At 39.1% G+C, this 54,932-nt stretch overlaps 1 protein-coding gene across 7 annotated transcripts; it reads right to left on the bottom strand.

Annotated features, from left to right (window-relative positions):
* Positions 1 to 13,691: 13,691 nt before the first annotated feature.
* On the bottom strand, positions 13,692 to 54,077 carry LOC144292094 (membrane-spanning 4-domains subfamily A member 3-like). 7 transcript variants are annotated; one of them, XR_013359610.1, is made up of 8 exons: positions 53,683 to 54,077; positions 45,662 to 45,756; positions 42,946 to 43,089; positions 40,684 to 40,740; positions 30,933 to 30,966; positions 30,688 to 30,807; positions 24,417 to 24,537; positions 13,692 to 13,925 (listed from the first exon to the last, which is right to left on the bottom strand). XR_013359610.1 is itself a non-coding variant. In XM_077861811.1 (7 exons), the coding sequence occupies exons 2-6, from the start codon at positions 45,704 to 45,706 to the stop codon at positions 30,797 to 30,799; spliced, it is 291 nt and encodes a 96-aa protein (XP_077717937.1). In that variant the 5' UTR covers positions 45,707 to 45,756; positions 53,683 to 54,077; the 3' UTR covers positions 13,692 to 13,925; positions 30,756 to 30,796. The 7 variants fall into 7 exon arrangements, 3 of the variants coding, with proteins under 3 accessions (XP_077717937.1, XP_077717935.1, XP_077717936.1); XR_013359611.1 differs by having other exon boundaries at positions 30,756 to 30,807; XR_013359612.1 differs by lacking the exon at positions 24,417 to 24,537.
* Positions 54,078 to 54,932: the final 855 nt, after the last annotated feature.

Raw genomic sequence — 54,932 nt, 5'->3', positions numbered from 1 at the left:
ACAGATGCCCTACCTATGTCCTTGGTGGTTAACTTCCCTTCCCTTGGATTCCGATAATTAAAAATACTTGCTCTATAGAACTTAGGAAATTGCTAGATTTTTTTCTTATTTGTAAATCTAGCTGGTCTCTAGACCCCTTTTACTTTCTTTCCTGACTTTCTTTTTAATTGGTATTCAATTTGCCAACATACAGAATAACACCCAGTGCTCATCCCATCAAGTGCCCCCCTCAGTGCCTGTCACCCAGTCACCCCCACTGCTCGCCAACCTCCCCTAGTTCGTTTCCCAGAGTTAGGAGTCTCTCTCAGCATCAAATCACCTCCTTCTTCCCATTATTAAAAAAAATCCTCTTTAAAATGTAACTATCCTTTATGCATTTATGCATACATACAATACCCATGAAGCCTTTTCTCAAAAGGGCAAAGTTTCTCTTTGTAGATCATGCAAGGTCCACAATGCCATCACCAAGAGAGTGGATGCTATCTTTTTTTTTTTTTTTTTTGAGTGGATGCTATCTTGAAGCAAGTTGGGAACTATGGAAAAGTATTAACTGGTATGGTGGCTTTGCTGAGGTAGGAATGACACTGGCAGATCCTGGACTTGAGGCTTCTTCATAGCATGACATTTATGAAATTTTATTAAATGAAACTGTTTGTCATTTTGTCTCCTCCATTAGGTTGTGAGATTCTTGAGTAGAAGCCTGAATTTACCCCTAGCATGTTTAGCATGTTGTAGGCACTGTTTAATTATTTGCTGAATAAATACCTCATCTGAAATGTTTTTATCCTGTTGGGTTCCAGACCAATTTGATGCAGACTCCTGATATCAACCACAGTAAGATTCCAGAGAATCAGATAAAAAATCTCCAACTTGAATGTTCTAGAGAGGACAACAAAATTATTGCTTCACCAAAACCCGTTTATGCTGCCCATGACCAGTTTTCTTTTTTATGTCTTTTGCAGCTTATTTCTACCCTTGTTATGAACATCTTATGTACCTGCTTTTCTACAATTGGTATGATTATATTTATTATTGCATGTTTCACATATCATCCAGATGCCGATGAATATATTTGGACACATGTAAGTATCAAGTTTAATAACAAAAGGATCCAAATTTTAGACATAAATGAAGAAAACTATGCTAAATTATGTATGGTGTACTGGGCAAGGTACAGAAAAGGCAACCAAATTCAATATCTATCTTCAGCATAGAAATATAAAAAACAAACTGTATATCCTCCAAATTTTTGCCAAGGGAATATTTAAAAAATCAGCTTTAGTCCAACTAAAGAAACACTAGAAGCCTCAGAGAGAGATCAGAACTATCATTATGTGAAGATAGAGTGATAAGATACCTAGAAAATCGCAAAGACTCAGCTAGAAAACTACTGGAACAAAACAGTTCAGTAAAATATCTGGGTAAAAGACAAAAGTATATGATTAACATAAATATATTTTTAGAGAAGGAGAGGGAGAGAGAGAATCTTAAGCAGGCTCCATACCCAGAGTGAAGCTTGATCTCGTGACCTTCAGATCATGACCTGAGCCCATATCAAGTCAGAAGCTTAACCAACTGAGCCACCCAGGTGCCCCAATATGTTTTCTTTACACTAGCAATCACCACTTAAATATTGAAGTAGAAAAAACAATAAGTAACCCGATCAAAATAACAACAAAACTATAAAAACATAATGAGGGCTAGAAAAAAAGAACTGAATACTTTGAGAAAGTACATTCTTGAATGCAATTCACAATATCACAACATTGCAAGATACTTCAAATTAATACATAAATGTGATACGATTCCATTTAGAATTCTGACAAAAGTTTAGAAGGAATGCAATAAAACTACTCTGAAGTGTGTATGGATGGAAAAAAAAGATTGGTGAAAAGTGCTGAGAAAATCTGAAAGCCACAGGATGGTTGGTGAGGGCCAATGTACTGCACTAGATATTAAACGCTTATTAGGCTTTACAATAAAAATGGTTTAGTATTTGCACACTAAAAAAATTGATCAAAGAACAAAGTTGAGAAATCTAGTATAGGCAAAAACATTATTTAATGGGAGATCACTTTACCAGTCAATTGGTAAAGGTAAAATCTAATCAAGTAATATTAAGTAGATAATCTCTCTCTTCAAAGAAAATAGAGGGGGCAAGATAGCGGAAGAGTAGGGTCCCCAAGTCACCTATCCCCATCAAATTACCTAGATAACCTTCAAATCATCCTGAAAACCTACGAATTCGCCTGAGATTTAAAGAGAGACCAGCTGGAATGCTACAGTGAGAAGAGTTCACGCCTCTATCAAGGTAGGAAGACAGGGAAGAAGGAAATAAAGAAACAAAAGGCCTCCAAGGGGGAGGGGCCCCGCGAGGAGCCGGGCTGAGGCCGGGGTGAGTGTCCCCAGGACAGGAGAGCCCCGTCCCGGAGAAGCAGGAGCTGCACCAACCTTCCCGGGCAGAAAGGGGCTCGCAGGGAGTTGGAGCAGGACCTGGGAGGGCGGGGATGCCCTCGGGCTCCCGGGGACACTAACAGACACCTGCGCCCCAGGAGAGTGCGCCAGGAGCAGCTCGGAGGGGCTCGGGCGGCGGCTCCGCGGAGGGGGCTGCGGGGAGGGAGTGCAAATCCAACAGCGCAGGCTCCGGAGCACAGGGCGCCGGGACACAGCCCGGGATCCGGCCTCCCCCCGGGACAGGCAGAGGCCGGGAGGGCCCAGGACAGCAAGGACGCGCCTGCCCCGAGCTGAGCAGAGCAGCGGTCCCGCCCCCCGGAGCCTCCAGGCCCTGCAGACGGAGAGCTCGGTGGTTACTGCAGGAGCTGACTCCAGGGCTGCAGAGCTGGCCCCGCCACTGCGGTTGTTCCTCCTGCGGCCTCACGGGGTAAACAACCCCCCACTGAGCCTCACAGTGGCCTCACCAGATAAACAGCTTAAATATCTTTCGCTGAGCAGCTCCACCAAGTGCTCACACCTGAAAATCAGCACAACAGGCCCCTCCCCCAGAAGACCAGCTAGACGGACAGGGGAAAAACAAATTATTGACCAAGCAGCACTGGAAAGTTCCAGGGGAAGTCAAGGGACTTACAGTATACAGAATCAGAGGATACTCCCCATTGTTTTTTTGTTTTTTTCCTTGTTTTTTTTTTTTTTGTTTGTTTTTTGCTTTTTGATTTCCGTTTGCGTCCCCCCATTTTCTTTTTCTTTTTTTCGCTTTTCCTTCTCTTCTTTGATTCTCTATTTTTTCTTCCTTTTCTCTTTTTCTTTCCTTCTTTCTCTTCTTTCTTTTTCGCATTTTCCTAATACAACTTGTTTTTGGCCTCTCTGCACTGAGCAAAATGACTAGAAGGAAACACTCACCTCAAAAGAAAGAATCAGAAACAGTCCTCTCTCCCACAGAGTTACAAAATCTGGATTACAATTCAATGTCAGAAAGCCAATTCAGAAGCACTATCATACAGCTACTGGTGGCTCTAGAAAAAAGCATAAAGGACTCAAGAGACTTCATGACTGCAGAATTTAGAGCTAATCAGGCAGAAATTAAAAATCAATTGAATGAGATGCAATCCAAACTACAAGTCCTAATGACGAGGGTTAACGAGGTGGAAGAACCAGTGAGTGACATAGAAGACAAGTTGATGGCAAAGAGGGAAACTGAGGAAAAAAGAGACAAACAATTACAAACCATGAGGTTAGATTAAGGGAAATAAATGACGGCCTGAGGAAGAAAAACCTACATTCAATTGGGGTTCCCGAGGGCGCTGAAAGGGACAGAGGGCCAGAATATGTATTTGAACAAATCTTAGCTGAAAACTTTCCTAATCTGGGAAGGGAAACAGGCATTCAGATCCAGGAAATAGAGAGATTCCCCCCCTAAAATCAATAAAAAACGTTCGACACCTCGACATTTAATAGTGAAGCTTGCAAATTCCAAAGATAAAGAGAAGATCCTTAAAGCAGCAAGACACAAGAAATCCCTGACTTTTATGTGGAGGAGTATTAGGGAAACATCAGACCTCTCCACAGAGACCTGGCAGGCCAGAAAGGGCTTGCAGGATATATTCAGGGTCCTAAATGAGAAAAACATGCAACCAAGAATACTTCATCCAGCAAGGCTCTCATTCAGAATGGAAGGAGCGATAAAGAGCTTCCAAGAAAGGCAGGAACTGAAAGAATATGTTTACTCCAAACCAGCTCTGCAAGAAATTTTAAGGGGGACTCTCAAAATTCCCCTTTAAGAAGAAGTCCAGTGGAACAATCCACAAAAACAGAGACTGAATAGATATCAGATGACACTAAACTCATATCTTTCAATAGTAACTCTGAACATGAACAGGCTTCATGACCCCATCAAAAGGTGCAGAGTGTCAGACTGGATAAAAAAGCAGGACTCATCTATTTGCTGTCTACAAGAGACTCATTTTAGACAGAAGGACACCTACAGCCTGAAAATAAAAGGTTGGAGAACCATTTACCATTCAAATGGTCCTCAAAAGAAAGCAGGGGTAGCCATCCTTATATCAGATAAACTAAAATTTACCCCGAAGACTGTAGTGAGAGATGAAGAGGGACACTATCTCATACTTAGAGGATCTATTCAACAAGAGGACTCAACAATCCTCAATATATATGCCTCGAATGTGGGAGCTGCCAAATATATCAATCAATTAATAACCAAAGTTGAGATATACTTAGATAATAATACACTTATACTTGGTGACTTCAATCTAGCCCTTTCTACACTCGATAGGTCTTCTAAGCACAACATCTCCAAAGAAACGAGAGCTTGAAATGATACACTGGACCAGATGGATTTCACAGATATCTACAGAACTTTACATCCAAACTCAACTGAATACACATTCTTCTCAAGTGCACATGGAACTTTCTCCAGAATAGACCACATACTGGGTCACAAATCGGGTCTCAACTGATATCAAAAGATTAGGATCGTCCCCTGCGTATTCTCAGACCATAATGCCTTGAAATTAGAACTAAATCACAACAAGAAGTTTGGAAGGACTTCAAACACGTGGAGGTTAAGGTCCATCCTGCTAAAAGATGAAAGGGTCAACCAGGAAATTAAGGAGAATTAAAAAGATTCATGGAAACTAATGAGAATGAAGATACAACCTGTCAAAATCTTTGGGATGCAGCAAAAGCAGTCCTGAGAGGGAAATACATCGCCATACAAGCATCCATTCAAAAACTGGAAAGAACTCAAATACAAAAGCTAACCTTACACATAAAGGAGCTAGAGAAAGAGCAGCAAATAGATCCTACACCCAGCAGAAGAAGAGAGTTAATAAAAATTCGAGCAGAACTCAATGAAATCGAGACCAGAAGAACTGTGGAACAGATCAACAAAACCAGGAGTGGGTTCTTTGAAAGAATTAATAAGAAAGATAAACCATTAGCCAGCCTTATTACAAAGAAGAGAGAGAAGACTCAAATTAATAAAATCATGAATGAGAAAGGAGAGATCACTACCAACACCAAGGAAATACAAACAATTTAAAAAACATATTATGAACAGCTGTACGCCAAAAAATTAGGCAGTCTAGAAGAAATGGACGCATTCCTGGAAAGCCACAAACTACCAAAACTAGAACAGGAAGAAATAGAAAACCTGAACAGGCCAATAACCAGGGACGAAATTGAAGCAGTCATCAAAAACCTCCCAAGACACAAAAGTCCAGGGCCAGATGGCTTCCCCGGGGAATTCTATCAAACATTTAAAGAAGAAACCATACCTGTTCTACTAAAGTTGTTTGGAAAGATAGAAAGAGATGGAGTACTTCCAAATTCGTTCTATGAGGCCAGCGTCACCTTAATTCCAAAACCAAAGACCTCACCAAAAAGAAGAATTACAGACCAATATCCCTGATGAACATGGGTGCAAAAATTCTCAACAAGATACTAGCCAATAGGATCCAACAGTACCTTAAGAAAATTATTCACCATGACCAAGTAGGATTTACCCCCGGGACACAAGGCTGGTTCAACACTCGTAAAACAATCAATGTGATTCATCATATCAGCAAGAGAAAAACCAAGAACCATATGATCCTCTCAATAGTTGCAGAGAAAGCATTTGAGAAAATACCACAACCATCCTGATCAAAACTCTTCTAGTCTAGGGATAGAGGGAACATTCCTCAACATCTTAAAAGCCATCTATGAAAAGCCCACAGCAAATATCATTCTCAGTGGGGAAGCACTGGGAGCCTTTCCCCTAAGATCGGGAACAAGACAGGGATGTCCACTCTCACCACTGCTATTCAACATAGTACTGCAAGTCCTAGCCTCAGCAATCAGACATCAAAAAGACATTAAAGGCATTCAAATTGGCAAAGAAGAAGTCAAACTCTCCCTCTTTGCCGATGACATGATACTCTACATAGAAAACCCAAAAGCTTCCACCCCAACATTGCTAAAACTCATACAGCAATTTGGCAGTGTGGCAGGATACAAAATCAATGCCCCGAATTCAGTGGCATTTCTGTACACTAACAATAAGACTGAAGAAAGAGAAATTAAGGAGTCAATCCCATTTACAATTGCACCCAAAAGCATAAGATGACTAGGAATAAACCTAAGCAAAGAGGTAAAGGATCTATACCCTAAAAACTATAGAACACTTCTGAAAGGAATTGAGGAAGACACAAAGAGATGGAAAAACATTCCATGCTCATGGATTGGCAGAATTAATATTGTGAAAATGTCAAGGTTACCCAGAGCAATTTACACGTTTAATGCAATCCCTATCAAAATACCATGGACATTCTTCAGAGAGTTAGAACAAATTATTTTATGATTTGTGTGGAATCAGAAAAGACCCCGAATAGCCAGGGGAATTTTAAAAAAGAAAACCATATCTAGGGGCATCACAATGCCAGATTTCAGGTTGTACTACAAAGCTGTGGTCATCAAGACAGTGTGGTACTGGCACTAAAACAGACACAGATCAATGGAACAGAATAGAGAATCTAGAAGTGGACCCTCAACTTTATGGTCAACTAATATTCGATAAAGGAGAAAGACTATCCACTGGAAGAAAGACAGTCTCTTCAGTAAATAGTGCTGGGAAAATTGGACATCCACATGCAGAAGAATGAAACTAGACCACTCTCTATCACCAGACACAAAGATAAACTCAAAATGGATGAAAGATCTAAATGTGAGACAAGATTCCATCAAAATCCTAGAGGAGAACACAGGCAACACCCTTTTTGAACTCGGCCACAGTAACTTCTTTCAAGATACATCCATGAAGGGAAGAGACACAAAAGCAAAAATGAACTATTGGGACTTCATCCAGATAAGAAGCTTTTGCACAGCAAAGGATACAGTCAACAAAACTCAAAGACAACCTACAGAATGGGAGAAGATATTTTCAAATGACCTATCAGATAAAGGGCTAGTTTCCAAGATCTTTGAGAAACTTACTCAACTCAACAGCAAAGTAACAAACAATCCAATCATGAAATGGGCAAAAGACATGAACAGAGGAAGACTTAGACATGGCCAACACGCACATGAGAAAATGCTCCGCATCACTTGCCATCAGGGAAATACAAATCAAACCCACAATGAGATACCACCTCACACCAGTGAGAATGGGGAAAATTAACAAGGCAGGAATCCACAAATGTTGGAGAGGATGCGGAGAAAAGGGACCCCTCCTGCACTGTTGGTGGGAATGTGAACTGGTGCAGCCACTCTGGAAAACTGTGTGGAGGTTCCTCAAAGAGTTAAAAATAGACCTGCCCTACGACCCAGCAATTGCACTGCTGGGGATTTACCCCAAAGATACAGATGCAGGGAAATGGCAGGACACCTGCACCCTGATGTTTCTAGCAGCAATGTCCACAATAGCCAAACTGTGGAAGGAGCCTCGGTGTCCATCGAAAGATGAATGGATAAAGAAGCTGTGGTCTATGTATACAATGGAATATTACTCAGCCATTAGAAATGACAAATACCTACCATTTGCTTCGACGTGGATGGAACTGGAGGGTATTATGCTGAGTGAAATAAGTCAATCGGAGAAGGGGAAACATTATATGTTCTCAATCATTTGGGGAATATAAATAATAGTGAAAGGGAATAGAGGGGAAGGGAGAAGAAATGGGTAGGAAATATCAGAAAGGGAGACAGAACATAAAGACTCCTCACTCTGGGAAACGAACTAGGGGTGGTGGAAGGGGAGGAGGGCGGGGGGGTGGGGGTGAATGGGTGACGGGCACTGAGTGGGGCACTTGATGGGATGTGCACTGGGTGTGATTCTGTATGTTGGCAAATTGAACACCAATAAAAATAAATTTAATGTTTAAAAAAGTCTTTATATATATGTCTGGGATATAAAGTAATATAAACAAATGTTTTCTGGAGAAAAATATTTTCATTCTGAATGAGAGCCTTGCTGGATGAAATATTCTTGGTTGCATGTTTTTCTCATTTAGGACCCTGAATATATCCTGCCAGCCCTTTCTGGCCTGCCAGGTCTCTGTGGAGAGGTCTGCTGTTACCCTAATATTCCTCCCCATAAAAGTCAGGGATTTCTTGTCTCTTGCTGCTTTAAGGATCTTCTCTTTATCTTTGAATTTGCAAGCTTCACTATTAAATGTCGAGGTGTTGAACGGTTTTTATTGATTTTAGGGGGGGATCTCTCTATTTCCTGGATCTGAATGCATGTTTCCCTTCCCAGATTAGGAAAGTTTTCAGCTAGGATTTGTTCAAATACATATTCTGGCCCTCTGTCCCTTTCAGCGCCCTTGGGAACCCCAATTAAACATAGGTTTTTCTTCCTTAGGCCGTCATTTATTTCCCTTAATCTATCCTCATGGTCTTGTAATTGTCTGTCTCTTTTTTCCTCAGTTTCCCTCTTTGCCATCAACTTGTCTTCTATGTCACTCATTCGTTCTTCCACCTCGTTAACCCTCGTCATTAGGACTTCTAGTTTGGATTGCATCTCATTCAATTGATTTTTAATTTCTGCCTGATTAGCTCTAAATTCTGCAGTCATGAAGTCTCTTGAGTCCTTTATGCTTTTTTCTAGAGCCACCAGTAGCTGTATAATAGTGCTTCTTAATTGGCTTTCTGACACTGAATTGTAATCCAGATTTTGTAACTCTGTGGGAGAGAGGACTGTTTCTGATTCTTTCTTTTGAGGTGAGTGTTTCCTTCTAGTCATTTTGCTCAGTGCAGAGAGGCCAAAAACAAGTTGTATTGGGAAAAGGAGAAAAAGAGAGGAGAGAAAGAAGGAATGAAAAGAGAAAAAGAAAGAAGGAAGAGGAAAAGAAAAAAGAAGAAAAAGAGAAAGAAAAAGAAAGAAAGGAAAAAAAGGGGTGGGGGAAGGAAACAGAAATCAAAAAGAAACCCACACACACACACACACACACACACACACACAAAAAGAACCCAAAACAACACGGGGGAGTATCCTCTGATTCTGTATACTGTAAGTCCCTTGACTTCCCCTGGAACTTTCCAGTGCACTTGGTCAATAATTTGTTTTTCCCCTGTCCGTCTAGCTGGTCTTCTGGGGGAGGGGCCTGTTGTGCTGATTTTCAGGTGTGAGCACATGGCGAAGCTGCTCAGCGAAATATATTTAAGCTGTTTATCTGGTGAGGCCACTCTGAGGCTCAGTGGGGGTTGTTTACCTCGTGAGGCCGCAGGAGGAACAACCGCAGTGGCGGGGCCAGCTCTGCAGCCCTGGAGTCAGCTCCCGCAGTAACCATGGAGCTCTCCGTCTGCAGGGCCTGGAGGCTCCGGGGCGGGGCCGCTGCTCTGCTCAGCTCAGGGCAGGAGCGTCCTTGCTGTCCTGGGCCCTCCCGGCCTCTGCCTGTCCCGGGGGAGGCCGGATCCCGGGCTGTGTTCCGGCGCCCTGTGCTCCGGGGCCTGAGCTGTTGGAGCCGCGCTCCCGCCCTACAGCCCCCTCCGCGGAGCCACCGCCCGAGCCCCCCGAGCTGCTCCCGCCCCGCAGCCCCCTCCGCGGAGCCGCCCCCGAGCCCCTCCGAGCTGCTCCGGGTCCCGCCGTGCGCGCTGCAGCCCTTAGGGAGCTCGGCGCACTCTCCCGGGGCACAGGTGTCTGTTAGCGTCCCCGGGAGCCCGAGGGCATCCCCGCCCTCCTGGGTCCTGCTCCAACTCCCTGCGAGTCCCTTTCCGCCTGGGAAGGTTGGTGCAGCTCCTGCTTCTCCGGGACGGGGCTCTCCTGTCCTGGGGACACTCGCCCCGGCCTCAGCCCGGCTCCTCGCAGGGCCCCTCTCCCTTGGAGGCCTTTTGTTTCTTTATTTCTTTTTCCCCGTCTTCCTACCTTGATAGAAGCGCGAACTCTTCTCACTGTAGCATTCCAGCTGGTCTCTCTTTAAATCTCAGGCCGAATTCATAGGTTTTCAGGATGATTTGAAGGTTATCTAGGTAATTTGGTGGGGACAGGTGACTTGGGGACCCTAGTCTTATGCCATCTTGCCCCTCCTCCATAAAAAGACTTCTTATAAAGTATTGGGTCACTTGACTTTGGAGGCCAAGAACACCTGTCATCTGCTGCCTGTAAGCTCGGGCGAGGAAAGCTGATGGTGTAGTTTGAAGGCCTGAGAGTCAGAGGCTGATGGTTAGTTATCAGTGAAGAGTCCGGTGGCCGAGGACCAAGAGTGCCAAGGGCAGAAATATGATGTCGCAGCTCAGACAGAGAGCAAATTCAACCTTCCTGTGTCATCTCATGTTATTCAAGCCCTCAGTGGATTGGATGACGCCCATCCCACTGGGGAGAGCCATCTGCTTCATTCAGCTCACCAACTCAAACACCATTATATTCTGGAAGCACCTTTACAACATATATAGCAATGATGCTTAACCAGATAAACAACTTTTAGCCTCTTGTGGCCCACTTAAGTTGACATGTAAAACTCACCACCAGCACAGATGGCAATGATATGAAACAATTTTAGAACAACCTTTGTTATTGTTTTTAAAAATTAAATGGAATTAAATTAGCTCCCTGTATTTCATGCGTTTTTTTTCCAGTTTGATAATTCATTTTACATTAAAGCTGTCTTAGATATCTTCTGTGACATGTTTGCATGAGACACATGTAGGTTGACACGAGTGTGTTGTACTTCTGACTTAAATGCCACAAGTGGCGTGGCCTTTTCTCCTATTATTTTACATGGTTAATCATTGTTGATGAAGTCCCAAGTAAAAGTATATGACAACTCCATTCCTAGGAACTTCAACGTAGGATAAAGTCTGAAAGTTATTCATTAAGTTCTGGACTTAGATAATTACAAACAAGTTTATCTTCTTCCTGAATGTCTCATGGGACATTCAAAAGTAATGAGAGACAATTCACCATTGTCTGATGATGTAGAAACCAGACAGCAGAAATACCACTATGGAATAGTACTTCCTTTGCCAAAGATTTGATACAGTATGCCTCTTCAGAATGAGTGGAAGCATGTCCCTGTGCAAGAACTAACATGACAGGCAGTGAAATACTTCTGAAAGTCTATCCTAGGTTTGGTCTGCCCCTTTCTGTTAATAGTGATCATGCACTTTACAGGAAGATGCTAAAGGAATTTTGTAAAACTACAGAGACTTATGAATGCTTTCAACTGTGCACAGCATCTGGGATTAGTGGGGGCAGTAAAGCATGCAAGCGAGTTACAAAAATTAACTAGTAGAATGTGACCAGAATGTGAGCTAAAATGTCTAGAGGCTCTGCTCTCATGCTTACAAGCTTGAGATCAGTGGCAAACATTACACTTAAACTCTTCCCACATGAAATGTTAATGAGCGGGCTGGTATGACTGCTGATTCCTCCTCTGGCGGCTGCCCACTAGCCTGAATTCATGGGCTAGAAAATGTTGTGTTAGATATCACAAAGTAGTAGTTAAGTTTTTAGGAGTTCCAAATGTTTTTAGGAATATTTATTCATGTGAGAGGAGAACTCACAAAAGGGTAGAGAATTGTGACCATGCAAGGTAGTGTGAACCTGCTGTGGGAAGGCAGGGCAGTGAGACCTGGAAAGGGCCCTCAGGTTCATGTGTTGAAACCAATGAGGATTTCTTATAGCGAGTTGAGGTGAGTGGATGGGCCTCCTGATATAGTGCTTCAGTTCTGATTATTAAAACATCCTCATTTAAGCTCTTAAGGCTCAGAATTGATGATTTTTTAGACTTCAATTTCACATATGATTCCAAGTTTGCTCCCTGCCCTAAGGAAGGTGGCCCAGTCTTTTGGTTCCAATGGTTTGTAGGATGGTTGGTGGGAGGTCTGGGGATTGCCCTCTACCTTTACCTCATTCTTGTATTTGTAGTGGGTACCAAGGAGATACTGAACCATGACTTTTCATGGAGAGGGGACCATTTTCCATGTTTGCTACATTACTGCCTATGCATATAATCCCATGTCAAGATATGGTCTTCTTTCTGAAGATTCTATCTTCAATCTAGATGGGTACAGAAGGCTTCTATTATCTATAATAACAAGCCATTCAATTCTGAGCACTTCTGTTAGGTGGAGGTGGCCTCTCTTGTAGCTTGGCCTCATCTTCCTGCTGACATCATCAACATGCAAATGCCATACTTCTGTTGGATGCTGAAGTGAGAGGATAAACTTGTAAACCTAACACCCTCTAGTTGAGTAGGGGCAACATAGTGCACATTACAGTGAAAAGGCACCTCCATTAATTTTCTAGGGTAGCGTAATAAAGTATCACAAAGCTGGAGGCTTAGAACAACAGAAATTCATTGCCTCTTTGTTCTGGAGGCCAGATGTCCAAAATAAAGGCATTGACAGGGTCATGCTCCCTCTAAAACCTTTAGGAAAGGATCTGTCCTTGCCTCTTCCTCACTTCTGGTGATTCCCCAGCAATCTGGCGTTTCTCAGTTTGTAGATGGACACATCCTCCAATTCTCTTGTTTTCATATGACGTTTCCTTGAGTCTTCACATCATCTTTCTGGTGCGTATGTGTGCCTCTGTGTCCAAATTTCCCCTTTCCCTAAGGACACTAGTCATTAGAATAGGGCTCACCCATCTAAATTTGATTATCTCTATAAAAGACCTCATTTCTGAATAAGGTCACATCTGAAGTACTGGGGTCTGGGCTCCAACATATCCTTCTGGGGGACACAATGTGACCCACAACAACACCTCCAGCAAGCTCTCAAGTGGTTATTTTGGACTTAGAATGTTGAGTGCATATTCTACTTTCACAGTGGGACTCTGGTCACTCATTCTTGGAAAATAAAAATTCCATCCAGCCTCCTATGTCATCGTGCTAGAGATATAATGATAAGGGCTAATAAATAACAAATAATAATTTATTGAGGGAGTAGCATAAACTAGGAACTCTTCTAAGTCCTTTAATGATGTATTATAATTTAATATTTGCACCTACTCTGTTGGCTAGGAACTATTATTTCTGTTTTATAGGTGAGGAAATAAAAGCACAGTGAAATCAAGAGTCTTGCAATTTCTACACTGACATCATGTCTGCCTCTAGAGTCAGAATATTTCCTTCTTTCAGATGAAGGAGTCCCTTTACTCAGGCCAATCTCCTCTAACCTGAGATAACATAGACCTGAGATAAAGTAGACACTAAACTTTACTTTCCTATGTGTCCTGGACTGGCTGTATTTGTCTGTGCTAAGTCAGATTGTTTTTTAAAAAGGGTAGAGTCAACCTGTGATCAAATTGCATCCTTTATTGAAGAAGTAGGGAGAAGATATACCAGAAAGGACTTCATTAGCATGTATTTTCCATGGGCCTCTTGAAAAAAGTTACTGAGTTCTTCATTAATTCACAGTTAATCTTTTGTTCTTGACTGGAGTCACACTGGTTCTTTGTACTTTTGTTCTTGACTGGAGTCACACTGGTTCTCTGTACGTTAATGTAGGGGCAGTGGATTCTGAGAGTGAAGGACCTGGGGTGGGTGGATGAGAACAGACTGATCACTATTGTACCATAAAATAAGAGCCTCACCTTGAGCCACTGAGTCAAAACAAGATAAAACAACAGCAATGACAAACAAACAAATGTGTAAATCTAAGATGTGATCAGGTGAAACCACCCACTCTGTCCTGGGGGAGATGTAGAGGTGCAAGAGACCTCTGGCCCATCAGTGTTTCAATGAATTACAATCACCACATTAAACTAAAATATTAACTCTTCAGAAAATAACTGTGACCCTCAGTTGGCCTGTGGTGAGTGTAAAGATTCCTCTTGGGTCCTCTACTTCCTTGGGTCAGAAGGAGAAATAGCTCAACAACCCATGGAGTGTATAGTTGTCTGGCTTAGACTACAGGATTTGGAGGAGTCACTGCAGAAGGCAGTCTAATGGGAATAGCCTATGTGGTGAGATGAAGCGAGGTGAACGAGGTAGGCGTCATGAGATGGCACTAAACTACTACCGAACTGTTGACTGTCTATTGGGAGGATCATTGCTTCTACACACATTTGACTGAGGATAAGTGAAACCTTCCAAAGCAAAACCACAGATAACAGAAGACTACTATATATGAGCATAAAGTTTGACCAAGAAACCCAGCTGCTAGGAAGCTTTCAGCAGCACTCTGGTACTTACAGGCTAAGTTCCAAATTCTTTAGTAGGGTGGTTGAGCCCTATTAGGAGCTGGCCTCAATGCACCTCTCCAGCTTCACTTTCCATCACTTTTCTCTAAACACTATGCTACAAGAATTCTGGAAACCTGCCCTGCTGGCTCGAGGCAGAGTTTTAGGTTCACTTATCAATATGCATGTTCTGTGGGGGGATTTAATGATCTATTTTGGAAAAACTTAGACAAGCCATAGAGGTTAAGGAGATAAGATTATCAGCCATTATGATCAATTTCCTACTATTTAGTGATTGTTTCTATCCTTTATTCTATTAATGTAGTATATTATATTGATGGTTTTTTTTCCAATGAAAAATTGTGTTGACTCTTTGAGGAACCTCCACACAGTTTTCCAGAGTGGCTGCACCAGTTCACATTCCCATCAACAGTGCAAGAGGGTTCCCCTTTCTCCGCATCCTCTCCAATATCTGTTGTTTCCTGTCTTGTTAATTTTCCCCATTCTCAGTGGGGTGAGGTGGTATCTCATTGTGGCTTTGATTTGTATTTCCCTAATGGCCAGTGATGCGGAGCATTTTCTCATGTGCTTGTTGGCCATGTCTATGTCTTCATCTGTGAAATTTCTGTTCATGTCTTTTGCCCATTTCATGATTGGATTGTTTGTTTCTTTGCTGTTGAGTTTAATAAGTTTTTTATAGATCTTGGATACTAGCCCTTTATCTGATACGTCATTTGCAAATATCTTCTCCCCTTCTGTAGGTTGTCTTTTAGTTTGTTGACTATTTCTTTTGCTGTGCAAAGCTTTTTTTCTCAGCCATTAGAAATGACAAATACCCACCATTTGTTTAGACGTGAATGGAACTGGAGGGTATTATGCTGAGTGAAATAAGTCAATTGGAGAAGGACAAACATTATATGGTCTCATTCATTTGGGGAATATAAAAAATAGTGAAAGGGAATAAAGGGGAAAGGAGAGAAAATGAGTCAAAATATCAGTGAGGGTAACAGAACATGAGAGACACCTAACTCTAGGAAACGAACAAGGGGTAGTGGAAAGGCAGGTGGGCGGGGGTTTGGGGTGACTAGCTGATGGGCACTGAAGTGGGCACTTGATGGGATGAGCACTGGATGTTATGCTGTATGTTAGCAAATTGAACTCCAATAAAAAAATTGTGTTAAAATACACATAACATTTATCATTGTAACCATTTTAAAACACCCAGTTCAGTGGTATTAAATACACATAAGATGTTGTATGACCATCACCACCACATCCATATGATGTTGTGTGGTAGTGATGGTCACACAACATCCATTTTCATAGTTCTTTACATCTTGTAAAAATGAAACCCTTGACCCATTGAACAGTGTGATTCTCCACTCCCCTGTATTGAATCCTGGTAACCCTCATTCTATTTTATGTCTCTAGGATTTTGACCACTCTACCTCTCTCACATGGAGTGGAATTACACGGTATTTACCTTTTTGTGATTGCTTTATTTCACTTAGCATAATGTCTCCAAGGTTTATCCACAGTGTTGCAAATTTAAGGTTTTCTTCCTTTTTAAGGCTAATATTCTATTGTATGGATATACCACATTTTGCTATCCATTCATTCATTGATGGACTCCTTCAATGATTGATTTCCACCTTGCCACATTTTAGCTATTGTGAATAATGCTGCTATAAGCATGGGTGTACAAATACCTCTTTGAGATCCTGCTTTTTGTTTGTTTTTTGCAGAGGGGTCTGTATTTTATTTCGAAGGCAAGGGGGCTCGCCAAGGGTTTTTTTTTTTTTTTGTATTTTTTTATTGGAGTTCGATTTGCCAACATATAGTAGTCATCCCATCAAGTGCCCCCCTCAATGCCTGTCACCCAGTCACCCCATCCCCTGCCCATCTCCCCTTCCACTACCCCTTGTTCATTTCCCAAAGTTAGGAGTTTCTCATGTTTTGTCACCCTCTCTGATATTTCCCACTCATTTTCTCTCCTTTCCTGTTTAATCCTTTTCAGTATTTTTTATATTCCCTGAATGAATGAAATCATATAATGTTTGTCCTTCTCTGATTGACTTACTTCACTCAGCATAATACCCTCCAGTTCCATCCATGTTGAAGCAAATGGTGGGTATTCATCATTTCTAATGGCTGAGGAATATTCCATTTTGTGTGTGTGTGTGTGTGTGTGTATACCACGTGTGTGTGTGTGTACCACATGTGTGTGTATGTGTGTGTGTGTGTGTGTGTGTATATATATATATATATATATATATATATATATACACCACATCTTCTTTCTCCATTCATCTTTCGATGGACACAGAGGCTCCTTCCACAGTCTGGCTATTGTGGACATTGTTGCTAGAAACATCGGGGTGCAGGTGTCTCAGTTTTTCACTGCATCTGTATCTTTGAGGTAAATCCCCAGCAGTGCAGTTGCTGGGTCGTAGGGCAGGTCTATTTTTAACTCTTTGAGGAACCTCCACACAGTTTTCCAGAGAGGCTGTACCAGTTCACATTCCCACCAACAGTACAAGAGGGTTCCCCTTTCTCTACATCCTCTCCAACATCTGTTGTTTCCTGCCTTGTTAATTTTCCCCATTCTCACTGGGGTGAGTTGGTATCTCATTGCGGTTTTGATTTGTATTTCCCTGATGGCGAGTGATGCGGAGCATTTTCTCATGTGCTTGTTGGCCATGTGTATGTCTTCTTTGGTGAAATTTCTGTTCATGTCTTTTGCCCATTTTATGATTGGACTGTTTGTTTCTTTGCTGTTGATTCCTGCTTTCAATTATTTGGGGGATATATCCAGAAGTAGAATTGCTGGATCCTATCATAATTGTATTTTAAAATTTTTGAGGAACACCATCTTTTTTTTAGCATCTGTACCATTTTACATTTCCACCAAGAGCACACAAATGTTCTAATTTTTCCACGTTCTTGCCAATACTTCTTATTTTCCAGTTTTTTTTTTAAGATTTTTATTTCTTTATTCATGAGAGACACACACAGAGAGAGGCAGAGACACAGGCAGAGGGAAAAGCAGACTCCAGGCAGGGAGCCTGACTTAGGACTTGATCCCAGGACCCCAGGATCAGGCCCTGGGCTGAAGGCGGCACTAAACTGCTGAGCCACCCGGACTGCCCCAGTTTTTTGTTTTTTGATAGAAGCCATCCTAATGGATGTAAGATGATATCTTATTGTGGTTTTGATTTGCATTTCCCTGATGATCAGTGATGTTGAGCATTTTTGCTTATTGGCTATTTGGAGAAACGTCTATTCAAGTCCTTTGCCCATTTTTGAATTGTTAATTTCTATTGTTCTCTCCATATTATGGATATTAACTCCTTATCATATGTATGATTTACAAATATTTATCTGATTCCATGTGTTGTTTTTTTACTCTGTGGATTATCTTTTGATGCACAAAATTTTTAATTTTCATGAAGTCCAATTTGTCTGTTTTTACCTTTGTTGCCGGTGCTTTTGGTGTCATATCCAAAAAATCATTGCTAAATCCAATGTCATGAAGTTTTGTCCCATATTTTCTTCTAAGAGTTTTATTATTTTAGGTCTTCTATTTAAGTCTTTGATCCATTTTGTGTTAATTTTTGTATATGGTGTGAGATAGAGATCCAAATTCAGTCTTTTGCATGTAGAAATCTAGTTTTCCTAGTAGTATTTGTTTAAAAAGACTGCTTTTTTCCACTCTTGATTCTACTGCACCAGTTTTTAGATCTATCTTTATGCCAGCACCACAATGTCTTGATTACTATAGCTTTGTAGTAACTTTTGAAATAGGGAAGCATGAGTCCTCCAACTTTTCCTTTTTTTTTTTTTAAAGACTTTTTTTAGAGCAGTTTTAGGTTTGCAACACAATTGAGAAGACAGTACAGAGATTTCCCATATATCTCTTGTCCCTACACATTATTGACATGACTCACCAGTATGGTACATTTGTTACAAAGGGTTAATCAGCATTGACATATCATAATCACCCAAAGTTCATAGTTTACCTTAGGGTTAACTCTTGCTGTTGTATATTCTATGGGTTTGGGCAAATGTATAATGACATGTTTTCACCCATATAATATACAGAGTATTTTTACTGCTCTAAAAATCTCTGTGCTCTATCTATGTTCTCTGTCCCCCTTGGCAACCACTGATCTTTTAACTCCATAATAAGTAAACATAGCCATAGTTTTGCCTTTTCCAGATGTCATATTGTTGGAATCATATAGTCTGTATATTTTTTAAATTGCTTCTTCTGCTTAGTAATATGCATTTGAGGTTTTTCCATTGTCTTTCTGTGGCTTGATAGCTGATTTATTGTTAGCACTGAATAGTATTTCATTGTCTGGATGGACCACAGTTTATTTGTTCATTCTCCTACTGATGGACATCTTGGTTGCTTTCAAGTCTTGGCAATTATGAATAAAGTTGCTGTAAACATCTGTGTGCAGGTTTTTGTGTGGATATAGTTTCAACTCTTTTGGGTAAACACCAAGGGACATGATTGCTAGATTGTATGATAATGTGTTTAGTTTTGTAAGAAACCATTGAAACAACTATCTTCCAAAGTGGTTGTACCATTTTGCATTCTTACCATTGCAATGTGTGAGAATTCCTGTTGCTCCATCTTCCCATCAGTATTTGGTGTTGTCAGTGTTCCAGATTTTGACCTTTCTAATATGTGTACAGTGGTTTGTTTTCTTTTTTAAATATTGGTTTGTGTCTTTTCCATTTTCATATGAATATTAGAATAAGTTTATAAAAAATCATCTGAGAATTTGGTAGGGATTGTGTTGAATTATAGATTTAATTTGGAGAGTATTATCGTCTTAATATTAAATCTTCTGATCTGTGACCACGAGTTTTTTCCCATTTGTTTAAATCTTTAATTTCTTTCAATAATGTGTTCTAGTTTTTGGTGGACAGGTCTTACACTCCTCTTGTTAAATTCATTCCTGAATAAAAATTATATAAGCACTTTATTTTTTGATGTCATTGTAATTATGTTCTCAGGTATAGAAATAACAACTGAGTTTTTAATGTATTAATTTTATATCCCACCAACTCGTTGAATTTTTTTTGAACTTGTTTAATTTACTAGATTTTTTTGTGTGGATTTCTTAGCATTTTATATACTCAAGATCATATTAGCTACAAAAAGAGTTAGTTTTACTTTTTCCTTGACCAACCAACCTGCATACTTTTATTTCTTCTTATCATCTAATTTACCTGGCTAGAACCTCCTGTACAATGATGAATATAAGTGGCAAAATCAGACATCCTTGTCTTGTTCCAGATCTTAAAGCAAAAGGATTCAGTATCTCTCCATCACATATGATGTTAATTGTGGATTTTTTTTTTCCACAACTAAATGCCCCTTTTTAGATTGAGGAAATTCCCTTCTATTCCTAGTTTGTTTGTTTGTTTTTTAAATCATAGAAGTGAGATGGATTTTGTTAAATGCTTTTTTCTCTGTCTACTGAGATGGTCATTTTTTAATTTCTCATTTTATCAGCATGGTATTTATCATCATGAATTACGTTGATTGATTTTCATGTTAAACCAGCTCTGAATTCTGAATATAAATCATAATTGGTCATGATGTATGATACTTTTGTTATATTGCTGGATTCCATTTGCTAGCATTTTTTTCTTTGAGGTTTACACATTTATATTCATAATGGATCCTGGTCTATAGTTTCCTTTTGTTTGATGTATTTGTTCGGTTTTGGTATCAGAGTAATACTAGCCTCATTGAATGAGTCAGGAAGTACTCTGTCCTCTTCTTTTCTGGAACAATCTGTAAAAGATTAGTGTTAATTCTTTAAATGTTTAGTAGAGGGGTGCCTGGGTGGCTCAGTCAACTAAACATCCAGCTCTTGATTTCTGCTCAGGTCATGATCTCAGGGTTGTGAGATTGAGCCCCATGTTGGGTTCTGCACTGAGGATGGAGACTGCTTAAGATCTTCTCTCCCTCTCTTCTGTTCCTTCCCTCACCACTCCCACCCTGCTTGCACGCATGTGCAAATGTGTTCTCTCTCTTAAAAAAATTGTTTAGTAGAATTTACAATTAGCCACCTGGGACTGGGCTTTTCTTTAGGAAAAAAATTTTGATTGTTAATTCAGACTCTTAACCTGTGGTGAATCTATTCAGATTTTTATTACCTCTTGACACAGTTTCAGTAGTTTGTATGTTTGCAGGAATTTGTCCATTTCATGTAGGTTAACTACATTGTTGGCATATCATTATTCACAGTATTCTCTTTTATCCTGTTTTCTGTGAGGTTGTTGGTCATATCCCTCCTTTCATTCATGATTTTAGTAACTGAATTCTAATGTTTTTTTTTTTTTTTATCTCGGTCAGCATAGCTAAAGATTTGTCCTTTTGGGGGAGTAGGGGTTCTTTTGAAAGGATCAACATTTGTTTTTTTTTTTTCTGTCTTGTTCTATTCTTTATTTTGTTTTTGTTTTTTTTCCATCTTAATCTTGATTATAACCATTCTTCTCGTCACTTTGGGTCTAGTTTTCTCTTCTCTTCTAGTTTATTATAAAAATATTTGTTTTAATTTTAATGCCACTATAGTTAACATACATTGTTATATTAGTTTCAAGTGTACAGTATAGCGATTCAACAATTCTGTACACTACTCAGGGCTAGTCATGATAGGTGTACTCTTTAATCCCCTTCACCTATTTCATCCTTCCCCCCAACGCCATTCTAAATTCTATAGGTGGAAAGTTGGGTTTTTGGTTTGAGATTTTTATCCTTTTTATTTTTTTTTAAAGATTGTATTTATTTATTCATGAGAGACACACACACACACACACAGAGGCAGAGACACAGGCAGAGGGAAAAGCAGGCTCCATGCAGAGAGCCTGATGTGGGACTTGATCCCAGTTCTCCATGCCCTGGGCTGAAGGCAAGCACCAAACCACTGAGCAACCCAGGCTGCCAGAGATTTTTATCCTTTTAAAAAATATAGTATTTATTTATATTAATAAATTTCCCTCTAAGCACTACTTTAGATGTATCAAATAAGTCATGGTATGTTGTATATTTTTTAAAATTCATCTCAAGATGTTTTCTATATTTCCTTTTGATTTCTTCATTGACCTTTTGGTAATTTTTCTTCACTTGTTATCATTTTGTTCCACGGAGCAGACAATTTCAATTGACCTGTCTTTAAGTTTGTTGATCATTTCTTTTATCAGATCAAATATTCTATTGAGCCCCTTGAGTGATATTTTCATTTTAGTTACTATGTATTTTTCTCCTCTGGAGTTTTATTCTTTCTCTTGAAACATTGCTCTAATACTTTCCTTTAGGTTTTTTACATATGGTTTCTCCAGTACTTTGAGCATACTTTTAATAGCTAATTTAAAGTTTTTATTTTTAAGTTCAATATTTAGGGGTCCTTGATGCAACTTCTATTGCTTTTTTTCCCAAGTATTTAGGTCACATTCTTCTGTTTCTTGGACTACCTCATTATTTCTTTTGTTAAAAACTGCATATTTAAAATAATGTAGGGATCCCTGGGTGGTGCAGCGGTTTGGCGCCTGCCTTTGGCCCAGGGCGCGATCCTGGAGACCCGGGATCGAATCCCACGTCGGGCTCCCGGTGCATGGAGCCTGCTTCTCCCTCTGCCTATGTCTCTGCCTCTCTCTCTCTCTCTCTATGTGACTATCATAAATAAATAAAATTAAAAATAAAATAAAATAAAATAATGTAGCAACATTGGAAATCAGATTCTCCCAGGGGTTGTTTTTGTTTTTGTTTTTGTTATTCTATTGGGTGGTTTTCTGAACTAACTATGTATTTATGATTGTATTGAGGTATTTATGTTTGGCATTGATGTCTCTGTTCTGTTAGCTTAGTGGTCATTAAATGATTGGACATAGGTTTTCTTAACTGCTTTGAACCAAGAAATTTCCCAGTCTTTGTTGAAAAGCCGTGTGTGTGTGTGTGTGTGTGTGTGTGTGTGTGTGTTTGGTTTAGTCTTCAAAGCCTTGGAAGACTGGGTGCAGCTCTACCTTAGCTATCGCTGTGCTTGTAGACGGCTTCAGGTCAGCCAGAGGTGGGAGATTATTGACAAGTCTTTCCTTGGCACACACACATCTCTGCATATGCACATGGTCTTTATTGCCAGGTACTGTCATAGTTTCAAGGTCCCTAGTGGACATCTTACTCCCCAGCTTTTTCTATGAAGTGTTTTTGGTAAGCCTCTTGTTCTCTCCAACTGTTATCACTGCTTTAGGCAAATGCAATGTTAAATGCCACTGATTCTTCTGACAAACATCTCAGATAAACTTTCACAATTACTAAGCTCTGAGATCCATAAGGAAGGCCTTGCCAATGGGCATTTCCAGGGAGCTGCCAGACAATTCAGTAACAATGCTCTGGGAATGGGGCTTTTTGGGGGGAACTCCAATCTCAGGTTTTCTCCTCTTGTGGTGGTTAGACTGGTGTTTCTCACAGATACTGTGGTTGCAAGGTTATTTTATTTAAATGTTACTGTGGAGACACAGCAAGGTGGATAGGAACAAGGCAAATTATAATCACAAAACTCACGGTCATCAATTTTTTCTTGCATAAATGCTCCCTGGATTGTTGCAAGTTTTTTGAGTAATTTCCAGAGTTATGAAATGTTAATTTTGACAAGTTTTGCCGGTGTTCTCATATATTTTATGGAGGAATAGATTTTTAGAGAGCCTTATTCTTCTTTTCCAGGAGTACTCTCTTCAGGCCCTCTAAAATCTTTACTTTCTGAAGGGATATGTAGATCCCAAACGTTGGAAACAAAAATTTATAACCTAAATATGAATTTCAGAGTCTATAGCATTTGATGTCCCCATATGACTGGTAAGACCCATGAAACTCCCTCAGTCTGTATATTGCCTTTATTAATCTCTTGAGTGAGGCAAGTCTAAAAGACATTGGGGTGCATGCGTCCCTTTGAATCAGCACTTTGGGTAAATTCCTAGTAGTGCAATTGTTGGATCATAGGGTAGTTCTATTTTTAAGTATTTTTTAAAAGATTTTATTTATTCATTAGATACAGAGAGAGAGGCAGAAGCAAGCTCCACACAGAGCCAGATGTGGGACTCCATCTCAGGTCTCCAGGATCACGCCCTGGACTGAAGGTGGCGCTAAACCGCTGAGCCATCCGGGCTGCCCTATTTTTAACTGAGGAATTTCCACACTGTTCTCCAGATTGGCTGCACCAGTTTGCATTCCCATCAACAGTGTAAGAGGGTTCCCCTTTCTCTGCATCCTTGCCAACACCTGTTGTTCCCTGTATGCCTATTTTTAGCTATGCTGACATGTGTGAGGTGGTAGCTATCTCATTGTAATCTTGATTTGCATTTCCCTGATGTTGAGTGATGTTGAGCATCTTTTCATGTGTCTGTTGGCCATATGTATGTCTTCTTTGGAAAAAATATTTATTCATGTTTTCTGCCCATTTTTAAACTGGATTATTTGTTTTTTGGGTGTTGAGTTTTATGGGTTCTTTATATATTTTAGATATCTACTATCGCTTTATCAGGTACATCATTTGCAAACATCTTCTCCCATTCCATAGGCTGTCTTTTAGTTGTATTGGTTGTTTCCTTTTCTGTGCAGAAGCTTTTTATCTTGGTGGAGTCCCAAAAGTTTATTTTTGCTTTTGTTTCCTTTGCCTCAGGAGACATATCTAGTAAGAAGTTGCTACATTTATGGCAAAAAGGTTACTGCCTGTGTTCTCTAGGATTTTGATTGTTTCCTTGTAAAGAGGGTTCCTAACAGAAGCTGTTTTATCCTGACTGGCCAGCCAGAAACAGAATTACTCACTCTTTTCACTGTATTCTGGGTTACACAATGCAGCTACAATCCACCTGGTAATGATCCATGTACAGATCACTTCTGTGATGGTGCAGAAGAGTAAATATTGTAAAAGCATACTACCAGCCAACTGAATTAAAAAGGAAAGAAACAGTCCTCATATTAATAAGCCATTTAAAAATTATACAAGAACAGCACTTAGTAAGAGGGAATATATACCATTCATCATATCAGTCTCACACAACCATGATTATTTTGTGTATTTTTCATAAGAACAAAACATGTTTTAAATTGATCAAATGCTTATATATGTACCTTGCCTTCTGTTAAGTACTAATTCTAGCAACAACCTGCAAGTTGGATACTTTTATTTCTCTTCTAAACATGACAACACTGAAAAGCAGAGAAATTAGTATTGTGGGCTGCATGGTGGAATTCTTCAGGGTTTGGCACTGAATGCCCATCTTTATCTCTTTTTATACTTTCTCTTTGGTAAGACTGATTGCATGCGGATGCCTGGGCAGCTCATTTGTTGAGCATCTGCCTTTGGATCAGGTGGTGACCCTGCAGTCCCGGGATTGAGTCTTGTGTCAGATTCCTCACAGGGAGCCTGTTTCTCCCTCTGCCTATGTCTCTGCCTCCCTCTCTGTGTCTCTTACGAATGATAAATAAAATCTTTAAAGAAAAAAAAAAGACTGCATGATTTGTGTTTTTCCATTTAGTGCACACATAATTTGCATTTCTATTTTCTTTTGACCCATGTGTCATAAACATTATTACATGTACTGGGTAGGGCCATTCTCCTTCTAATGGTTTCTAGTTTGTCTCAATACTCCTCACTTAAGATTCCACCCCCCCCTTTTTTTATTTATGATAGTCACACAGAGAGAGAGAGAGAGGCAGAGACACAGGCAGAGGGAGAAGCAGGCTCCATGCACCGGGAGCCCGACGTGGGATTCGATCCCGGGTCTCCAGGATCGCGCCCTGGGCCAAAAGCAGGCACCAAACCACTGCGCCACCCAGGGATCCCGAGATTCCCCCTTTTGAGAAGCAGAGATTTATCTCACTGGTGATTTCACACTTTCTGGGTTATTTTTTTCCAGCATTGTTTGTCTTTATGACCCCAAATTCTGAGAATTGTCTGGTCCCAGCACAGGGAGACCTATCATCTACCTGTAACGAGGCAGATAAGTTTAATTCATGGAAGGAGGTATCAGAAAGCTCATTTGGTCAGAGATTTAAAACTTGCTCTCCCACTATAGTAATCACAATAAAGCCGATAATTTTATCTACATCTGCTTGATTCTTGTTATCTTATCTCAATTGGTTCAGAACATGAAAGGAGAAAAGTGAGTGGCTATTTACTGGCTGGCAATATTAGTTTCCTAGGGCTGCTGTGAAAAAGAGTCACACCTGAGTGGTTTAACACACCTGAAATGTATTATCTTGTGGTTCTGGAGGGTAAAAGTCCAAAAAGAATGCATCAGCAAGAGGATGCTCCTTCCAAAGTCTTTAGGGGAGGATAATTCTTGCTTCTTTCAGCTTCTGGTAGCCTCACATGTTCCTTGGCTATAGCAACATAACTACAACCTCTGCCGCCATGTTTACATGACCATCTTCCTTCTGTTAAATTTCTTTCTTTTTATAAGAACACTAATTTTATTGGATTAATAGCCCACCCAACTCTCATATGAACTTGTCCTAACAAATTACATCAGCGAAGAATCTATTCTCCAATAATGTCACATTCTGAGATAATGTGGATTAAGGCATTTCTTTTTGGGGGGACGCAATTCAACTCCTAAGAGTCTCTGTCTTGCCTCTAAGTTTATGTTCCTCCCAAGTACAAAGTATATTCAACTGATCCCGATATCTCCAAAAGTTTTGACCTGTTATGACATAAACTCCAAGACTAAAATTTGATCTAAATGTCATCAGATCAAAAAGCTAAAAGTCTCATCATATAAATGATCTAAAATCAGTTATAGATGAGACTCAGTATTGTCCTTTTTGGGGTAAAATTCCTCTCCATTTGTGGACCTGTGAAACGAGGAAACAAGTTATCTACCTAGTGGAACAGGCATTGGCTAGATATTCCAATACCAAAAGAGAGGTATAAGGAGGAAACAAGGGGTCATGGGCCCCAAGAAACCCCAAAACCCAAAAGAGCAATTCTTTAGATAGTCCAGGACCCCAGGATCATGACCCAAGCCAAGCCATCCGGGCACCACTCTTAGTTTTCCTTTTTGCTTTTTTTAGCCGATGTACTAATTCTATTTTCCAATGTTTTTATGCTTATTTATTTTTATGCTTATTTAATCTGTGATTTCTTTTAATATTAGGCAAGTAGAGCCCATTACTATTTTTTTAACTTTTTCTTTTTTATTTTATTAAATAATAGTTTTATTTTTTATTGGTGTTCAATTTGCCAACATATAGAATCACACCCAGTGCTCATCCCGTCAAGTGCCCCCCTAAGTGCCTGCCACCCAGTCACCCAGTCACTCCCTGCCCTCCTCCCCTTCCACCACCCCCACTTGTTTTCCCAGAGTTAGGAGTCTCTCATGTTCTGCTCCCTTTCTGATATTTCCTACCCATTTCTTCTCCCTTCCCCTCTATTCCCTTTCACTATTATTTATATTCCCCAAATGATGAGACCATATAATGTTTCCCCTTCTCCTATTGACTTATTTCACTCAGCATAATACCCTCCAGTTCCATCCACGTCGAAGCAAATGGTGGGTATTTGTCATTTCTAATGGCTGAGTAATATTCCATTGTATACATAGACCACATCTTCTTTATCCATTCATCTTTTGATGGACACCGAGGCTCCTTCCACAGTTTGGCTATTGTGGACATTGCTGCTAGAAACATCGGGGTGCAGGTGTCCTGCCATTTCACTGCATCTGTATCTTTGGGGTAAATCCCCAGCAGTGCATTGCTGGGTCGTAGGACAGGTCTATTTTTAACCCTTTGAGGAACCTCCACACAGTTTTTCAGAGCGGCTGCACCATTTCACATTCCCACCAACAGTGCAGGAGGGTTCCCTTTTCTCCGCATCCTCTCCAACATTTATGGTTTCCTGCCTCGTTAATTTTCCCCATTCTCACTGGTGTGAGGTGGTATCTCATTGTGGGTTTGATTTGTATTTCCCTGATGGCAAGTGATGCGGAGCATTTTCTCATGTGCGTGTTGGCCATGTCTAAGTCTTCCTCTGTTCATGTCTTTTGCCCATTTCATGATTGGATTGTTTGTTTCTTTGCTGTTGAGTTGAGTAAGTTTTTCATAGATCTTGGAAACTAGCCCTTTATCTGATAGGTCATTTGAAAATATCTTCTCCCATTCTGTAGGTTGTCTTTTCGTTTTGTTGACTGTATCCTTTGCTGTGCAAAAGCTTCTTATCTGGATGAAGTCCCAATAGTTCATTTTTGCTTTTGGGTCTCTTCCCTTCATGGATGTATCTTGCAAGAAGTTACTGTGGCCGAATTCAAAAAGGGTGTTGCCTGTGTTCTCCTCTAGGATTTTGATGGACTCTTGTCTCACATTTAGATCTTTCATCCATTTTGAGTTTATCTTTGTGTCTGGTGCAAGAGAGTGGTCTAGTTTCATTCTTCTGCATGTGGATGTCCAATTTTCCCAGCACCATTTACTGAAGAGACTGTCTTTCTTCCAGTGGATAGTCTTTCTCCTTTATCGATTATTAGTTGACCATAAAGTTGAGGGTCCACTTCTGGATTCTCTATGCTGTTCCCTTGATCTATGTGTCTGTTTTTGTGCCAGTACCACAGTGTCTTGATGACCACAGCTTTGTAGTACAACCTGAAATCTGGCATTGTGATGCCCCCAGATATGGTTTTCTTTTTTAAAATTCCCCTGGCTATTCGGGGTCTTTTCTGATTCCACACAAATCATAAAATAATTTGTTCTAACTCTCTGAAGAAAGTCCATGGTATTTTGATAGGGATTGCATTAAACGTGTAAATTGCTCTGGGTAACCTTGACATTTTCACAATATTAATTCTGCCAATCCATGAGCGTGGAATATTTTTCCATCTCTTTGTGTCTTCCTCAATTTCTTTCAGAAGTGTTCTATAGTTTTGAGGGTATAGATCCTTTACCTCTTTGGTTAGGTTTATTCCTAGGTATCTTATGCTTTTGGGTGCAATTGTAAATGGGATTGACTCCTTAATTTCTCTTTCTTCAGTCTCATTGTTAGTGTACAGAAATGCCACTGATTTCTGGGCATTGATTTTGTATCCTGCCACACTGCCAAATTGCTGTATGAGTTTTAGCAATGTTGGGGTGGAAGCTTTTGGGTTTTCTATGTAGAGTATCATGTCATCGGCGAAGAGGGAAAGTTTGACTTCTTCTTTGCCAATTTGAATGCCTTTAATGTCTTTTTGTTGTCTGATTGCTGAGGCTAGGACTTCCAGTACTATGTTGAATACCAGTGGTGAGAGTGGACATCCCTGTCTTGTTCCTGATCTTAAGGGAAAGGCTCCCAGTGCTTCCCCATTGAGAATGATATTTGCTGTGGGCTTTTCGTAGATGGCTTTTAAGATGTTGAGGAATGTTCCCTCTATCCCTACACTCTGAAGAGTTTTGATCAGGAACGGATGCTGTATTTTGTCAAATGCTTTCTCTGCATCTATTGAGAGGATCATATGGTTCTTGGTTTTTCTCTTGCTGATATGATGAATCACATTGTTTTTTTTTTTGTGCTAAGATCATCTTCATTTTATTTTATTTTATTTTTTTAATTTATTTTTTATTGGTGTTCAATTTACTAACATACAGAATAACCCCCAGTGCCCGTCACCCATTCACTCCCACCCCCCGCCCTTCTCCCCTTCTACCACCCCTAGTTCGTTTCCCAGAGTTAGCAGTCTTTACGTTCTGTTCTTTAGGTTGGTGCAGCTCCTGCTTCTCCGGGACGGGGCTCTCCTGTCCTGGGGACACTTGCCCCGGCCTCAGCCCGGCTCCTCGTGGGGTCCCTCCCCCTTGGAGGCCTTTTGTTTCTTTATTTCTTTCTTCTCCGTCTTCCTACCTTGATAGAGGCGTGAACTCTTCTCACTGTAGCATTCCAGCTGGTCTCTCTTTAAATCTCAGGCGAATTCGTAGGTTTTCAGGATGGTTTGAAGGTTATCTAGGTAATTTGGTGGGGATAGGTGACTTGGGGACCCTACTCTTCCGCTATCTTGCCCCCTCTATTTTCTTTGAAGAGAGAGATTATCTACTTAATATTACTTGATTAGATTTTACCTTTACCAATTGACTGGTAAAGTGATCTCCCATTAAATAATGTTTTTGCCTATACTAGATTTCTCAACTTTGTTCTTTGATCAATTTTTTTTAGTGTGCAAATACTAAACCATTTTTATTGTAAAGCCTAATAAGCGTTTAATATCTAGTGCAGTAAATTGGCCCTCACCAACCATCCTGTGGCTTTCAGACTTTCTCAGCACTTTTCACCAATCCTTTTTTTCCATCCATACACACTTCAGAGTAGTTTTATTGCATTCCTTCTAAACTTTTGTCAGAATTCTAAATGGAATCGTATCACATTTATGTATTAATTTGAAGTATCTTGCAATGTTGTGATATTGTGAATTGCATTCAAGAATGTACTTTCTCAAAGTATTCAGTTCTTTTTTTCTAGCCCTCATTATGTTTTTATAGTTTTGTTGTTATTTTGATCGGGTTACTTATTGTTTTTTCTACTTCAATATTTAAGTGGTGATTGCTAGTGTAAAGAAAACATATTGGGGCACCTGGGTGGCTCAGTTGGTTAAGCTTCTGACTTGATATGGGCTCAGGTCATGATCTGAAGGTCACGAGATCAAGCTTCACTCTGGGTATGGAGCCTGCTTAAGATTCTCTCTCTCTCTCTCCTTCTCTAAAAATATATTTATGTTAATCATATACTTTTGTCTTTTACCCAGATATTTTACTGAACTGTTTTGTTCCAGTAGTTTTCTAGCTGAGTCTTTGCGATTTTCTAGGTATCTTATCACTCTATCTTCACATAATGATAGTTCTGATCTCTCTCTGAGGCTTCTAGTGTTTCTTTAGTTGGACTAAAGCTGATTTTTTAAATATTCCCTTGGCAAAAATTTGGAGGATATGCAGTTTGTTTTTTATATTTCTATGCTGAAGATAGCTATTGAATTTGGTTGTCTTTTCTGTACCTTGCCCAGTACACCATACATCATTTAGCATAGTTTTCTTCATTTATGTCTAAAATTTGGATCCATTTGTTATTAAACTTAATACTTACATGTGTCCAAATATATTCATCGGCATCTGGATGATATGTGAAACATGCAATAATAAATATAATCATACCAATTGTAGAAAAGCAGGTACATAAGATGTTCATAACAAGGCTAGAAATAAGCTGCAAAAGACAAAAAAGAAAACTGGTCATGGGCAGCATAAACAGGTTTTGGTGAAGCAATAATTTTGTGTCCTATCTAGAACATGCAAGTTGGAAATTTTTTATCTGATTCTCTGGAATCTTACTGTGGTTGATGTCAGGACTCTGCATCAAATTGGTCTGGAACCCAACAGGATAAAAACATTTCAGATGAGGTATTTATTCAGCAAATAATTAAACAGTGCCTACAACATGCTAAACATGCTAGGGGTAAATTCAGTCTTCTACTCAAGAATCTCACAACCTAATGGAGGAGACAAAATGACAAACAGTTTCATTTAATAAAATTTCATAAATGTCATGCTATGAAGAAGCCTCAAGTCTAGGATCTGCCAGTGTCATTCCTACCTCAGAAAGCCACCATACCAGTTAATACTTTTCCATAGTTTCCAACTTGCCTCAAGATAGCATCCACTCTCTTGGTGATGGCATTGTGGATCTTGCATGATCTACAAAGAGAAACTTTGCCCTTTGAGAAAAGGCTTCATGGGCATTGTATGTATGCATAAATGCATAAAGGATAGTTACATTTTAAAGAGGATTTTTTTTTAATAATGGGAAGAAGGAGGTGATTTGATGCTGATCAACCAAAGAAAGAACTTAAGTGGCATATTAAGTTTTGATTGTCCAGAAGGCAGCCCTTCTTTTATTCCAGGTGCTCTCCTCCCTGGTTTAGTTTTTATGAAAGACGTTTATCAGACTTACTACAAAATCCAGAGGAGGGAGGATCTATCTCTCTTTCTTCAATCCAACGTAAGCAGAACCAGGGCATTGCCAATCCAATGAAATGCTCTTCCTAAGGGTTGTGAATCTTGAGCAAGTAACTTAAAGATGAACAAAAGACTGGCATTCATTTCTAGAACTGGTGGCTGGGATGTCATGCAGTAGAAGCAGTTGGACCCTTGGGTGCTAGAGGAAGCTATGATTTAGTGATGGTAATAGCCGGGCCAGATTCTCCTTGTTAAAAAACAGCTAGTTATTGCACTTCTGGGCTTTCTGTTTCTGGCCTCTGAAACTCTCTCTGATCCTATGTATTTTCTAAGCTTGGTCCTTTACCTCCTAGGTGCTATGACCCTTGCTTCTTCTCAGTAGATCCTGTCTTTCTTGATATAGCCAGATCCAGTTCACAGTGGTGGACAAAATTGAGAAAATGTATTACAGAAAAGAGAACAGTATACAAAATTTTCAGAAGTATGGAAAAGCAGGTCTTCAGGAAAATGACATTTTCAGTGTGGCTGGGACATGAAATGGAGTTGTATAAAATGTGGCTGGAGAAGTGGGCAGGGATTACTTTATGAGGAATCTAGAATGCTGTGCTAAGGATTTCAATTTTATCTTTTTGAAGTGTAGAGCTATACTGATGAAAGTGTCAGCTAGAAAAACTCTTCTTTAGTACAAAGTCAGGTTGTACACTCAAGCAAATGCACACTTACAATGCCTCTGGACACTTACCCTATGACCATTTATGGGGTTAGAGAGGCTTATGAACCAGGATCACCTATAAAAAGACATTTATATTCCAAAAAAATCCTAATCAAGTATTTTGTTTTTTTTAAATTTAAATTCAATTAGCCAACATACAGTACTTCATTAATTTCAGATGTAGAGTTAAATAATTTATCAGTTATGTATAACAACCAGTGCTCATTACATCACATGTCTTCCTTAATGCCTGTCACCCTCCAGTAAACCTCAGTTTGTTTCCTGGAGTTAGGAGTCTCATGGTTTGTCTCGCTCTCTGATGACTTCCCATTCAGTTTTCCCTCATTCCCCCTATGATCCTCTGTGCTGTTTCTTATATTCCACATATGAATCAAGCATTTGAATTAAATATGCAACATTATTAATATTTGAAGTGTTCTGCTTTCAGTATGAGAGTGTGAGGAATTCCATGGATCAACTCCTCAGCCAAACTTAGGAAAATTACTAAAAAACCCCCAAAACTCCCAACATTTAAAATCTCCAGAAACAGTCCTGATAGCCTACAACAAATGAAGAAACATTTAATCAAGACACTGGGAAGCTCCAAACCCTCAGCTATTAAAGTGGGGATGTCACTCAAAGAGAAACACTCCATTGTGTCTGTGCTTCATCCTAGCACCAGAGCTTTGTTTTTTGTTTTTGTTTTTTTGTGTTTGTTTATTTTTATTATTATTATTATTTTATAAATTTATTTTTTTATTGGTGTTAACACCAGAGCTTTGACTCAGAGATTTTGTCTGGGAGAGAAGTAAGCATCCTAGGGTGACTGTGGGTATATCTAAAGCTGCATCCACCCTTGAGGAACAATTTAACACTGACAAGGAGAAATAGACTTCACTAAATAATTTCAGCCAGTCCTTTAAAAAAATCACAATAACAAGCCCTAGGGATGACAGGGTGGCTCTGCCTTTGACTCAGGTCATGGTCTCAGGCATCTGAGATGGAGTCTCTCATTGGGCTCCTTGCTCAGCAGGGAGTCTGCTTCTCCCTCTGCTCTCACCCCTGTCACTCATGCTCCCCACCCTTCATAAATAAATAAATAAATAAATAAATAAATAAATAAATAAATAAAATCTTAAAAAAAAAAATAAGCCCTAGGGTGGAGACCTAGTGCCCAGAGTCACTACAATATATTATCTAAAATGCCTAGTTTCCAACAACAAAAAATTTATGAAACAGGCAAAGAAACAGAAGTGTATATACACCTATACACTTTGATCTATACACCAGAAAAAAAAAGCAGGTAACAGAAACTGTGAGAGTGGCCAGATGTAATCTTTATTAGACAAAGATTTCAAAGTAGCCATTATAAAGATGGTTAGAGAACTAAAGTAAATGATTAAACAAGTAGAGGAAGGTCTGCTGATGATGTTGACTATGGAAAATTTTATGGCATAAAATATGAAACATATGAAATACATAAATTCTTAGCAATTGGTAAACTCTTGCAGCTGACCAAAGAAGAAATAAAAAATCTGAATATATCTATAACAAAATAAGAGATTTGAATTAATAATAAAAAACCTTCCATGAGGAAAAAGCCCAGTTCCAGGGGCATCTGGGTGCCTCAGTATGTTAAGCATCTGCCTTTGGCTCCAGTCACGATCTCAGGGTTCTTTTTCTTTTATTTTTTCTTTTTTTTCAGATTTTATTTATTTATTCATGAGAGACAGAGATAGGGAGAGAGAGAGAGAGAGAGAGAGGGAGAGAGAGGGAGAAGCAGGCTCCATGCAGGGAGCCTGATGTGGGACTCGATCCCTGAATTCCAGGATCACACCCTGGGCCTAAGGCAGGCACTAAACTGCTGGGCCACCCAGGGATCCTCTCATCTCAGGGTTCTGAGGCTCCCTGCTGGGAGGGGAGTCTGCTTCTCCCCCTCCCTCTGCCTCTCCCTCCACTCATACTCTCTTTTTCTCTCTCAAATACATAAATACGATTTTTTTTTAAAGACAAAAGACTAGGTCCAATTGACTTCAATGGTAACTTTTACCAAACATCTAAAGAAGAATTAATATCAATTCTTAACAAACTCTTCCAAAAATACAGTAGGAGGGGACACTTCCTAACATTCTGTATTTAATTACCCTGAGACCACAACCAGACCAAAGCATCCTGACAGCAACAACAAAACTATACACCAGGGCAGCCCGGGTGGCTCAGCGGCTTAGCTCCGCCTTCGGCCCAGGGCGTGATCCTGGAGACCAGGACTGAGTCCCACGTTGGGCTCCCTGAATGGAGCCTGCTTCACCCTCTGCCTGTCTCTGCCTCTCTCTCTCTCTCTGTCTCTCTCTGTCTCTGTCTCTCATGAATACTTTTTAAAAAAAATCTAAAAAACAAAATAAAAACTATACACCAATATCTCTTATGAACATGGATGCAAAGATCTTCAACAAAATGCTAACAAACCTAATCTAGCAACATATAAAAAGCATTATACACCATAACTAAATGGGGTTTATTCCATTGATGCAAGGCCAGTTTAATTTCCAAAATCAATTAATGTAATACCACTATATCAATAAAATAAAAAGCACCCACATGATCATCTTAATAGATGCAGAAAAGACTTGACAAAAATCCAAGACACTTTCATTATTAAAACACTCAAGAAACTAGAATAAATGACATCTTCCTGAACTTGGTAAGTATCTATGAAAAACCCATAGTGAACATATTTACTGGTTGGCTTACTTATTGCATCCTCACTGGAAGCTTTCCTCTTAAGATCAGAAAAAGACAAGAATGTCTGCTCTCACAACTTCTACTCAGCATTGTATTAGAGATTTTAGCCAGGGCAGTTAGGCAATAAAAAAAAAAAAAAAACAAAGGTCATCTAGATTGGTCAAGGATCTATTCACAGATTACATGTTCTTTTATACAGAATAGCCTAAGAACTAAAAACTATTAGAACTAATAAATAACTTCAGTGAAATGACAGGATACAAGATTGATGTACAAAAATCAATGGTATTCCTATACACTGGAAAAGAGCCATCTGAAAATAAAATTAAGAAAACAATTATGCTGAGTGAAATAAGCCAATCGGAGAAGGACAAACATTATATGGTCTAAATCATTTGGGGAATATAAATAATAGTGAAAGGGAATAGAGGGGAAGGGAGAAGAAATGGGTAGGAAATATCAGAAAGGGAGATAGAACATGGAAGACTCCTAACTCTGGGAAACGAACTAGGGGTGGTGGAAGGGGAGGAGGGCAGGGGGTGGGGGTGACTGGGTGATGGGCACTGAGGGGGGCACTTGACGGGATGAGCACTGGGTGTTATTCTATATGTTGGCAAATTGAACACCAATACAAAATTAATTTATTATTAAAAAAAGAAAACAATTCCATTTACAAAGCATAAAAAAGGATAAAATATTTAAGAATAAATTTAACCAAAGAAGTCCAAAACATACTCTGAAAACTAAAAAACATTCGTGAAGGAGTATGCAAAAATATCCACATTCAAATGGATGTGAAGATGTAATACTGGTAAGATCAATACTACCCAAATTGACTTGCCGATTCAGGGTGATCCCTATTAGAATCTCAACTGTTTTTCCTTATAGACACTGATAAACCAATCCTAAAATTCATATGACATTGAAAGAGACTCAGAATAGTAAGTAAAAATCTTGAAAAGGAAGAGCAAAATTGAAAAAGAAGAGCAAAAATGAAGAGCAGAAACTCCCACTTTGATTTTGAAATGTACTACAAGTAATCAAAGTTTTGTCGTACTGGTGTAAGAATAGACATATAGACCAATGAAATGGAATTTGAAGTCCTGAAAGAAACCCACAAGAGTGGCAAGACAACTTAATGGGGAAGAAATAGTCTTCTCAAAAATTACGCTGGGACAACTAGATATTCACATGCAAAAAAAAAAAAAAAAGAAAGAAAGAAAGAAAAGAAAAAAAAAGAAATATGGCCCTTACATTACATCATCAACAAAAATTAACTCAAAATGGATATCAAAGACCTAAATATAAGGGCTAAAACGGTAAAATGCCTATAAGAAAACAGGCATAAATCTTCATATCTTTGTTTTTTTGTAATGGATTCTTAAACAGGGCATCAAAAGCAGGAACATCAAAAGAAAAATAGATAAGTTAAGGCTTCAACAAAATTAAAGCTTCTGTGTTTAAAGAACACTATTCAGAAAGTGAAAATACAATCCACAGAATGGAAAAACGTTTGCAAATCATATATCTAATGAGGGTTTCTATGTAAAATACATAAAAACTCTTAAAACTGAATAATGATAAAAAGCTAATAACTAATTTTAAGATGGGCAAAAGACTTGAATAGACATTTCTCCAAAGAAGACATACAAATGTCCAATAGCATGAAAAGATGCACGACATCAGTAATCATTGGGGACATGCATATTCATACCACAATAAGATGCTATTTTAGCCCCACTAGGATGGCTATAGTCAGAGGTCAGGTAATAAGTTGGTGAGGATATGGAGAAATAGAGTAATAAGTGTTGGTGAGGATATAGAGAAATAAGAACCCTCACACACTGCTGGTGGGGATATAAAATGGTGTAGTCACTTTGAAAACATAGTCTGTGACTAACTGTATAACAGGTTATTTTAGTTTCTGTTCTGTGAAAAGTGTAAAGCATTCCAACAAAGGGGTTTTTTAAAAATAAATTTATTTTTTATTGGTGTTCAATTTGCCAACATATAGAATAACACCCAGTGCTCATCCCATCAAGTGCCCCCCTCAGTGCCCGTCACCCAGTCATCCCCCGCCCGCCCACCTCCCTTTCTACCACCCCTAGTTCGTTTCCCAGAATTAGGAGTCTCTCATGTTCTGTCTCCCTTTCTGATATTTCAACAAAGGGTTTTAATGTAGATCTTTTTTTGTACTCATGCTGTTGATTGCTAAATGTAATAGTCTGATCATGACGCTGAATAAATGTGTCTTAAGAAAAAAAGAAAAAAAAACAGTCTGTCATTTCTTCCAAAGGTTAAACAGAGTTACCATACAACAGTGCAATTCCACTCTTACTTATGTACTAAAAAGAATTAAAAACATGTGTTCAAATAAAATTTTGTACACCAGTATTTATAACAGCACTATTCGTGATAGCCAAAGGTGGAATCAACCCAAATTCATCACTGATGAATGGATAAACAAAGTGTAGCATAGCTGTACCATGGAGTATTATTTAGCTATAGAACGGATGAAGTTCTGATATACTAAGTGAAAGAAGCCATTCATAAAAAATTACTTATTGCCTTTTTATGATAGCTTTTTAAATAAAATGTCCAAAATAGGCAAATCTGTGGTGCCAGAATATAGGTTTGTGGTTTCCAAGGGCTGGGGAGAATGGGGAGTTGTGGTATGGGGAGCAGTAGCTAAATGGTGCATGGTTACTTTCAGGGGTATTCAAAATGTTCTAAAATTAACTGTGGTGATAGTTGCACATATTTGTGAATATACCAAAATTAATTGAATTGTACACTTAAAAAATCAAAATTGATTAAGCTCATATATATTTACCTAGACGCTACAGATTTTCCCAGCTTAATATGAAAATAAATAGGTAGGTTTTCAGAAAATAAAAGTTATTAAACTCAAATAAAGAGGGCACCTTATTCATTATATTAAAAAATAATTTAAAAAGTGTTCATGCAGAAGACATATACCTTACACAAATATACATATATTTATTTTCTGCTTTAATTTGTAGGGGATGCACATGAATTAAATATAAGTAACACTGTACTCCTTAGGAAAAGATGTTAAACTAAGAAACTTTTTACTAAAAATACTATTTTATCCTGTTCTTAATCTTCATGTTGGAATGCCCTAGGGCTTGGTCCTATTTCTCTTTTCCTCTTTGCTATGCCCCTCCATTGGAGTACTTGACAAGCCTCATCATGTTAAATATTATTTCATACCTAAGATTCCCAATTCCATCCTTCCAATTACTCAAGACAAAAGCTATGCTTTAGTCCCTCTCTTTTTTTCACACTTGGCACTCATCAGGAAATCCTGTTGGCACCACCTTCAAATATACCCAGTAGCCCAGCACATAGCATCCCCTCCATTTGATTTTCTCTGTCCCAACCACTCTCCTCTTTTCCCTGGCTGACTGTTAGAGCCCTGTAACTGGCCTCCCTACCTCTAACTTGGCACATCTTGCATGCAGTCTCAGAGAATTTTAGTCGGAATGATCCTTTCAAGACACACCCTCATCACGTCACTCCTCAGAATACTTTAGTCTCTCCATGTTTTCCCCAGGGTGAAAGCTTGTCTAAGAGGCCTCTTTGGCTACAACCTTACTGGCTTCCTTACCAGAACATGCCAGACATACTTTCACTCTATGGCTTTTCCAATGGCTGATCCCTTTGCTGGGTATGCTGTTTCCTCTGCTATCTGCATGGCTTTCTCCCTCAAGCTTTGCTCCAACACCTCCTACTTAATAAGGCTTACTTGGATAATCATACTTAAACAGCCCCCAGTGAAAGCCCCTTTCATGTTTTCTTTTTTCCCATGCCAGCTATCACCTTGTAGCACACTGAATTATTTCTTTATTTGTTATGTTTATTGTCTTTATCACCTATTAGGATAGAAGTTCCATGGGGGCAATCAATCTTTGTTTGTTCAGTGATACCTCCTACACACTCAAAACTTGCCTGAAGCTCAATAAGTATTTTTTAATTGGGTTATTGGAATTTGAGCCCCTGATATTGGCTGTGTTAGGTGCATTATGGTACCTAAGTATAATACAATATTGTGTTGCCAGCTGAACAGTTTTTCCAAAGCATTTTTTCATGACTTGATAAACAATGATTTGATTTCTCCTTGTGAAGTTGAATCACATTAGTTTGGGAAATTCCAGGACAAGTATCCCTGAGGTAGATGAGTCTGTGTTTCTGTAAGGAGAGATGTCGAGTGCTTCTAGAGAAGGAAATAGAGTTGTTCTACATGAGACACAATCAAGAGTTTATTTTTGCTTCTTGAGGTGGAATGAGGAGAGGGAGAGGAAGGCGGGGAAACAGCAAGGCTGGAAGTTTGGGGGAAGAATTACAGGGGCAGCCAAATCATGGCTAGAACTTAGAGGCATAATCTTCCCACCCACCATCCCTCATGTAAGGAAAAAAAAACTTTTTGTGAGTTTTCGTGAAAACCAAACAAGAAGCCAAGTTTGTTTACACTTTTTTTTTTTGATGTTGTGAAGCAAAATTGGGACAGTATGCACAAATACAGAAACCGAAGCACGAGAGCATCAGTTCCAGGGATTTGCAAAATCTAAAGGGTGCTTCATGGGCTTTGAGGTCAACTGTACTTATATATCAGATAATGTGTGGATTGCAGGTAAACCTTGGGAATACACTGAAAAACTTAGAAAAAGCCTAGGATAAAAACTGATGGTAACAGTGGTAGAAGGTTAAAAAAAGGTATAAAAACTTAATGCCAATAGTTATAGCCAGAAAGTTGCTGCTGAACAAGATAGCCTCTAGCATCTCTTTGATCCTGTTCTTTTGGGTTGTGGGGTAATGAAAGTAGGCAGATCCTTCACTGAATTATGAAACAGTATTTCTTCAGTTTCTTCTTTTACTAGTCCCTTGTCTTCCTCTGTAGACTTTGATTAGTAGAGCTGACATTTATTGAATGCTCACAGTGTGCCAGGGGCTCTTGCTTATTCACTCATTTAATCCTTCCCACAGTCCTTTGAGTTAGGGGGTAGGAGGAGCCACATGTTTTTCAGACCAAGAGAGTGAGGCACAGAGCAAAAAGCAACCTGCTCGAATTCACACAGTCAATAGTAGAGTAGTTAGAATTTGAATTTAGGCAATGGACCTCTAGAACTATGATCCTAACCACAGTGGGAGAAGTTCTAAAGGAAAATGTGACTCCTTTGTTAGATGTATTTTAATGATGCTTGACCTGTATTCTAATGATATTCTTTAGCTCTGAGTTTGCTGAAGGCAATTCTCTTTCCACATATTATTTTGTCTTATGCCCTTCCCCAATGAAACACTAAACTTGCCCCACCTGCCTTTCCTCCCTTCACAGGTCTGACTCCCAAGTCATTTTGTTTGGTTACATATATCCCTTTAGATAGCTTGAAATGATTTATTCCATCAAAATCCTCACATCCAATGCCTTATAAACTCTGTTTTTCACACGGCACCCTCCATAAAACCCATACTTAAAATACGCATTACAGTGCACGCATCCTTGTAAAAATAAATGAATTTCTTTCCTACTCAAACATTTGGAAAAGATTTATCTCCCAAAAAAAGCTGGCTTAGAAGTAATATTTTCTTCTCTTCAGTTTATGTCAGGTGGTATTTTTATTTTCAGCATTACTCCAAAGAATTCCAACATACCTTGTATTTTGTAGGACGCTTCTGTACGTGTACACTGGTGGATCCTGAGCTGATGAACTGGGAGATAGAAACAGGCATTTTTAAACATTTACTCCTGTTGATGGTCCCCTAAATAAGCACTTTCACAATGCCAATGACATTCTTGAGATCCAAAATATCACTGAATTCTCAGAAGAAAGAAGTTTAATTACTTCAGTTCTGTGATGACCACTAGTAGATGTTCTCAAATATGGATTCACTATTTCTCTGTTAACAGGTGTTACAGAAATGAAAAGAAATTTTAACATCTCTGGTCATTAAGGAACTTTCACGTTGGTGATGGGACTTATCAATCTCACAATGACTTTACGAGGAACGGGCAGTAGGTAGTTCATATGTTTGGACTGTCATTTATTAAGCTTATGATTTAAATTATTAGAAAGTAATCTCTAGTGGCCAGTGAGGTGGCTCTCACTTGCAAATACTCCCTCCCCTAATGCTGTAGAAGAAAGATTTCATCAATAGGAAATAATTTCAAAGCATTTGATTTGAAGAGTGACACCTTGTCTTGCACAAACATGCCCTGAGTGCTAACATCACCTTCTGGCACCAATTGAAAGAACTGTTGTCCCTGATAAATGAAGAACTTAATTATTTTCCCCAAAGGTAGATCTTATACCTGCCTTCAATCTGCCCATAGCACTAACAAAAGATGATTCATCTGAAGGGGACTGGGAATCTTGCAGTCCAGGAAAATGAGTTCCCGTCAGGGAAGCAGAAGTACCTTAGCCTGATTTTTCAAAAAGTCTCTGACACTTTCCTTCTGGGTCACTCTGTAGAGTTACATACATTTTCTAAGTCTCTATTCCCTAATTTGTAAAATGGGGATCAATAATAGTGATCATGGAGTTGCTGTGGCAATTATATAAAATAGACCTGAAGCACTTTTGGAAGGTGCCCACTTCATACTAGAATGAAACAATAATTTCTATTTGTGGTTGATTTCTGCTGTTAGCTTCTCTTCTATATCTTGAACTTAGGATCTTTTTTAGATGCCTTGTAATGGGCGATTCATTGTACTCTTTCAGTTCAAAGCATTTCTCTTTATGACATATAATTCTTTCCAGAAATTTCTCAGTGTTGGTAAATGCCCTCAACTTGAGGACTCAGGCTGTAGGAAGCCTTTAAAGAAATGTCTTCTGAGCTGCCTGGGTGGCTCAGCGGTTGAGTGACTGCCTTTGGCTCAGGGAGTGATCCGGGAGTTCCAGGATTGAGTCCCACATGAGGCTCCCTGCATGGAGCTGCTTCTCCCTCTGTCTAAGTCTCTACCTCTCTCCTGTGTCTCTCATGAATAAATAAATAAAATCTTAAAAAAATAAATTTTTCCCATCTAGAGCACTTATTACTATGTGTCAGAGCCCTTTTATAAAAAGTTATTGCATTCTAATCTTTTCTGCCTTGAAACCTTGTTTTTGGTTGAGGAGTGCAAAAGGGTGCATAAGGAACTAATGAAATCCTTTCTCCTCCAAGGGGAAACATGGCTTTGGGTTAGGTTACCTTTCTAGCTATGTTCAGTTGGATGCTTGCTACAACTGGAATATCAGTTGTATTAATAGGCTATGATGCTCATGGATATAACGAACCTTGATGGATAATTTGCTTCTGGGTTGGATATAACTGTGAGCAAACAATAACTTGTGGGAAGCATGGCTTTGGGCTTCCCTGAGAGTAGTACCTTATAACTGGGCATGTTTCTGTTGGGTACCTCAGCAACTATGGCTATGGAATTATTACATTAACAATATCCTTACTTGAAACACCCACTTTAGAAATCTTTGTTTCATGTACCCAAATTTCTGTTGGCCTTCCCATGTCTCTTATTTTCTCTTTCCTTATGTAATCTCTCTAAAAATCACTATGATACCCAGAGATATTAAGTTCAGTCAGGTCTTTGGATTTTCACTCTGGCGGGAGCAGGGGGTGGTGGTGGTGGAGGGAAGAAAGCCTTATAGATATCCAGGTAGCCACTCTCTTTTCAGGGATACACCCTCAAAATCTCTCTGCATGCACACCTCTCCCTCTCAAGGAACTTATCAAAACATGCAGCAAACATAAAAAGACTGAGTATACACTCTATCCCTGCCCACCATTTTGGGTGTTTCCATAGCAAAATGAGCTCCACAGAGTCAGACATTGGGTCTTTATTCATTACTTGATTTCTTGAGTAAGTCACTGGACAGATTAGAAAAAAAATTAAAATCAATAGCAATATGGTATACTCACAAATGGTGCTGACCAAAATATGTAAATTAGTGTAACAACAACAGGGATATGACCAGTTTGTTTCCTGTCCTCTTCTGAGACAAATAATGCAAAACAAAGAAACCCCAATGCATAGTAAATTAGGCCATTCATGATTTGCACAGCCTGTGGGAAGAGAAAGCCATCATTACTACTCAAATCAAATCTATCATGGACAATTGCAATATGGCATAGCAATATCCAGTTTATCCTGGTATTTCTGAAGCAGCAATAAAAGAACTACACGTCAGGGAAGAACCAAGATGGATAAAGAGCAGGCACAAATGGATGGTGAGGTCTCCACATTTATTTAAACAGGGAATATGTGCTTTTGTTTCATAGGCATCTTCAGAGATATTTCATATTTAATTTTCTAGTTGGCTCTGTTAAATAAAAATCAGAGGCCTATTTGTCAGTTTGGTTCAGGAGGACACACTACCAAAAAGAGGGCTATTGGTCTTGAGGATCTCTCAGGCTCTGTCAATTCCTCTACTTCATACCATTGGATCTGTGAGATCAATCGTGATCGGCAAGTGAGTTCTCGTTCTCTATCACTAACTCCAAAAGGTATTTTTGGACCTTGTCTTCATTCTTCATTCTCTCTTGTCTGAGAATTGAGCTTCAGTTTCCTTTTGCTCTGCCCACTCTCATATTCTTTTTTTTTAATTTTTATTTATTTATGATAGTCACAGAGAGAGAGAGAGGCAGAGACACAGGCAGAGGGAGAAGCAGGCTCCATGCACCGGGAGCCTGACGTGGGACTCGATCCCGGGTCTCCAGGATCGCGCCCTGGGCCAAAGGCAGGCGCTAAACCGCTGCGCCACCCAGGGATCCCCCCACTCTCATATTCTATACTGACTTTTGTAACTACTCTCTGGACCAGAGCCTTAGGCTTTGTACAAAAAAGCATGAAGGAAGACTCTCCAATGACCTCTGATTTTCTATAACTCCTATGTGAAGTATTCCTTTGTGCCCTTTGTGGAGTAGGGACTTATTCTCCAGATGGAGTGGAGCCACAAACACACACTAGTGACAAGGGTGCCTGCCACCACTGAAGCAGGCCAGGAAGGTCAGTCTTTTGTTTTAGCCAGGCCTTCACTTATTAGATGAGGCACATCTGCATTATGGAAGGTAATCTGCCTTATTCAAAATTCACTGACTTAAATGCCAATCTCCTCTAAAAACACCTTCATAGGAGGGGATGAGGAGATGAGCAAAATGGCCCAAAGGGAGTGGGAGATACAGGCTTCCAGTTATGGAATGAATAAGTCATGAGAACAAAAGGTACAGTGTAGGGAATATAATCAATGGTATAATAGTGTTGCATGGTGATAGATGGTAGCTACATTTGCAGTTAGCATAGCATAAGGTATAGACTTGTCCAGTCAGTATGTTGTACATCTGAGATGAATGTAACATTGCATGTCAACTGCACTTCAATAAAAATAAATAAATAAATAAATAAATAAATAAATAAATAAATAAATAAATAAATAAAAATAAAAACACATTCACAGAAACACCCCAAATAATGTGACCAAATATCTGGGAATCCTGTGGTCCAGGTAAGTTAATACATAAAAATTAACTGTCACAGAAAGTCAAGAACTGGCTATTGGGTAATGAAACTCCTCTCCCTTGAAATTTACACTGAGACAACACAAAAGCATGCATTTATTGGTTACTCACACCTTTATCTGGCACATGAGGGATGGCCGTTTGGGATGGGATCAAACAGACTTGTCCACTATTGCCACTTTTCAGAATCAACTCCTTTCTGAGCCATCCACTCTGACTTAATGAGTTCAGTGGAGGACTCAGGAGGATTTAGTAGGAGGAACTCAGTAGAAGACCTTAAAACTTCCTCCTCTCTGAGGTGGTGGATCTTGCTGGTAGGCCAGTGGATGGCCAGTGAGAGGCTTACCCCTTCTCACACACATTGCCATGACTGCTGTCCATGACAGTGGGGGATGAGGTAGAGAAAGCACCAGTGTCCTGCCCCTGCTATACATGAGGCTCTGCTACATTAAGTTGTGCCCTTTTTCTAGCAGTGGGCCAAATAGCTACCGGCCAGCTGGAGATAATCATAGACTTATTATATTGGGAATTTTCCTAGGACATGTTTTAATTTTGCGGGCTTATATTGAAATATGCTTCAAGCCTCCACAAATATTAGTGGATGATACAAAAGGTAGAGAATTCTAAGGTTTAGGAGAGTGAAAAGCAAAATATTGATAAGGAATATGACCTCAGAGCTAAATATAGGGGGAGCATGTTTTGAGCCCAATGTTAATAAAATGGCCACAGGCCACAGAGCTGCAGTATCTCTAGCCTCTTCTTGTTTTGGTTCCATTGCCCGAGCCTGACCACCTAATTTATGATCTATAAGCTTGTTTCAGACTGTTTACAAACAAAGGCAGAAAACAGACCTTCTCATTGTTTATGAGATTGATAACCAATTTCAGAGTGTATTTGCTAAAATCCTGGGTAGGTTGTGATGCTATTGAGCTATTCAGAAATGTTTTGTAGATCCATAATTTTGTCCAATTATCTATGGCCTCAGAATAAGCAACTTTAATCAACTTTCCTTCCTTTGGGGAGTTCATTGTAGATGTGGCCAATGTCTCTTCCCTTTTATGTTAGGAAGGTGCAACAGTCATCATTTATTGACCTGCTATATATTGCACTTAGTCCTTACCCCCAGTGCTCTGGTCTCCATTCTTAGGGTATATCTTCTTGGCATTTTAATTAAGATATGCTATAGAAATTGTAGAGAATGAATGGACTCCTTTTCTGTAGAGAAATACAGAGAAAAAGTAAACTAATTATTTTTGAGATAAGACACTTCACATTGCAGCCTCCAGTTTTCCACTAGTTTCCTTGAAAGAGGATTTGAGTCCATTCACTGATATTACTTCTATGTTACACACCTAACAACTTTCTGTCAAACACTGAGACCTACTTCTTAGGTTTTATGTTTCCATTGTAGTCTTTAAATGAGACTGAGCAGTTATCTTTTGATATAAGTGCCCAACTCCCATTATTTTCACCCTTTCTAAGAATTACCTGCTCCCATAAATCTCTAGGGTCACCCAAGTTTGGGATCCTGTTGCCATGTTGGGTCTTCACAAGAATGTCCCTCAATCTAGCCATAGTTGCTTGGATAAGGTGTGGGAAACTTACTCTAATGGAACCAATCATAGTTCCCTTCTCAGGAAATTATATTTAGCAGTAAAACAATATAGTCCCAATTTGGGTTTGGAGAGAAGAGTGGAGGAACCCCTAGAGTAAAAAGATGGAGAGAGAGTATTCCTTAAAGATTCTAATGGTTCTCACTTCCCTGATTCTAGTTGCTTTCTTAGATCTATCTATGAGCCATATCTGCATCATCTTTAAAACAAATTACTCTTTATTTTAGTTAAAACTAATATAAGAGGATGTACATCAAGTGAGAACTTTTTAAAAGTTCCAGAATAATGGCTAGGTATTGAAAAAGCTTGGGACCAAAGGCAGCATTTTTGCATCTTAAGTTGATAAAATTGCCAGAGGTTGTGCCTAGTAGCCTTTTCCAAGAGCTTATTGGTAGGTAATTCAGAGAAGTAGCTACGGTCAATTGAATTATTGTCCCTAATTATTGTTTTCCTTTTCTCTGTTACAGACTTATACATTTTCACATGTTGTCTTGTGACTTAGTGTCCACCCTCCATTCCATGGAAGGAATATATCTCTATACCTCACTGATATTGGATGTGACCTTAGAACATGCTTTGACTGATCCAATGTGAGGAACATGACACATGCCAAGCCTGAGCCAAAATCCAATGAAGTGTTGTAAGTTTCTATCATTTCCCTCTGTTGTGAGTATATAATTTCCCAGGATATTGCTGCACTTTAGTATGAATCCCAGAATGAAGACACATGGAGGCAGGCCCACAGCTGACCTGCAACATTGAACAAAACTTCATAAAGTGAAAAATAAATATTTGTTCTTTTAAGTCTGAAATTTTGTGGTTGTTATATCTGCTACCCTGGTACCAACCAATACCCTGGTTTTATAAGAGAAGGAGTGGGGAGAGAAGACAGAATTCTGGGGAAATGAAGTGTTGGTAAAGCTATGGGAAGAAAGAGAAATTACACTCAGAATAGGGGGTCCTTTAAGATTGTGAGCTTTAACTAGCTTTAACTTCTCTGTTGGTATCTGTCTTCCAGCAGATGTTATGGCTTGCCCTCATGTTGGCTAATGTGTTTTCATTGTTTTGAGATGGTAAGAAAGTGTAAAATGCATATGTGTATTTCATTTCTCCCTTTAAGTGGATATCTATTTTTAAAGCACAAATAAGTGTATAAAGATATAGACATTTACATTAATAAATATGAAAGATGGACTCAAATATTATGAGTAAGCTCTTTGGTCCACTTATATTTTCTTGTATAAGGAGCAGCCAAGAATTGCTTAGCACCACAAGTTGCATCATTTACCAGGTGGAAAAGACAGGCAGAAATTAGCACTGAATGTTATTTGCAAATAATCACTAATTTAAGGATAGGTCCACACTATATTTTAAGATGATCAATTAGCCAACTGTCCCATAGAGAATTAACTGCTCAGACTCAGTCTGCCATCACTTATTCATTCAATGTAAATCCTAGGTGACTATACAAATTATGATAAAAGTTTAATGGGGCATTCATATGTTTCCAATTATTCTAGTTAGCCAGGTCAGTATACTGTAATGGTAGGATAAAGGAGTAGGTAGGAGATGATGGCTAGGCAAAACTGAAAGCCTTTCTTATCCATGCAAGAGGCAAGGAACTAAATGTCCTGTGATGTAACAGAGATTCATTTTCCAAAGAGACTCAGTTTGATGACCAGTGCTCAAAAACTTTGGGCTGCCGAAGCCAGGTCCTATAACCCCACCAACAATCCATGGATCTGACAACCTATATACTGTAACCTTGCTTGGGTTGAGAAACTTTATGTTTCTTTATGGTCTGGTATGATTATTTGCAACTCTTAGTTTGTTTAAAAAAGTATCTGGGGGCACCTCGCTGGCTGGCTCAGTTGGTAGGGCACGTGACCCTTGATTTTGGGGTTGTGAGTTTGAACCACACATTGCGTGTAGAGAGTACTTAAAAACATAAAGACTACTACCTCTGGGAAATGAACTAGGGGTGGTGGAAGGGGAGGAGGGCGGGGGGTGGGAGTGAATGGGTGACGGGCACTGAGGGGGACACTTGACGGGATGAGCACTGGGTGTTATTCTGTATGTTGGCAAATTGAACACCAATAAAAAAATAAATTTATTATAAAAAAGAGAATACTTAAAAATAAAATATCTTGCAAGAAGTTGCTGGGGCCAAGTTCAAAAATGGTGTTGCCTGTGTTCTCCTCTAGGATTTTGATGGATTCTTGTCTCACATTTAGATCTTTCATCCATTTTGAGTTTATCTTTGTTTTTGGTGTAAGAAAATGGTCTAGTTTCATTCTTCTGCATGTGGCTAATTTTCCCAGCACCATTTATTGAAGAGACTGTCTTTTTTCCAGTGGATAGTCTTTCCTGCTTTGTCAAATATTAGTTGACCATAAAGTTGAGGGTCTACTTCTGGATTCTCTATTCTGTTCCATTGATCTATGTGTCTGTTTTTGTGCCAGTTCCACACTGTCTTGATGACCACAGCTTTGTAGTACAACCTGAAATCTGGCATTGTTATGCCCCCAGCTATGGTTTTCTTTTTTAATATTCCCCTGGCTATTTGGGTTCTTTTCTGATTCCACACAAATCTTGGCCACAGCAACTTCTTGCAAGATACATCCATGAAGGCAAAAGAAACAAAAGACAAAATGAATTATTGGGACTTAATCAAGATAAAAAAGCTTCTGCACAGCAAAAGAAACAGTCAACATAACTAAAAGACAACCTACAGAATGGGAGAAGATATTTGCAAATGACCTATCAGATAAAGGGCTAATATCCAAGATCTATAAAGAACTTATTAAACTCAACAGCAAAGAAACAAACAATCCAATCATGAAATGGGCAAAAGACATGAACATAAATTTCACCAAAGAAGACATAGACATGGCCAACAAGCACATGAGAAAATGCTCCGCATCACTGGCCATCAGGGAAATACAAATCAAACCCACAATGAGATACCACCTCACACCAGTGAGAATGGGGAAAATTAACAAGACAGGAAACAACAGATGTTGGAGAGGATGTGGAGAAAGGGGAACCCTCTTACACTGTTGGTGGGAATGTGACTGGTGCAACCACTCTGGAAAACTGTGTGGAGGTTCCTCAAAGGGTTAAAAATAGACCTGCCCTCCGACCCAGCAATTGCACTGCTAGGGATTTACCCCAAAGATACAGATGCAGTGAAACACCAGGACACCTGCACCCCGATGTTTATAGCAGCAATGTCCACAATAGCCAAACTGTGGAAGGAGATTTGGTGTCCATTGAAAGATGAATGGATAAAGAAGATGTGGTATAGGTATAGAATGGAGCATTACTCAGCCATTAGGAATGACAAATACCCACCATTTGCTTCAACGTGGGTGGAACTGGAGGGTATTATGCTGAGAGAAATAAGTCAATCGGAGAAGGACAAACATTATATGGTCTCGTTCATTTGGGGAATATAAAAAATAAAATAAAATATAATATAATATATTATAATATAATATATAATATAAATATATAAAATATAAATATAAAATATAAAAAATAGTGAAAAGGAGTAAAGGGGAAAGGAGAGAAAATGAGTGAAATTATAGTGAGGGTGACAAAACATGAGAGACACCTAACTCTGGGAAATGAACAAGGGGTAGTGGAAAGGGAGTTAGGCGGGGGGTTGGGGTGACTGGGTGATGAGTTTGAGGGGGGCAGTTGATCAGTTGATGGGATGAGCACTGGGTAGTATGCTATATGTTGGCAAATTGAACTCCAATAAAAATAGGAAAAAAATAAACAAACCAGTATTTATTAAAACTTCTGTTGTTACCCTAGAAAATATAAAGAAAAAGAAAGGTAAAAATGAGAAAGTGCTTACTCAGCCAAAGTACTTTTCTGTGTTCTGTACATGTATTAACTCATATTGAATACTCAGTAATCCTGTGAAATAGGTACTCTGAAATCAGCAAATTTCTAGAGATTCCTACCCAGACTGAATCATGAAGAAACAGAAATACACTATTAATGAGTAAGGAGATTGAGTCAGTAATAAAAAACCTTCCAACAACAAAAAAAGTCCAGGGCCAGATAGTTTCACTGGTTACTTTTACCAAACATTTAAAGAATACAAATACTTCATAAACTTTTCAAAAAAAATTGAAGAGGAAGGAACACTTCCAAACTTATTCTATGAGCCAGCCTTACCCTATTTCCAGAGCCAGATAAGGACACTGTAAGAAAATAAATTTATAAGCCAATATCTCTGATGAACATACATGTAAAAATCCTCAACAGAATATTAGAAAACCAAATTCAATAGCACGTCAAAAGAAATACACCTCATGATCAAGTGGGATTTATCCATGGGGGTGCAAGGATGATAAAATATGAAAATCAATAACTGTGATATATCATATTAACAAAATGAAAGATTAAAAAATCTCAATTGTTGCAAAAAAAAGCATTAAACAATTCAACATCCTTTCATGATAATAAGTCTCAACAAATTAGGTATGGAAGGAATGTATCATAACATAATAAAGACTATATATGACACAGCAAATGTACTTGATAGCAGAAAGCTGAAAACTTTCTTTAGTTCAGGAATAAGACATAGGTGCCCACTCTTGTCATTTCTATTTAACATAGTACTGGAAGTCCTAGTCAGAGTGATTAGGAAAGAAAAAGAATGAAAAGATATCCAAATTAGAAGGAATAACTGAAATTGTCTCTGTTTGCAAATGATATGATCTTATAAATAGGAAACTCTAAAGATTCCACAAAAAAATCTGTTAAACTGATAAATGAATTCAGTAAAGTCACAGGATTAAAAATTAACATACAAAAATCAGTTGTGTTTGTATACACTAATAATGAACTATCTGAAAAAAATAAAGAAAACAATTTCACTTACAATACCACAAAAGATAACTCAGGAATAAATTTAACCAAGAAGGCGAGAGATCTGTACACTTAAAATTATAAGACATTGATGAAAGAAATTCAGGAAGATATGAATAAATGGAAAGATGTCTTGTGTTCATGGATCATAATAATTAATATTGTTGAAATTTCCATAATGTCCAAAGCAATCTATAGATTTAATGCAATTCCTATTAAAATTCCAATGACAGGGATCCCTGGGTGGCGCAGCGGTTTGGCGCCTGCCTTTGGCCCAGGGCATGATCCTGGAGACCCGGGATCGAATCCCACATCGGGCTCCCGGTGTATGGAGCCTGCGTCTCCCTCTACCTGTGTCTCTGCCTCTCTCTCTCTCTCTCTGTGACTATCATAAGTAAATAAAATAAATAAAAAAAAATTCCAATGACATTTTTTTATATAGAAATAGAAAAAAACAATCCTTAAATTGGTATGGACCTACAGAAGACTCTGAATAGCTAAAGCAATATTAAACAAGAGCAAAGCTGGAATTTGATATATAATTCAATATAATATACTACAATATAATATAATTCAATATAATATAATTTACTCCAGGGAATCAAATTATATTACAAAACTATAGTATTGAGATGCCTGGGTGGCTCAGTGATTGAGCGTCTGCCTTCAGCTCAGGGCGTGTTCCCCGAGGTCTGGGGATCAAGTCCCACATCTAGCCCCCTGCAAGGAGCCTTCTTCTCCCTCTGCCTATGTCTCTGCCTCTCTCTCTGTGTCTCTCATGAATAAACAAATAAAATCTTTAAAAAAATAAAACATGGTATTGGCATAAAGACAGATATAGATTAATAGTACAGAATAAAGAGCCTAGAAATAAATCCATGTATGCATGGTCAACTAATTTCAATAAAAGTGCCAGGAATACACAATAGAATAATAATCTTTTCAATAAATAGCTTTAGGAAAATTAAATATTCATATGTAAAATAATGAAATAGGACCCCTATCTTATACCATATTAAATGTCAAATCAAAATGGATGAAAGATTTAAACATAAGACCCCAAATTGCAAAACTTCTAGATAAAAGCATAGGGGAAATGTTCCTTGATGTTTGTCTTGGCAATGAGTTTTTTGATAAAGTTTTTTTTGATACCAAAAGCACAAGCAACAAAAGCAAAAATAAACAAGTGAGACTACATCATATTCAAAATTTTCTGTACAGTAAAGGAAACAATCAATGACATTAAATATAATCAACAGAAAGGGAAAAAATATTTGGAAACCATATATCCAGTAGGGGTTAATATCCAAAATATATAAGGAAACTTTGCAATCTAATAGAAAACAACCAAATACTCAATTTAAAAATGGGCAAAGACCTGGATAGATATTTTTCAGAATAAGACATATATACACATGGCAAACAGATATATGAAAAGATATTTAACATCACTAATCATTAGGGATTAATTATGATCATTAGGAATCATTAGGGAAATGCAAATAAAAACTATAATGAGATATCACATCACACCTGTTAAGATGTCTCTTATCAAAAAGACAAGAGATAACAAATTTTGGTGAGGGTATGGAGAAAGGCAACCCTTGTGTATTGTTGGTGGGAATGTAAATTGGTACAGCCACAATGGAAAACAGTCTGTGAGTTCCTCAAAAATGATAAACAGGACTATCACATGGTCTAGTAATCCTGCTTCTGGGTATATATTGAAAGAATATGAAATCACTATCTCAAAGAGATATCTGCACCCCCATGTTCATTTCAACATTATTCACAAAAGCAGGAAAACAACCTAGATGTCCTTCAACAGATGAGTGGGTAAAGAAGATGTGGTATAGACATATACAATGGAATATTATTCAGTCATAAAAAAGGAAAAAATCTTGCTACTTGCAACAACAGGAATTTCTCAAAGAATACTCCAGCCATTTCTGATTAGTTTCAGTTCTACCAACAGGTCAATTTTTTTTTTGGTGTGTTTTTACTTTTTTTTTTTTTTGTATGTTTGTGTCATACTGACCTTTTTAACTGTGGACTTTAAGCACAGGATATGACACATTTTAGGAGCTCAATGATTGCTGAATAATTGTATGATACAAATTTCTACACGTCCTTCAAACAACACTGAATTGGCTTTCATTTTGTGGTATTTTAGGCGAGAATTCTTAGTATATGGCACATAGGCTTATGCCATTCATGAAGTCAATATTAAGGAGAATAAAATTAGGGAAGTGTTTGGTATGCAGTAGGTATACAATAAATACAACCATGACTGTATTATTATTACTGTAGTCCTAAAAAGCAAGCTCAAACTCCAGATAGCCTTTTGTCAAATTTGGATGGGATGTCTGGAATGGAATGACTTAAATCTAAGCTATATGAATATACAAAATTCTCTTTGGGGACTCTGGAGACACATCTCAAGGTGATAAACACTGATCGTACAAAATAGCTGAAATCCAGACTCTAGGATATCTCATATGGAGATCTGAAGCATTAGGATAAAAAGAGAAAACAAATGGTTCCAAATAGGAACCCAGACTGGGTGGATGCTAACTGCAGGCCTGGGTTTATAATGGAGTTACAACTCACAAGGTCAGCTTACCCTTGGGCGATCACTTACTTCAAGTGACAAAAAATTCTCCCAGGCAACGCTTGGTAGGCCACCCAGCTGTCTGAATGGGGCTGAAACGCCTAGGAAGAACATGGATCTTCTCAACTCAAGTAATGTTACCAGTAAAATGTTTCTAGCGATGGGAGAACCCGGGACAAGGCCGTCCAGGGAGCCAGGACCTGGCAATCCCTGATTCAGTGTGACCGGGTCTGAGTCCTAGTGGCAACCCGGCCGAGGCTCCCTACATTGATGTCATGCTCTGAACCCAGGGCCAGAGGAGCGTGATCCTGGAGGTGGTGTCCTCAATTCGGGGCTTTCCAGCCGGGGGAGCCGGGTGGGCGCTGCTTCCTCGGTTGTGGCCCTCATCCCCCTGCCTCGTGCGTGTGGTTCTGGCGCTGCGGTTATGGCCAAGAGCGCGGCTGCGGGTTGCGGTGGCCGGCGGGGGGCGGGGGGCGGGGGGGGGTGATGCTGCGTGAGGAGCCCGGCGCAGATCCCCATGGTGCGGTGAGACTCCAGCAGTTCTGCTGAGCCCACAAGCTCCCTCAAAGATGTGGGGTACTGGGCTGACAGTGATGTCACCCTTAACTGGTGGTGTCAGCATCATACTTTGTCCTTGGACTTGGGAGTATGATGCTTGACTCTACCTTCTGGTTGGTAACTTGGCAGAAAGACACCTTTGAAGAAGGGACATCATGGAAGCTCCCTGTCACCAAGAATCTTCTACATCCCTCTTTCCCCCTAACCCTTGGCAATCAGCTATTACCAGCTATAGCACTATGTCTAGCACATAGTAATGATGAATGAATGAATGAATGAACAAACCACAGAACCATCTGTATTTATTTATTTATTTATTTATTTTTAAAAGATTTTATTTATTTATTCATGAGAGAGAGAGAGAGAGGGAGGCAGAGACGCAGGCAGAGGGAGAAGCAGGCTCTGTGCAGGGAGCCTGATGTGGGACTCGATCCTGGGTCTCCAGGATCACACCCTGGGCTGAAGGCGGCTCTAAACCGCTGAGCCACCCAGGCTGCCCCCATCTGTTTATTTAAAGATTCTCTTCTATACTCTGGCTTTGCCTAAAAATTTTAAATGTCTTGCATAGGAGGACTAGTAAAAATATAGTTAGGAGTAAAGATTTGCTGTGCTTTGCATATTAGTTAATTAACAGGTATTTACACTGCACCTACCTGTGTTCATATTGTTCTTGGTACTGGAAATATAGCAGCAAGAAAAAATATAAAAACCCCTAAGGTCAT

Source organism: Canis aureus, chromosome 21, assembly GCF_053574225.1.
Source record: "Canis aureus isolate CA01 chromosome 21, VMU_Caureus_v.1.0, whole genome shotgun sequence".
Lineage (NCBI taxonomy): Eukaryota > Metazoa > Chordata > Mammalia > Carnivora > Canidae > Canis > Canis aureus.
The sequence above is the reverse complement of the archived record's forward strand: the minus strand, read 5'-3'. Positions and strand labels throughout refer to the sequence as shown.

Bases quoted from the DNA above. Each gene is read 5' to 3' on its own strand.
- LOC144292094 (XM_077861809.1), bottom strand. From the start codon at position 45,706: ATGCCAAGAAGATATACCCTAAGAATGGAGACCAGAGCACTGGGG. The intron at 30,808-40,683 runs GTATGTTGGAAT...TGTCTTTTGCAG, and splicing joins AGCGTCCTACAAAATACAAG to CTTATTTCTAGCCTTGTTAT. The intron at 13,926-24,416 runs GTGAGTAATTCT...CACCCACCCCAG, and splicing joins CCCAGAATACAGTGAAAAGA to GTCCTTCACTCTCAGAATCC.